This window comes from Lactuca sativa, chromosome 1 (assembly GCF_002870075.4).
Source record: "Lactuca sativa cultivar Salinas chromosome 1, Lsat_Salinas_v11, whole genome shotgun sequence".
NCBI classification, from domain to species: Eukaryota; Viridiplantae; Streptophyta; class Magnoliopsida; order Asterales; family Asteraceae; genus Lactuca; species Lactuca sativa.
This window is the reverse complement of record NC_056623.2, coordinates 63,840,488-63,912,576: the sequence shown is the minus strand read 5'-3', so window position 1 is coordinate 63,912,576 and position 72,089 is coordinate 63,840,488. Positions and strand designations below refer to the sequence as shown.

At 32.7% G+C, this 72,089-nt stretch overlaps 3 protein-coding genes across 3 annotated transcripts; 2 read left to right on the top strand and 1 right to left on the bottom strand.

Annotated features, from left to right (window-relative positions):
• Positions 1-17,771: 17,771 nt before the first annotated feature.
• Positions 17,772-20,241, bottom strand: LOC111913170 (DEAD-box ATP-dependent RNA helicase 38). The gene is made up of 8 exons (XM_023908898.3): positions 19,911-20,241; positions 19,517-19,810; positions 19,125-19,352; positions 18,961-19,026; positions 18,448-18,864; positions 18,244-18,355; positions 18,054-18,139; positions 17,772-17,974 (listed from the first exon to the last, which is right to left on the bottom strand). Exons 1-8 carry the CDS (start codon positions 20,160-20,162, stop codon positions 17,912-17,914), a joined length of 1,518 nt encoding a protein of 505 aa, XP_023764666.1. The 5' UTR covers positions 20,163-20,241; the 3' UTR covers positions 17,772-17,911.
• Positions 20,242-28,837: 8,596 nt separating this feature from the next.
• LOC111913171 (aspartic proteinase 36) lies at positions 28,838-32,579 on the top strand. The gene is made up of 10 exons (XM_023908899.3): positions 28,838-29,294; positions 29,746-29,875; positions 29,964-30,214; positions 30,300-30,527; positions 30,740-30,902; positions 31,174-31,247; positions 31,348-31,444; positions 31,842-31,905; positions 31,988-32,059; positions 32,174-32,579. Exons 1-10 carry the CDS (start codon positions 29,038-29,040, stop codon positions 32,326-32,328), a joined length of 1,491 nt encoding a protein of 496 aa, XP_023764667.1. The 5' UTR covers positions 28,838-29,037; the 3' UTR covers positions 32,329-32,579.
• A 294-nt stretch (positions 32,580-32,873) lies between these two features.
• On the top strand, positions 32,874-40,268 carry LOC111913155 (polyadenylate-binding protein 7). The gene is made up of 10 exons (XM_023908886.3): positions 32,874-33,429; positions 34,227-34,345; positions 34,430-34,623; positions 34,746-35,005; positions 35,093-35,199; positions 38,500-38,689; positions 38,799-39,094; positions 39,212-39,379; positions 39,490-39,690; positions 39,903-40,268. The coding sequence occupies exons 1-10, from the start codon at positions 33,216-33,218 to the stop codon at positions 40,113-40,115; spliced, it is 1,962 nt and encodes a 653-aa protein (XP_023764654.2). The 5' UTR covers positions 32,874-33,215; the 3' UTR covers positions 40,116-40,268.
• Positions 40,269-72,089: the final 31,821 nt, after the last annotated feature.

Here is a 72,089-nt window from a genome sequence, read left to right as displayed (position 1 = left end):
ACAGGTTTTTTTGTTAGGGTCTTCTATGTAAGTCCATCTGCATTTCATGCATGAGAAAAAAAATCATGCTAACACCACACCAATGTTTAAGACGTCATTTTGTATAATGTGGACGATATTTAATATATAAGCATCTTAAATATTTTTATGTTTGCGTTAGTATTCATCACTATAGTAAACAAAGAGGGTAAGATGTCCTAAAACGAAAAAGCCCTAATGCATCAAACAACTTAGAAATCCAAATCACAATAACAATATTAGTTTAATCGGAATAGAACTAAAATATCAAACCACAATCAATCACATGCAATGAAAAATACCAAACAAAAAGTATATCAAAAAAGACGCAATGATCCCAAATCGGGAAAAACCACGGGCGGAGGAAGCCAAAACTAATCCACTAAAATATTGCAGTGTTTACAGAGTTCGATCAAAGAGATTATAATGAACTATAATGATTTGGTGATAAAGGAAAAAAAACCCTAGAGTCACTCACAAAAAGAAGAAGAAGAAGAAGAAGTCTTCAAAACTCTCTCTCTTGATTTTCCTGCATTCAATGAGATTAAAAAAGGAAAATGTTTGACCAATTTGGCTAATTTGATCCTTTAAGAATGGACTATTTGTATTTCAGGAACAAACCCTTTTTAGACCTGAAAACATCTATTTTAATCTATGGTGTCCCTTTGTTGACCTGAAACACCCATTTTAGATCTGATGTCATTTTAGACACAAAACAACCAAATTAGACATAGATTGCTGAAAAGAAAAAATAACCCTTGAACTAAGCAGAACTTGTCATTTTTGGAAGACATATTTCCACAATATCCACCTTGACTTGAAAATAGACAATGAAAATTGCAACTTGCCCAACAGTCACCCAAGAACATTAAACACTAACAGCTCATCAAACTATAAAACTCCATAAGAACCTGCAAACACCATTTAGAGAAAAATTGATTCTAAAAGATAAAATACTTCCTCCACCACGAGCCTATCAGGCTCAATTGCGATCAGAAACACCCACCAAGTCCAAACATAATTTGAACTTGGCTATAGGAAGACTCTTAGTGAACATATCAGCGGGATTACAATCTGTATGAATCTTATCCACGACACATTCACCTTTTTCAATGATATTTCGCACAAAATGGAAACGAATATCAATGTGCTTTGTTCGGTCATGAAACATTTGATCTATACTCAAGAAGATAACACTTTGATTGTCAGAGAATATTGTGGTAACCTTTAATCTATCATCGAGTTCACTAAATAAACCCCTCAACCAGATGTCTTCCTTAACTGCTTCTGTAATCGCCATATACTCTGCCTCAGTAGATGAAAAAGCAATTGTAGACTGCAAATAGCACAACCATGCAAAGTAAACACATACCCTGTAATCGATCTTCGTTTATCTGCATCTTTTCCATAATTTGAATAACATATCTGTAACACTCGTGTTTCTAGCCTAGGCATTTATATTGAGTTGATAGTCTAGGTTAACCTTTGTAACTCATTTTGAAGAAATGAAAAGGAGTTATGTGAATATTATGTGAATTATGTGTTTTATGCTTAATTATTAGGGCTTAATTAATTAAGAATAAAAATAAGCGTCAAAATTAAAGTGTGAGATAAGCCCGATATCTTTACATAAAGTTGTAGTGGTCGAAACAAGGATTTCGGGGATATAAAGAATACCAAAATCCGAGTTATAACGAAGAAGTTATGACCTGTCGAAGTTTCGCGACAAAACCGGCACGGTGCTGAATGTCGTAAAAAAAAGTGAGTTTTTGATAAACTACTTTTTAGCCTTAGTAATCTAAACAAAAGTTGTAGTATTCGTTAAACCGAGAAGTTCGATAAAAAGAACGCCCAAATCTGACTTCGTATGAGGAAGTTATGATTTTTCGAAGTTTCAGCGTAGCAGTAGACAGCTAAAAACTCGAATTTTAGATCGAGCGATTTTTAGCCGATACAACCTAAACGAGAATTGAAGGTCTCGTCATTAGGAGCACAACGGTAAAAAGTCTGACGAAAACGGACGTCGGATGAATAAGTTATGAATTTTTAACAGATTTCCTGTCCCGGTCTGTTAAAAATAATAATATAAAATTTAAATTCAAAATTAGCCGACGAAGTCTAAACGGAAGTTGTAGATCGTAATTTTAGCTACGCGTGCATATAAAGAACGTCAAAAACGGAGCTCGTATGCGAAAGTTATGGATTTTAGAAGTTTTGGCGCGAAAACCGAGAAATTTCGCATACTCACACTTTGCCACGTCACCCTCGCCTCGCATGTGACACGTGTCCTGCTGAGTCACCGAAGCTGTTGAGTCACCGAAGCTGCTGAGTCACCAGGCTGCTGAGTCACGAAGCCACCTGGCGAGGCGTGTCATGTCCTTCCGAGTCCGAGTTGCGGTCCAATCCGCTGACTACACGTAGAAGCCTCGGTGGCAAGCCTCGCATCCGACGCGTGTGTAGTGACTCATGAGTCCGAACCCTCGCAGGTGCCATGAACCCCCCTCATCGGATCCGGACTTCGGTCCAATCGCAGGCCGCCAGCAGCTCCTTCGCACGCGCAGCCCTCGTGCGAGACACCCCTCTGCGAGCCTTCTCAGTCGTCGGATCAGAAGACTTCTGACCGTCCGATCAGAAGCTTCCCCCTATAAATAGGAGGGTGCGAGACCTCCCGGGTATTTTTGGAATTTTGCCATATTTAGCCCCTAAACCCATATTTTCTTCATATTAACATCCCGCAAAGCCCCGATATCAATTGTAAAGCCCGGAATACCCCCACGAAGTGCCCGAGAAGCCCGAAAAATTTATCTTTTCGGTTTCGAAGCCCGACTTTTACAAAGCCCGGTTTCTCAATAAAACCCCCGGTTTTATTAGAAACGATCGTTTTAGGAAACGAATTGCTGCCCGATTATCATCAAATCATGTGAGTGTATAGTCACTTTCATTTTACACATAGATATGAAGTATTTACCTTATAATACGTGCTATGTGTAAATATATTAATTATTTATTTGAGGTGATTGTTGTGTTGATGTTTTATACAAGTTTTAAACTGTATAAGTATTTTTATCTACAAATATGTTGGGTAGAACATGGGTAGATTGTGATGTGTGATAAAATAAAATTGATGAGAGGCCTCGATGTGTTTTGAGATCCAGTCATCTAGCGGAGTTTGGATGACGACCACGGACTTTCTAGACAGTCCAGTGGGAAACATTAGCAGGTCCGCAACCTGTAGGTGTTAATGAACTAAGAGTGTTCATTCGTTGTACTCCATCCCCCTCATGGTTGCCTTTAGGACATGTATGGCTGAGGAAACCCCTTAGCAGTAGTGTCCATCCCGATGATATTCTTTAGGCTAGGTCCCTTGTGACAAGTGTTTAGGGACATAAAGTGAGGATAACGGGAACGGGTAATCAGGGTTATTGTTGATTGATGAACTTAGTAAGTTTATTATTATTGTGGGTTGAAAACCCTATATGCTCACCAGGCTCCCAAGCCTGACCCACTCAACTTTTTATGTTACAGGTAGTGGACCCCGAGCATAGTCGGAGGACAACGAGAGATTTTTTGGATTATAGGCCAGTAGTTGTAAATAACTGTTGAAAGGCTTATAATGTCTTGTTTATGCTTTTGATCTGTATCGGAACATGACATCCCGAGGTTTTGATATATATATGGAAAACATATACCTTCTTAATGAAGGGTTTTGATAAACTTTTATCATATTTTGTTTGGGGACCAATTCCGCAACATCTTTTAAAAAGATTGCTCTGATTTTATTTTAAAAAGCATAAATTAAATCGGTCTTTTCTGGCCGAGAATTAGGGGATGTCACAATATCCAAGCACCCCAATGTTAGATTTACTAAACTGTAGACACATAAAAGGCGTACCATGCAGATAACGAAAGATCCAATGCACTACTTTCCAATGTTCTTTTCCCGGGTTCACCATATATCTACTAATCATGCTAACAACATAATCCAAATCAGGGTGCATGCAAATCATAACATACATCAAGGATCCGACAATACTAGAGTATGGTATGCGTGCCATATAAGCCACATCAGTCTCAGTAGTAGGACTTAAACGGGATGATAACTTGAAATGAGCTGCAAAAGGTGTGTTGAAAGGTTTTGCTTCAAGCATATTGAAGCGTCTTAGGACTTTACCAATGTAAATTTTTCTAAGTAAGATTTAAGATCCTAGACTTCTTGTCACAAACAATTTCCATACCTAAAATCTTTTTGGCAGTTCCTAAGTCCTTTTCAAAATCAGCTTTCATCTGGTCTTTCAATTTCCAAATCTCCTTCATATCTTTCAATGTGATCAACATATCATCCACGTATAAGAGTAAGTGGATTATCTAACCATCATTACTGTTTTGTAATAAACGTAGCTATCAAGGGCACACCTCTTGAATTCGTGACTGGTCATGAATGAATCAAATCTCTTATACCATTTTCTAAGAGACTGCTTGAGGCTATAAAGAGATTTATTCGATTTTCACACATATTCCTCCTTTCCAAGAACTACAAAACCCTCATTTTGTTGCATAAAAATCTCTTCCACAAGCACACCATTTAAGAAAGTTGTAGTAACATCAAGTTGCTCTAATTCATAATCATTAGAAGCAACCAATCACAACAATACACGAGTAAAAGTATGTTTGACAACTGAGGAATAAATGCTAGTGTAATCAATTCCAGAAATTTGACTATAACCTTTAGCTACTAACCGAGGTTTGTACCTTGGTTTCTCATCTGGGTTCACAAGTTCCTTGAGCTTGTAGACCCATTTGCATTTAACTGGTCTTTTACCTTTCAGAATAGGAACTAAATCCCAAGTACCATTTCTTTGCAAGGACTCCATCTCACTTTGCATTGCAATCATCCATTCACTTGAGTCCTTAGACTTAATAGCCTCATTATAATTCATAGGCTCCATTCCAAACTCAATATCATCAACAACAATGAAGGCATAAGCAACAAGATCAACTTCAGCATACCTCTTTGAAGGTACAACTACTCTTTTCGGTCTATCTCTTGCACTACATGGAGTCGTAGCTTGTGGTGGTGAAGACGTTGACTCTTCAACAACAACGAGCTCATCAAACGAGGAAGACTCTTGATTTTCTACTAAACTTGGAATGGAAGTGAAAGGTGAAGTAAGAAGCTTCACCTCTATTTGAGTTTTCTCTTTACTATCTTCAGATGATGAATCCGATGCATTATCTTTTGAAGAGTCTGAGTCTGGTTGAATCATACCAAACTCATCAAAAGTAGCATGTATTGAGATAATGACTTTCTTCATATCAAAGCTACACAACCTGTACCCTTTAACACCCAGGTTGTACCTAAGAAAAACACATTTGATTGCTCTCGGTTCTAACTTCCCATTCTCAACTCTAGTATAAGTTGGACATCCAAAATGTTTTAAACATATATAATCGGTGGGTTTCCCAGACTATAACTTAAACATATATTTCTTCTCAAATTCTCATGACGGTGATTGGTTGATAAGATAGCAAGTAGTCGAGGCAGCCTCCGCCCAAAAGGACTTTGGTGATTTGGAATTACAAAGCATAAACCGGACCTTCTCCATAATGGTGCGATTCATCCTTTCGGCTACACCATTTTGTTGAGGTGTATGGACTATCGTGTGCTATCGAGTGATGCCTTCCTTTCGGCAATAGGTATTAAACTCTTCTGAGAAAAACTCAACTCCATTATTCGTGCGAAGATACTTTACCACCAATCATGATTTCTTTTCAACTTGTACTTTCCAATTTCTGAAGGTAGAAAAAACGTCTCCCTTATGTTTCAAGAAGAAAGACCACACCTTCCTGGAGAAATCATCAATGATACTGAGCATATAAACAGCTCCACCCTTTCGAAGAAACTCGAGCCGATCCCCACAAATCTAAGTTTACATAGTCAAGTGGTCCTTTGGTTGTATGAATACCACTCATAAATCTCACTCGTTTTGCCTTGCCATATATACGGTCTTCACATAACTCTAAATCAACAATCTTTTATTCATCAAGTAATCCACTTTGACTTAATTCAGACATGGCTTGAAAACTCATATGGTCGGGTCGAAGGTGCCAAAGAGCATGATTGATTGGGTTGCTTTTCGAAGAATATGTTCGTTGGCTAGATGATCAAATGCATGATCCAAAATTATTCTTGGTAGTAGATAATTGTCTAGCCCATTTAAAAAATATTCAAGGGTTGCAAAACATCGAGCTGTTTTTTTTACCACCAAACATGACTTCAAAAATTCAACTTTGTGATGTTGGGATAATTAGAGTCTTTAAAATGTACTACCGTAAAAGGTTTTATCGTGAGATTTTGGAAGGTTATGAGTTGGACATTTCTTCCCCAAAAAAGATTAATATTTTAGATGTCATCAACTTGGCCGTCTCTGGTTGGAGAAATGTGAAACAAGAGACCATAGCAAATTGATTTCGACACTGTAAAATTTGTTCGGCTAATCCAACCGGCTCAAATGATTTAAACGATGTAAATTCTGGAGAAGACATTTGTAAGCTTGAGAACTTGATTACGGGAACGCATTATCGACACAAAATGGATGTGAATGAATTGTTGGATTATCCAGGTGAAAATAATGAATGTTACGAGGTTCAAAGCATTTAAGAAATTATCGCGAATACCGTTCAAAATTCGGTTGATGGTGAAGTTGATGATGATTCAATACCTTTGGAACCAATCACTCGGAAAGAAGCATTGCAAGCGGCAACAACTCTTCACAACTTTTTGTTTAAATACGAGAATACAGTGCCTCAACTCTTAAGTGCAATTGAGAGATTTAAAGATGAACTCAATATAGATTTGAAGTTCACAATAAAACAAGTGACTATAGATTCATTTTTTACTAGACGATCCTAGAGTTTTGATATATTTTAGTAATTATTAATTTATAGTTTCGCTGGGACTTATATTTACATTGAGATTTCAAAAAAAATATATTTTATCAATTGGGGTCCAATTTAATTTATACTGGTCCCAAGTTAGAACTAGACAATTTATTAATTTTATTGAGATTATTAATTTACCAAGTATTAAATTATTGAGATTCTACTGTATAGATTATTGAAATACCTTCTTCCGTTGTCAATTACTATATTACTAGGCTCCATTGGTTAATATTTTCATTTTTCATTTTGTGTAACCTTTCACAAAACCTTCACTGAATCTCCTAAAATGCTCTCGAATGCATACTTGCATATAATTTCAGCGGTGACATTTAATCAGTTAATTTATTTAAATACTCATAATATTGTAACTAGAAAAAAAAAACACGAGTGTTTAATTAATATATGTTAAGCAAACAATCAAAGAAAGAACACATGGAATTCACATGGTTCGGTCGATGTGACATACGTCCACAAATAAAAACGATAGATATCTTATATTACTCACTCAACTCAATCGCTAGGAAAGTGATACATTGGAAAACTTGGTTATGAACACTTATAACCGAAAACCCTAACAACTATTGAGTCTCATATACAAGAAAATATGGAATAACTAAATAGGTCTATATCGGGCGGCTCCAACCCATACAACTTCAGGCCAAATGGTCTTAAGCCTACTCCAAACATTTCATTTCTCTTCGAAATCATCATTAATTGGACTTCCTAACTTCATTATCGGTTTAATTATGTTGGAACTTTGCTTTAGGATAAGGTTATCATTGTTTTCGCTCAACATGAAGATCCTGAAAAAACAATGACAACCTTTGCTTTAGATCTAATAGAAGGTTGCCAAAATGAGACAACCAATAGTGCAATTTTGGTTGTAGTGAGGGAGAAGAGGAGATTCTTTAGTATATGTCAGGTGGATATATGAAAAATAAGAGGGAAGTCATAGCATAGTGACATCTAGTTTGAGTGGAAGGGTACATCGAGCAAGGGATGTCGGAATGATGGAGATAAAAGACGGTAGGGTGAGTGAGGGGTGTAGAGTAGGTGGGGTTTTTATATCAAAACAATAGGTTTTAAAAATAAATAAATGAAAAAAATATAAAAAAAATGACATAATCTGAGCTAAGGACCAAAACTACATTTTATTTTTAAACTAAAGGGACTCGATCTAAATCAACTTCCCAAAGATCGAATAAAACATGAAATTCTGACAAAACCAGTACATTTCTTTAGTTTTGCTCTATTTTTAAAGTTTGGTTTGGTCCCCATAGAATTCTGGTCTTCCCAAAAATATGTTTTTAAGGGAAAATTGAAATTTCTTAAATTGTAGTGGCCAAAATGTAAAATGTCACAAAGTTTTTTTGTGTGTGGATTCTCTATTCATTAGAGTAGTTAATATCTTTTAGTAACTGATGACGAATGAGTGTTTAGAAGTTAGGTTGAGAGATTGTATTGTAGCGAGGCTTTCTTATGTGTTTGCTTTACAGTTTTGTGTTTTTTTTCCTTTTCCAGACATGGTCAAGATGAGGTCCAATGGCTATTATTTTAACATGATTGTTGGAATCGTTGTTCTCGAAATTATTGTTAGTTATCCAAGCTTATGTTTGAGAAAAGGTATTCATCATAGGTCTCCAAATAGGGGAACCATAAGTATTAGATACAAACCAAGTGAATTACTAAAATACCCCTCAAAACAAAGAAACAAATGCCTTTCTACCACACCATTTATTCTTGTTGTATTGTTTATTTTGGGGAGAATGGTAGAATGGTAAAAGATCTATAATCATCAAAGTACATGTTTTGATATTAAACGGATATGATTTTGTGTGCATATGATATAAACTAGTGTCCATTTTTTTTATATAAGATCATTTTATTTGTAGATAAAACTTCATATGGTATTTGAAAGATATATTTATCTGGCATTGTAATGTGAGGCTTAAACATGAACATAAGCTTATTGCTAGTAAAAATATTTCAAAAAAATAAGAGGCTCGTAAATAGAAAATGTTTAAATAGTTAAGATTTATTTAAACTTGAGATCTGAAAATACAGTAACAAACATATAACAAAATTCTAGTAATTTGGATAGGATACATCATAAAGCTAATATCCCCAATAACATGAGTAATTATGTTCTTATGTTGGAGAGATAAATGAATAATGTACAAAAAACTTCCCATGTTTTGAAAAAGTACATAGTTTTTTTTAGTTCAAAGAAGCAATAAATTGGGGGGGGGGGGGGGGGGGGGGGGGGGGGGGGGGGGGTGTAAGGAGGAACTAAATACTATTAGCTATTAGCAATATGTCAACGAACCATATAATTATTGATCGAATAAGCATATTCTGGTACATCATTGCTAACTACGATGATTAATATTACTTATTTTTACTAAACTACAAATAATTATAAAATTTCTCCATTGTCTTCTTTTTTATTTTTTGTCTTTCTACAAATAACGAATATATTAATCTTTGAAGGAAATACAATATTCTATGGCATCTTAAATTTTGAAATACATAGCAAATTAAGAAATTATAATGAAGTATTTTTAGAAATTAGAGTCCATTTTATGGTCTCGTTTCATTAGCCCACCAACCCACGTGAACCTTTATCCCTAAAAAAACAAACTCCTTTCTTTTATTAGTTACGTGTTGGTTGGTTTCATTCTCTTCTCTTAGGCCGTCTGGCATGGTTGCAACAGACGGGTTCATGGTCTAGCTGGGCCACGAACCACGACCGTGCACACCATCCCGGTGGCTAGTGGTGGTTCGTGGTCGGGACAACGACTGCAAACAAAAAATGTGATTGGGTGTAGAGTAACGGTCATATTTAGGGTTAAAATCTTTTTTTTTTAATTTTACTATTCAAACAACATTAAACCACTTCTATAAATACTACACCTATTCATTTGTTTTACTCACACAATTTTTTTTCTCTTCTTCTCACAATCACACACTTCTTTTGCTTCATAAACTCAAAGTCAATGTCTCCTAAAAGGATGAATTGGTCAAAAAATAAAAAAGAGAACTTAGCATTAGCATGGGTAGGTGTTTCAGAAGACCCAGAAATACCTCCTAAATTTTGGGTAAAAGTTGGAAACGTTTTCCATGATTTAATGAGTTGTCAAAGTCGTAATCTTGATGAAATATGTTCCAAGTTTCGCGACATGAGGGTAAAATGTCTTGAATTCAATGGGATTTATAACTTTGTTATAAATAACATGGACGAAGGCAACCCGTTTGTTGTGGCCATGCACCAATATGAAGACATGAAACACAAGTTGTAACACCGAAAATTTCAAAACAATTTTTCATTTTAAAATAATAGTTTAATTAAAAAAAACACTTTGCTGAAAATCTCATTCATAATCGAATTACAAAACATAACTCCATTTTCACTTGCATAATAAACCAGGATCCTCAAAACATGACTCTTTCTCTAATGTGTACAATCGAGTCGGTGTCGTCCCGTGATCTTGAGAGAAACCTGAAACACATAACACAAAACACTGTAAGCACGAAGCTTAGTGAGTTCCCCAAAATACCACACATACATATATTAGCCACTCGAGGCTATAACTTTGTGGGTCCGTGGACCCTACTCTATGAACCCTCTGGTTCTAACTCTATGAACCCTCTGGTTCTAACTCTGGGAACCTTCCGGTTCCAACTCTGTAAACATGCACATCATGAATCACATAGAAATAATGCAGTAAAACACATAATAGGCATATAGCATACAAATACTCTATCACACAACTCTGATCACCTACTCAAGGTAAAGTATAGTGAGAAGACTCATCTGACAAGCAGAAAGCAGATATCCCCACACTTGAATCACTACTAGAAAAAAGGCCTTTTACGACGCTCATTGCGCGTCGTAAAACGCTCAGACGACGCGCAAATGCGCGTCAAGGAAGGCCCTGTCATAACGAGAGACGACGCGCTTTTGCGCGTCGTCTATAGACGACGCGCATTTACGACGCGCATTTATGACATGCAATTATGACGCTCATTTACGACACGCAATGCGTATCAAGGAAGGCCCTGTCATAAAGGAAGACGACACGCATTCGCGTGTCGTAACCTTACGACGCGCGTGTTAATGACACGCAATGCGTATCAAGAAAGCCCCTGTCAAGAAAGGCCATGTCATAAATGAAGACGACACACATTTTTGCGTATCGTAATTTTAATTTTTTTAAAAAAAAAGTATTTATAGTTTTACTAGTTTTCAAATTAAATTTGCATTTCATGTCTCATAATAGAAAATAAGATACCATATACAAAAAATACAATACATTGCACAAAAGTTAATATCATACAAATAATTATTCCAATAGACAAATGTTACATGTCAACATTTTTATATAATTAACTATATTTTTACCCTCAGAATCGTAAATCATAATAACAAGCAACATAACTTGTAGGAGGCAAGGTAGAGGTCTGGCCAGATGGCCTAGCATGATAAGCACCATCCATTGTGATATAAGGTGAACAATATGTTGCCCCTAAAGCTCCTGCAGCACCTAAAGCCCCAACAGCACCAGCAAAAACAGGTAGCCTACAACAAAATTTCACAATTTTATCCATTTACTCACCTAACTATTATTATCATAAATATTTATTTATTTATATATATTTAAAGTACCATGTCATTTCTAAATTCCCCATTCCATTGGGCTGAGTAACATAGCCAGGGAATGCCATGCCAACAGCAGGAACTCCAAGCCCACCAAGACTTTAATTCTTGTAAGGCACCTCAACCTGCTACTCCCATTGCACATTCTATGAGAAAAAATATAAAATCAGAAGTGAGTGTTAACATTTAACATTTTCTTTTACTATATTTTTCTCTTTCTCTTTTTTCTTTTGACATAAAACTATTAAAATCACATGGATGAATCATAAATATCTTATGTTAGGAATAATATAATTCCATAGGATTTGGAAATGGATTCCATTCTAATCTTTTTTTTGTAAATTTTTATTTACATTTATAGGATTAAACAAACTACAATGACATCAAGTGTCAATAAGGGCACTACAGGTTTCACTTTTAGGAGCGATAAAGAGAAGAAAATATGTTAAAACTTCATCTTGTTTTCTATGTCAATAAAGAGAAAAAAGCAACTAACTTACTAACCTTCATAATATTCATTCCATCATTCAAAATTCTAAGCTTCTTATTTAGACTACATCTTGAGCTTTGTAAAGATGTCAAAAGGTGAGTCAACGAAAAGATCATAAACTTATAACAATGATAGAAGGTTATTAAGCAACTTTTTTTGTTAAATGGTAAATCTAATATAGTCCTAAACTACTCCAACTTCCACTTAAAGTCTCAAACAGGAGTTGAACCCTTCATCAAAAGAAGGAAGGGCAAAACTTGACAAAAAAATGGAGATCAGACAAAGTAGTTACCTGTATAGGAGCATTGAAACTTAAATAAATCAAAAAATTGTCATCGAATATTTGGTGGGAAACTATTAAATTAGTGGACTTTACCTACAAGCTAAACAAATAGTGATGGTAAATTAAATAATACTTGAAGAAAAAATATGTATTAGAGAACCAGACCAATCAACCTTCATAAGTGCATATAACAATCGCCACCATATTCTGGGTGTTGTGTCCCCCATCGCCACCACATATTTCCATTGCCACTGTATCTGTCCCACCACCACCACCTTTTCCTATCAACATATAAAACCCACAAAATTGTAAGTAAAAACTGAAGAAAAAAATGTAAATCAAGATGCCATAAGACCAAAGATAGCAGATCTAAAAATATAGAATTAACACAAAATAAGATCAAAAGGGTAAGCCGAAGAAGTCAGTTATTCCAACAGGCAGCAACGTCAGATGCCTGCCTGGACTGACCAAGGCTGAGGTAGCGACTAAAAAACAAAATGTCGAAGATTGAAAATTGAACATTAACTAATAATTCAAAATCTATTTATTTGTATCAAGAAAGTTTCAAATTGTGAAACTTCTTGCAATATTGTAAACATCCATTTTTCTGGATTGGGTTTAATTCGGATTTGTAGCTCACTGTAGTTGAACGTATGTACTGCTTCAGGAAAAAATGTAAAATATATGAGTATGAAGAACTATGGGATTCATGCTTGTATATGTATGTGATATGAGTAAGATTACCACACATGGATGGGGTAATCCCAAAAGAGATTGATATTGCAATTCCACAGAGGGCAACAGAATCAATGCCTCTGCTGGTTGAATAAAAACACATACATGATTCACTGAACATGTTCATATACATACATATCTATAGAGTTTTATGAAATAAGAGACTAAGGATGTGATTTTATTTTGATGATACACTTGTAGAAGAACTGGCAGCAGATGAACCCTACATGATAGTTTTGGATTTATGATGGGCAGGAACTTAACTTAAAGGGGTACAAGAAACAGGATAAAGATGGATGAAAAAGAAGAGGATAAATATGGGATAAGTTAAGAAAACTGAGTAACTCGTTTCTTGACCATACCTGTACTAAATAGCCAACAACCAAAAAGCCCTAGAATGAAAATGGATAGAACAACTAATCATCTTACCTCTGCCTTCCCCATACCTGAACAAGTTAAAACCAAAAATCAAGTTAAAACAAAACTAGATATAATGATTCCTCTTTTGGTATAACACCAGATGATCCACCCTTAAAGGCAACACCTTTTCTGAAATCCACCCTCATACCATTAGAGAGAGGTTCTTCACAAGACAAATTATCCATGTCAGCTTCCTTTTTGTTTCACCACCAATGCCATCACAAACAATGTTGATGTTTTTCAGTTCAGGTGGGACCAAATTACCCTCGGTCTTTGGCTTCTTCTCGTTTCGGTCAACTTTAATATCAGGCCTATTAACTGTCTTCACTTTTTTTATGCACAGAACCACAACTACTATCCTACCATTTTTCTTTTTCAGTCAAATACAAGAGTTCATAAGGAAGAGGGGATAAAAGTAGACCTCCAAGAACCGGAAATGATGTCATCATCTATTTCAGAATCAAAAATTCAAAATTAAAATCTTACCCACATAAAAAGACGATCAAGATTCAAGAAAATATTAGGAGATTTACCAACCTCAAGAATACTAGTGGGTGATGCCTCATGAGGGCTGTCATTAGGCAAGTGACAAAAATCATCACTGTCTACAGGACTAGCTTCCAATGATGATGAAGGGGAGAGATCAAGGCCAAGTCAACTGTAGATGGCGATGGAGTTGAGGTAGGGTTTGTGGAGGCTTCGCAATCGGCAATAAATTGGTTAATCAGAGAGCAATGGAAAGGAACTGGGGTAATAACCCCCAAATTAGAAGCAGCTGAATTTCGGAGGGGGGGGGGAGAGGTGAGCGGAGGTCGTCGGTGGGAAGTGAAGCGGTGGAGGTTTGAGAATCCAAGAAAATCCAAGAAATTTGTCAAGAAACGTATACATGTACTCAGGTTAATAAGACACGAGAGTACCTTTGGCGGGAGCGTTGATAAATAAAACCCTAGACGAAGGATTTCTGGCTTATGTAGCTGATAACGCAGGTTTATGAGTTTTTTTGGTGGGTATTCTTTTTATTAGTGGATTCATCTTACTCGATCTCACATAATGATATTGATTTCCTGCTTCTACTCCTAGAACTTGAATGATAGCTCTTCTTCCTCCTCCTTGACCTGGAATCATATGAATCATCTGAATCATTGATGAGAAGAACTTGAAGATAAAATATGGAAACATAGGTGGAGGAGAACAAGGGAAACCAGATGCAATAATTATGAAGGCCAAGACCGCCTAAGAAGTGATCGATGCCAAAAAAAAATAGGGGGGAAACAAAAATCGCTAAAATCGCATGAGAGAATCCTTGAATTTTAGGGAAAATACCACCGGTTGTTTGGGATTTTTCTTAGTAGCAAGATTTTTTTAGGCTTGTTGTAATGAAGATGTAATGAAGTCGGTTGTTGTGATTCTTTAGGCTTCAAAATTGATAGATTTTTTTTCGATTCTTTCAATTTTGAATCAGAAAATGAGAAAGAGTTAGGGAAATCAAGAGTGCAATGCTCGTTCTTGTTAGGTTGAAGATGAAAGATAGATAGAAGATAGAAAAAAAAAGGCGGGTTTTCAAAATTTTGGGGATTTCATTTCCCCCCTTGTCTACTGAAGGCGCGTTTCATTAAAATTATAAAGCGACAGGTACAGACGACGCGCGTTTAAGATAAAGCGCCCTCCGTGTTTTTAATTTTTTTTTCTTGAGACACTAAATTAAGGGCACGCAATAAAGCGTGACGTAAATCCTTAAATTTTTTGGAGAGATGACACTATTTTAAGGGCACGTCCTTTTGCGTATCATTAATTATCGCGTGTCGTAAAAAGCGCGTCATTAAAGGTCTTTTTTCTAGTAGTGAATCTCGAACTTGCCACCGCCTAACACATAAGGCAAATACTCTCATGAATATAACTCTCGAGTGTAGGATCAACCCTCTCTTGACACCCTCTTAAGGGTAAAAGACCATTTTACCCCTCTCTTGGCCCAAAGGCCACATCGCTGACCAAACCCTAAAAGTCAACAAAAGTCAACGATCAACTTTGACCGGACTCGGCGAGTGCACTAGGGCGAATCGGCGAGTCTACACGTGTCCACTGACTCCCTTGGGTCCTCTCTTGACACGTCGAGTATTTCTCTGACTCGACGAGTTTCACCTGGCATAATCGCGGGGCCACCACGACTCAACTCGCCAAGTCTCAAGAACAACTCGGCGAGTTCCAGCTTGACTCAGTCCACTTGTCAACCTTCTCTAACTCTTCCTGACTCACTGAGTCATCCCTTAACTCGGCAAGACCACTCGCTGAGTGGTTAGGACAATCTCCATGCTACTCGTCGAGTCTGTTCTTCGGACTCGGCGAGTCCATGCCATGCATCAACTCAATCTCGCTTCTGAGGTCAGATCCGCTCCAACAACTCATAGATCTAGCCCTCCCAAGAACATTCATCACGTAAAGTCTCAATCTTGGCTACCAAGCAACGCCTACAAGGCTTCTTTTGATGAAATGACATCTAAAATGGAAACCTAAGCCTCCAACTCAAAAGGAAAGGCTTAAAGCATGGCATTTGGGACTCTCTGGACGTACTAAGGTCCAGATCTAGGTACCATTTCCCCATGGGACCTCTCATACTCCAAATACAAGGCAAACAAGGCATGAAGAAACCCTAGATTTGGCAATATCAAGAAAATCACGAGAATAAGCTCTGAATGTTACCTCAATTAGCTTCCTCTGTCGAAATGGGAGTAGATCTAAGCTCCCCAACTCCCTTAGCTTGGCTTTCCTCTTCCTTTCTTGCAAATACACACAAAAATGGTGAATAATGGCCTCTTATCTCACTCACAAGAACTCTCAGCTGCTCTGGTGCTCCCAAGGTCGAAGGTAGCCGCAATGAAGGCCATAAGGTCCCTTAAATAGGGCTCAGGACCGGGAAATTAGGGTTTCATTAAACAGTGTGGACTCGCCGAGTCCAGGTGCGAACCCGTGTCCAAAACCGCGAACCTACTCGGCGAGTTTGAGCTCCAACTCGCCGAGTCCCCACACAAAACACCAAAAATATATGAATAAATAATACTTGGGGTTCCGGGCTGTTACACACGCCGTTTAAACACATCAAAGTTTGGCGAAAATTGAGAGTCCCCAAAATTTAATCATTAAAAATAACGGTTAAAAACTAGTTTAAGTTCTTTGTGGTTGCATTTTTATGTTTTTTTTCATTATTATCTTTTTTATTTTATGTTGTGTGTTTTAAATTAATATAATCTTTGTTTCATTGAATAATAAACTAATGTAAAAATATATATATTTTTTTTTATTGTGTTTGTGAATTAAAAATCCTTATGTATGAGGTCGAGCAATGAGGATCTTGTATATGTGATAATGGGTTTAATCCTTATGTATGAGGTCGAGCAATGAGGATCTTGTATATGTGATAATGGGCAAATTAATCACATTACTCTTATATGGGATATTGGGCGAATTAATAGCAAGTCTTATTTGTCTTTTGAATCACTCCATAAAAATAAAAAATAAAAAATAAAAACCCTTTTCGCTTTTCTAAAAGAAGGCATATTCAAAAAAAAAATCCTAGTTAGGAGTATTTATAACTGAAAAACTTTAGCAACTATTGGACCCGACCCATATACAAAAAAAAAATATATGGAATAACTAAACATGTTCATACCGTAGGGGGCTCCACCTATATATTGCTTCAGGCCTAACGAAACTCAAAATACTAGAAATACTTATCCCTTCGATCATCATACAGATTTCTTCATTTTGCTCCGAATCATATCATTCATTCGAATCACCAAATTTCAATTCACAATCTTATGATTAAGTTGTTATATTTTTCAAACAATGCATTTTGCAAAATAAGGAAATATCTTAAAATGGATTTCATTTTGTGATACCCAAAATTTGCGAGTCTTTCAATTAACGATTTACAAAAGCTAAGCAAAAATACATCATAATAACATCGTTTAATAATTACAAATTTTTATCAGTCGAGTGTTACTAACCCAAAAATGCTAGTCTACTTACCTCGTGAAAATTTCTTTTTGTAACATAAACATTTTGTATTACTATAACGCATGACATGACAGTCGATCTCTACTTTGAGCAAAACAAATGTTGTAAACATGTCTTGTTTCCAAATAGCAAAAGAAATACATTTCAAGAAGATCCACAATCCTTCAAAAGTCAAAAACGCATGAATACATCAAGATCACGACTGCAATATAACTAAATATTCCAAATTAAATCTTCTCATAACTCCCAACTTTTGTGACAATTATAAATCCCAACCAAACAATACAAAAACCATTAAATGGCAGTTTAGTAAATAACTCAAACCAGCTTTCATATAAAGGTCCAATATGTAAAATCTTTACATCAAACCAGCTTTCTTCAAAGCATCCTCAAACTGTTCATCATCTGTCCATGAGGTCACCTACAAAATATATAATCAAATTAACTACACATTCTCCAAACTATTTACAAATATTTCCATAATTTTTATTTATTTTTACCTCAGTAACATAATGGTTGAAATGTCTCTCAATTTTTTCCATGATCATGTTGTCCCTTTCACCACATAGCAAGTTGAATACAGCTCCTATTACATAACATTATAAAGTATTTATGTACTCATTTTAATACTATTTCAAGTATTATAATTTTACAATATTAAAAGAAAAAAAAAAAAAAAAGTAAAATTACCTTTACGCCCAAATCGCCCTGCTCTTCCAATCCGATGCAAGTACACTTCATGGTCAGGTTCAGATTGATGATCATGTCTTATAGGAAGATCATAATTAACCACCAAATTGACCTGATAAAAAAAAAGATATCATTATATATAAATTATAAAGGAAGAAGAACACAAAAGATAAAAGCAGGGGTAGAATTGTAATTTTACAAAACCTGTGCTTGATCAAACCCACGAGCAAGAACATCGGTTGATATCAAAACTTGAGTCAATCCATCTTTGAATTCTTTAACAATTTTATCTCTATCTTCTTGTGTAAGAGCACCTTGAATTGTTGTGACTTCATAACCATAGCCAGAAAGTGCATCATGCAACATTCCAGCACTTTTTCTTGTTTTGACAAATATAATTGTTTGTCCAACTTTTTGCCCTAGCTCCATGATTTTGTCTTTAATTACCAAAATCTTTGAAAGTTCATCAGGTAGATTCACTTTATATTGTTTCACTGAATCCAATGACAGTTCTTCTTTCTTCACGAATAGTTGATTGTACTCTTGTTTGAAAAGATCTTTAACAATTTTTGATACAAAAGCCTTCACATTCTCATTGAAAGTAGCAGAAAACAATAGCACCTGTGCATTAAATGCTTCGTGTATGATGTTACACCACTAAAAACAAATAATCCAATTGAATTTTAATGATTGTTCATCATTATATCAACAACAAACCTGGCATTTAGGACTCCACCTCACGATTTCCTTCATTATTCTTACAGAATCTTCTTTAAAACCTCCCTAAAACCAGAATAAACTACATGACATGAGTAAATCAATCACTAACTATAACAATGCTCAAAAGCTAGATTATTAAATAGTAATAATAACAAGATCACCTCTGCAAGCATATGATCTGCTTCATCAAAGACAAGAATCTTCAGTTGAGAAGTACCCAGTTTCTTGGCTGCAATCCATTTGTTAATTGTACCAGGTGTGCCGATAATTACTTGTGCTGTAATTGGTGCTCTTTTGGAGATCGGCATGTAATTAGCTTTATCTGCAGGAAGTCCTAATTCTGATGTTATGCCAGTAAACTTTCCCATCTTCAGTAGCACTTCCATATTCTGCATCATCATTAAGATATGATGAAATCAGTAAAGTATCTAGATAAAAATTCTCAGATTCAAGAGGCAGGAAGCTGTTGAAAAATACAAATATCTATGGATCTGTATCGTTTTTATAATCTGGATATAAGAGGAGGAAGCAAGAACTTGAAGTTTAGAGTAACCTGGATTGCCAATTCTCTGGTTGGGCATATACACAGTGCCTGAGGAACGCCTAGCTTTGGATCAACGCGACTCAACATACCGAGCACGAAACAAGTTGTTTTCCCAGAACCATTGTGTGCCTGAGCAATTAGATTCTTGAAAGGTGGAGTTAGTATCATCGGCAAGCTAATTGATTGGATCTTACTCGGTCTCTCAAACTTCATCTCCACGTAGAGTCCTTTCAATAACTCCGGTGAAAGGTTTAAATCCTCGAATCTCACGGCAGATGTATACGGTGTTTCTCCGGAGGTAACCTAAAATCAATTTAAAAACCCTAGCTTAATTAAGTAAATTTAATTAGAACTGGAATCGGATAAAGAAAAATATGAATATGAAGGAGTGTGTTTGTTTTACAGCTTGAATGTTGGCATCTTCAGGATCATCAAGGAAGTTGTTAACTTTTTTGGACTCGTCGATGGCGAGAGAGTCTAGTATAATTCCGTCGGTGGCGGAGGAAGTGGATGTTGCTTCGGGCTCCTCTACGACGTCGTCGGGCTCGTCAGCCCATCTTCCGACAACGGAAGTTTTGGTGATCGGAGAGGCTTCGGTGGTGGTGGAGGAGGCGGTGGCGGCAGCGGTAGCGGCGCTGGACGCAGTGTCGCTCATGGTGGGGTTCAGTTGACTGTAATTGTAATTGGCGATATGTGAAATCGATTTGAGAAAAGAGGTTTATACATATGCGGAAGGTTGTTCAAATATGGTGAGGATACGTGGCTTTTTTTTTTCTTTTCTTTTGTTAGATTTTATATTTATACCGAGAGAAAATAAATATTTTTTACTTTTTGTTTTTATCATTTTTTATTTACCATCAACATAAATATTAAAAATCAATAAAAAAGATTAAAAAAAAGAATTACAATAAAACATAGGTGTGAAACTATATCTCATCATTAACTCCATAAAATGTTTAAATTCGTTAAGTCGTTTAAAACTTCGTGGTACATTGCAATAACAAAGTATACTTTTTCTAAACATCACATAGCTCAATATAAATCATAAGAAAAAACAACATGAATAAAAAATATACATGATCTGAAACTTGTCAAAATCAAGTTATCTAAACTTATAACACAAGGCCTCCCATCTTTAAGGATACATTGCGATAACTCATGAGTTTGAAGATCCTTAAACAACATTAAAGGGACAGTGGAAGCAAAAACTCGATCTATGAACAACCTATCTAATACAACTTTAATATACGAGTACTAATACCTTTTAGGGTTTTTAGAAACCATTGTAGATCTTCGATTGATTGCTTGATGAGAGTTAAGAGTCCAACGTAGAACTCTTCGTTTGTAGTCGCTTCCAAAGATCTCAGATCAGCAACATCTACAACAACTCATGCAACGAACACCATGAACGAAGCTCCAAAAATTCGAAACCGTTGGAACTTCAGGTACCACGTCGTGGCAATGAAGCCACCGTAACACAACGTCGCGATTTTGAAGGTTTCGGGAATGAAGATGTAGGATTGAATTTTCTCTAAGGATTTGAGTAAAATTCATCATCATAATACGTCCAAGGATCCCTTTATTTATAGGGAATGGTATATAACTCTAAGAGACAATTATCTAGTCATCTAATAACTATCCATATAAATGGTAATTATCTGACTGCTTAAATTATTTTATTTTATCTTTTAGTACATCTAGAAGTTCTAGATTTCATTTAATTAATTAAGGACTATTAATTACTTAACAGATCAAGTCCCTATAGTTTTTTCATGTCATTTATTGCTTATTTTTATTCTTACATTTAACCCAAAATGACCCTACTATTAATAGTAATATTACCAAAGGTTATAAATGTGTTGTAACGATGGACACCATTCTCCATCACTACCACTTGCACAAGTTACCAACATTATATGGTCTAATATTCACTAGTAACAAGTAGAGAGTATACAATCAAATATATTCATCATACTCACAACATAGAGTCATGACATAGCCCTTAGATAAGTGATCAAATATTCCTTTATTCTTCAAGATATCTCTATAAATGCGAGACATGGATATAGTCAATCTCAAACATGCAATATTCTATTTCTCAAAACTGACTTGTATCTCGATTGATTGTTTGATGGGAGTTAAGAGTCCAACGTAGAACTCTTCGTTTGTAGTCACTTCCAGAGAAATCAGATCAGCAACATCTACAACAACTCATGCAACGAACACCATGAACGAAGCTCCAAAAATTTGAAAATGCATAAATGATTCATCAATTCAGTATGAGCACGACCAAAGCAAACTGCATAATTGATTCATCAATTCAGTCTAAGCACGACCATGTATTTTAATGTCAACACCAAATCATCGAGGAACCCAAAGATATTGACTCGAACTATTTAAATGTAACATCCCAAAAATCAAAATAAAATTTTTGTTTTTCAAAAACAACCCAATGACCATAGTTGTTTACAAAACATTGTTTCAAAAGTTATAGTCAATGAGCAGAGTATCCCAAAATCCAAATAACATAAACTTTGAAGGATGTACACGATTACGCCTCCGCCTTGCCACGATCATCTGAAGTACCTGAAACAACAAACTGAAGTTGTAAGTCAAAGTTTAGTAAGTTCCCCCAAAGTACCACCACACAAACATATAACCAAACATATATCGGGTCCACAACCTCCTGGTTGGATTACCCTTGGCCCACAACCTCTCGATTGGAATGCTCCGGTCTGTTGACTGACAGCACAAAGCAGCACAATGTCAACCCCACCATACCATGTCGACATATACATAACAAATAACATATACCCATCAACAGATAATCATATAACTAGTCCACAGACAACATGCATATCTATAAATCACTACCACATAGCAACATCCTATATACTAGGATACAAATTTGTATATCAGTACAACATAGCAACATCCTATATACCAGGATACAGATCTAACAGAACACTACAACATATCAACATCCTATATACCAAAAATCCAAGGAATACATAACCGTATATACTCAGAGGTGAGATAGACACCCGTATAGGTGATCCTACTCTAGTGCCACAACCAAACGAGGAACATGCAAGAAATCATATATCAAGAGTCCTCAATCTATCATACATGACTATATACAGTCTTTATAACATCCCTCTACTAAAAGGTAACCAAAACTAGTGGGCCGACATTGGTGCCTTCGACCCACGGGTACAATGAGGCAAAAGTCACCTAAAATGAAGAAACCTGAAAAACTGAGACGCGTTTCCCTTTCTACAACGCGTGCTCCCGCGAAGCCGCTAATCACCAAAACCAAGTAAAACCTTAATTAACAGTCCAAAACCCTTAAGTTTGACCAAATTCAACGGTCAACGAAAGTAAAAAAGTCAAAGTCCATGGCAGTTGCGTACGCCCAACGTATGCAACTTGATCTTATTTCTCCATTAAGTACTTTATCACTTAAGACCTTTTGTCCAAACGTCAGATCTAGACTCAAAACATCGACTTAAGTCATAAAGTTCCACCTTTATGACTTTCCATGGCTAGAAAAGGTCCAAAAGCCAAAACCCTAACTTATTAATCTATTAATACATCATAAATTTTACATGGAAGGGATAGATCGAAGGACCAAGATCACATTTTTATGGTTCTCAATAACTTCATAATGGATAAAGTTTCCAACTTTATCCATTGGAATGGCCCTAACAAACAAAATCTAGTATTTAAGTCTTAAAAGGACCAAAAATGCATCTTTTTGAACTTAATCCATTAAGTCCAAGTCTCCAACCTTCACATCTGAATCAATATGATGTTTAGATGGATAAAGTTTCCAAATTTATCCATAACAAGGTCACAAAATTTCAAGATCTAAACCTTATGCACTTAAAGTGACCAAAATCTCATAACACTAAAAAACAGTTAGATCTAACAAATGCATAATCAAGATTCAAACTTTATACCTCTAAAAGAAACATCAAGGTGATGACAGTCTTGATCTACAAGCTCCAATGCAGCCGACACTTATCCAATGAACTCCTTCTTCTCTATAATGCACCAAGAACACTCCAAAGCACTTAAAACACATTCTTTTGCTCACACAGCTCAAACTAGGGTTAGCGTTTCAAAGGAGGACGTTGAAGGGGTGGAGGCAGAGAATATAAAGGGTTTGGGGGAGTTAAGGAGCTTAGATAGGGCTCAAAACCCTCAAATTAGGGGTTGACATCTTATCGTGTACGCCCAACGTACTCTTGGTATGTCCAGCGTACTAGGTTGGTCCTCCACGATTTGCCATGTCTAGTACGCCTAGCGTACACCCTGTACACCCAACGTACTAGACTAAACCCAAATCTCCCTATCTTCGAACAGTCATAACTTCTTCGTTCTAACTCCGATTATGAAGATCCTTATATCCATGGAAAGGGGTTGAAGAGCCCCACAATATTATCTAAATATCTAGGACTAAAAACTTCTTAAACAAAAATCCATATTTTATGCAAGAACCCGACCTATGACTTTTCCCTTTCTACCCTTCGACCCGAAACACAATTCAAGGGTTAAATCTTTTAACTATCATTACCTCCTTCCACAAGGACTAAACTTTGCCTCCTTAAGGCCCAAAGTCTTACACAATTGACTTTCAGCCCACGACTCAAAAATGGCAAGAAACAGGATGTTACAATTCTCCCCTACTTAAATTAGATTTCATCCTCAAAATCAGCTTTCGCTCCCACTTCATGATGAAACCCCTCACATCAACCAAACTAACCGAAAACTCGCAAATTTGATTGGATCTAAACCTCCTCAGCCAATCACCTTCATGCTAATCCCGCACATAATTGCAATTGTTCAATAGTTGAACAAAAGAAGTAATTTTAGAACCATCCATGGCATGGACGGTTTTGTAGGAGTTTCTATAGTTTCTGTAAGCCTCCTAGTTGTATATAAAAAAAAATATTTTAACTGTGATTAAATCTATTATTTAATTAATTCAAATTTGGATTCATCTGCAAGTTACCTAAATTATAAATAGGACCTCTTGGCTCATTATTTTTGTGGTTCTAACTTCCTAAAAGGTCGTGAATGAAAATTTCTTCCTCCATCATCTCCATTATGGAAACCGGACTTGCCATTATATTTCATGCTCACATTCCAGCTCAATATTGCGTTCATGCTTTTAGTTCCTCGGTGTACATCATCAATCGTCTTCCCACCAAGGTGCTCTCTATGAAGTTCCCATTCGCGATATTATTTAATCGGTTCGCCGCTTATGACATTTTCATTCGTTTGGGTGTCGGGTCTATCCGTATCTTCATGATTACTCAGCTCACAAGTTGTCTCCTTGAAGCATCCCATGTATATTTATTGGGTATCATTCTCAATACAAAGGCTATCAATGCCTTAACCCAGTCTTGTCTCATATTTTTTATTACCCAACATACTCGCTTTGATGAGCTCAATTTTCCCCTTGGTGGTTCCTCTACGGCGGCTCTTCTTGCCTCACTCTCATTACATGAATTTATTGCGGATGTTTCAGTCAACTCGATCCCATCCTCGATTCCTGTTGATAAACCGATTCCACGTGCGACATCCATAACCCCCCTTATGTTGTCTGCGTTGATCCTGCTCCGCCTATGCCATCGGTTCCAACTATCTCGGTGCCTGATCCGACTCTCGATTCTGCACCCGCTACTGATGGTAACCCGATCATGATACCATATCCAATCCTACGCCCGATACACCTATTCCTGATTCCGATACAAACTCGCCTTACGAGGGAATTCCTTGGACACCCGACCTTGCTTCCACCCCTGCTCTATCTCATCCGATGATCACTTGGGGCAAAGCCGAAATATTTAAACCTAGCTATTGGGTTGATCTCACGCATGTTGCGCCTCGTGGCCTTTGTCTGTTGTTCTCACTTCTTTGGAGCCTATCACCTATGTCGATGCCATGCGTGATCCTATGTGGCATGAAACTATGCGCTCTGAAATGCATGCTTTACATCATAATCAAACATGGACCTTGGTACCACGTTCTTCTTGTTTGAATGTTTTTGGGTGTTGTTGGTTGTTTCACACTAAATATCGGTCTGATGGTTCCATTGAACGCCATAAGGCTCGGCTTGAGGCTTAAGGTTTTAGTTAAGTTCCGGGTCTTGACTATTCTCACACTTTCAATCTGGCTGTCAAAGTTGCAACGGTTCACATTATACTCACTCTTTCAATCAATAATAGGTGGTCCTTACTCCAACTTGATGTCAACAAAGCATTTTTACCCGACACACTTGGGGATACAATATTTTTTCACCAACTGCTTGATTTTGTTTACCAACTGCTTGATTTTGTTGACCCTCAGTTCCCAAATCATGTTTGCAAACTCAACAAGGCTATCTATGGCCTGAAACATTCCCCTCGGGATTGGTTTCATCGCTTGAGTTCTTTTTTGGTGGCCAATGGTTTTTCTTGTAGTCGGACATATCCATCTCCTTTTATCTTTCACCGTGATCAGTGCATTCTTTACTTATTGGTTTATGTGGATGATCTAATCCTCACCGGGTCTGACACCACCGTTATGACTACGTTTATTGATAAGCTTTACGATGAGTTCCGCATTAAAGATCTTGGGCAGTTGAACTATTTCCTTGGGCTTGAGGCGTCTCCCTTACCAAACGTTTTGTTTCTTAGCCAGACTAAATATGCTCATGATATTGTTTCACGTGCAGGTCTCATTGATGCGAAGCCTATGACCACCCCTTGCTACGAATACCTTGTTTTTGAGTCGTGGTCCTCTCTACAAGGACCCTACTCATTATCGTTCATTAATTGGCACACTTCAATATTTGACGATTACACGACAGAATATTTCTCACGTTGTCAATCAAGTCAGTCAATTCCTTGCCGCCCCGACTGTTGCTCACTTCCAATCTATGAAAATGACTAATTCGATATGCCAAAGGCACTCTCACTCATGGTATCAATTTCTCGCATCCATCATCTACTACCATTGTTGCTTATTTTGATTCTGATCGGGCTCGTTGCCTTGATACTCGCCGCTCTACCTTTGGGTACTCGATATTCTTGCAGGGTATCCTGGAGTGCTAAGAAGCAGCCTACAATTTCTCGCTCCAGTTGTGAATCTGAATATCGAGCCATGGACTACACCGCTGTTGAACTCATGTGGCTCACACATCTCCTTCGTAAATTGCATGCTTTGCCATCCGGTCGACCTACTCTTCTTTGCGAAAACCAAAGTGCATTATTCCTCACTCAGAATCCGGTTGCTCATAAACACGCCAAACACATTGCTCTCGATTACCACTTTGTTCGTGAACTTATGGCTTTCGGTAAACTCATCACTATGTTCGTTCCAATCAAACTTCAGGTAGCGGACATCTTTATGAAGAGTCTTCCTTGAGAACAATTTGAGCAGTTCCGTTGCATGCAACATCTTGGTTCGCCACCTTCCGATTGAAGGGGAATATTAGTCTAACATAGTTTATTGTACTCTTATTGTATTTACTTATTCTCTAGGGTGTTTGTTGTAAATTTTATATCTATACAATGAAAGTAACCCCTAATGGTCTATGGACATGGAGATTAATTAATAATCTCAATTTCCGGTACAAGTAGAGAAATTTTTTGAAAAAAAACAAAAAAGAAAAAACTATGAAATATGAATAATAATCTGAAATTAGACATTCTAGAGAAAGTTGTTATTTTTCAAAAACTAAAAAACAATGATTATTTTCTTTTAAAAAACCATTTATATTGGTTAGATTTCTTAATTTCTCCGTATTTTAATTTGTACTAGGTGTGAAATTAATGTATTACACGAGTTTATTAAAAGAAAGTTTTGGTAACCACAAAGACCATGTTCATAAAAAAATAAATAACGATTGAGTTTATGACCTTTTGGTAAACCGCATGGACTATTTATGTAATTTAGTCTTAATTAATCTATACTAATAAAATTAATTAATATCAAAATGGAATGTACTATCTACATAAATATACATATACATTAATTAATATATTAATAGAAAGAGGAATTTAAAAATAGAAAGTTATTATGTACATTAATTAATATATTTAAAAAATTAATTAATATGAGGTGACATTTAACATGTGAGAATTGAATAAAAAGAAAAAAAACTATAAAAAAGACAAGTGGATACTAAATTATTCAAAAAAATCTAAAAAATAACAAGTGTGAAAATGCAAGAGAAGATGACATGTGGCAAAATCATTATTATTTATTAGGATAGATTTTAAACTTGTGCTAAGCCACATATTGTCCGGTTATATTTGAATTCTGTGGTTGACAATTACCTTGCTTTTTTAAACAAGAAAACTTTATTTTAGACTTAGGATTTAAAACCTTTATAAAAATAAAATGATTTTATAATTCATTTTTAAATTAGTTGTGAGACCCGTATATTATACGGGTTGGAAAAAACAAAAAATTAAATACGAAGGTTTAAACAAAAATTTATTTAAATTTGAAATTTTAGTTTAAAATTTTAATTTAAATGGAAACATATTAAATACTATATGAGTTGTAATATTGTAATTTATTGGTTATTTTTAATTAAAAAAAACTATTAATTGAGGTGTAAATGTGAGATGTTAATTAAAAAAAGATAAAAAGAAAAAGAAAATGACAAATAGAAAAAACATTTATTCAAAAATACCAAAAAATAACATGTGTCCAAGTTAATGAGATGTTAATTAAAAAAGATAAAATACTTAAGAAAATAACAAATGGAAAAAACAATTATTCAAAAATACCAAAAAATGACAAATTATTTTCATTTATTAAAGAGCATTAAACTAGCGTAGCAAGGGTGTTTCAGGTTTTTCACGAGGACAAAAGTAAAACAAAACAAGATACATCTCTTGATGATCAAGGCATAATTCATAAACTATTGCACCTGGCAATAACGATGATAGTTAGAGGCAATTATTGGCAAAAAGCCGTCAAGTTGATATGGGCCAAGGAGTTGATGAGCAATGGATGATAGTCTTATTCAATCTATTGGGAAAACCATAAAAAAAAGTGGTTGAGTGTGTTTACTTGGACTACTTTTGTTACATCACACATGACTCGATGAGATAAGATTAAGCCATACTACAAGGGACTAAATAAACTTTGGATCAAAGGAATATTGGTTCCATAAATATATTAATCATCAAAGGTAACGTAATTTGAAAAAATATTGATAATTTAAATATTTAACAAATGTTAAAAAAATAAAATACAACATGAGAAAAGACACTCATCCGACACACGACTAAAATATAGACGACTTCCGCAAGACTTCTGCAAGTATTACACATTCCAGTCTCTCTCTCTCTCTCTCTCTCTCTCTCTCTCTCTCTCTCTCTCTATACAGGAATGCTGTAAGTAAACGCTGTTCTAATTCGATTCAAGTAAACGCCCATAAAATTTCTACATATACTGATCTATATGGTTATCGTTGCATAAGAAATTTTCAAAAAGGAAGCATTTGGAGTTAATTCATTATAAAAATGCCGGTGAAAACTGGCGTTGTGCTATTGATCGTCTTGTTGGTGGCGGGTACGGTTGCTTCGGTGGCGTATGGTGGCGGAGGTGACTATTCGACGACGGTTCTAACTTTGGTGAGGGCTTTTCCGGCGAACAAGACGGTTGAGCTGGAAATCCTCAAGGCACGTGACCGTGTCAGACACGCTCGAATCCTGCAAGGCTTTGCCGGCGGCGTTGTCGACTTCACCGTCTCCGGTACCTCTGATCCTTACTACGGCGGGTAATTTAATCAAATCCCAAAAAGGAAATTCTTCCGGTTATCATAATTTCATATCAACTTTTTCTTTTAAAAATACAACTAAAGCGGCTTAAAACATTTCACTTTTATGTTTGTCAGTGTTTTATGCTTTCGTAATCCCTCCTTCTAGACTTGAATTCAGCACATTTTGACCCTAGATTTCCCCTCTCTGTCTGTGATTACTGTACTTTTTTGTGATTTTAATCACTTTTCAGTTATTTATTCTATGAAACTTTGTCGTTCTTTGTTCTTGGGTCAATCCGTATGATGTGTTCGTTTGTTTGTTTCTCATTCTCTGTACCAAATTATTCCCACCAAGTTTGATTTCCAAAATTCACCATTTTTGGGCAAATTTCATTGGTCTTGCATTAAATAGCATACTGTAAGGTCACCCCTTTCGATATGCCCATATCATAAATTTTTCATTTTGCAGGTTGTACTTCACAAAAGTGAAATTAGGGTCTCCACCAAGAGAATTCAATGTGCAGATTGATACCGGAAGTGACATCTTATGGGTCACCTGCAGTTCTTGCATTGATTGTCCGGAATTGAGTGGATTTGGTGTACGTTTCCATTTCTACCTCTTCTAACAATCGTTTAATTTCATCACAACACTTACTAAATGCTAATTCACCTTGTTTCCGATTTCAGATTCCCCTCAATTTCTTCGATTCTACAACCTCTTCAACTGCTTCTCTGGTGTCATGTTCAGACTCCATATGTTCTTCCAATTTCAAAACTGCCGATACATCATGTTCAGATCAAACCGATCAATGTGGTTACCAGTTTCATTATGCAGACGATAGCGGGACATCTGGTCATTACGTTACAGATTTTCTACATTTTGACACAGTTGTGGACCCTTCCACCATTACCAATTCATCAGCTTCTATTACATTTGGGTACGCTTTTTTGCAAGATTCAATTTTTATACATTCAATGTTGATCAATTTTCCAACAACTAGGTTTTTTTTTTTTTGGTGACAGGTGTAGTACGTATCAATCTGGTGGCTTAACGAAATCAGATAAAGCAATGGATGGGATTTTTGGATTTGGGCAACACGATCTATCTGTTGTATCACAATTATCTGCTCAAGGAATTACACCAAAAGTATTCTCCCATTGCTTACGTGGAGATGGAGCTGGTGGGGGCAAACTTGTTCTTGGTGAGATTTTGGCTCCGACCATGGTTTATAGTCCCCTTGTCCCATCACAGTACGTATTATTATTTGCTTAAATTACTTAATTACCATCAAATTGCATGAGAGTAGAGTCAAATGAAGGGCATTTAAGTCATTTTCATCTTTCAATGGCCATGTAAAGTTGTAAATAAAACTAGTTGGCCAAAAGTGTCACAGATACCATGGTTGGGAAAAGAAAAGAAGAAAACGCAAGAGGGGTAATATCGTAATTTTGTTATTTTTCAGGCCTCATTATAATCTTGATCTTCAAAGTATTGTGGTTGGTGAGCAGTTATTGGCTATTGACCCTACGGTTTTTGTGACATCTGACAATCAAGGAACCATTGTTGATACCGGAACAACATTGACATATCTTGTCCCACAAGCATTTGATCCTTTTGTGGATGCGGTTAGTTTTTCTTTCAAATTACTATAAATTTGTTCTCGCATATATTTTTAATAATGCACACGAGGAGGGCATTTTTGTCTTTTGCACATACAAGAGGTCGTGAGTGAATCCTAATCCCATCTTTTTGGGTGGAACAAAAAATCGCAATTTTTGTGATTTTGTCTCATTGACACCACATCAAAGTTTAAACACAGTACAATCTGTTCTGTTCTGTCCTATCAATGTCAAACGCAGTACAACTGTTCTGTCTTGTCTAACTTATTAACTGCAGATTACGGCTGTTGTGTCAGAATTAGCAACTCCGGTCCTTTTAAATGGAGGCCAATGTTATTTAATGGCGTCGAGGTAGTTTCCAAACATTTATTTATTATTATTTTTTTAAATAGTTAATCTACCTTTCCATCTGAGATATACAAGTAATTTTTATTTTTATTTTTTTAAACAGTACAACCGAGATATTTCCCAAGGTTTCATTAAACTTTGCAGGCAGTGCATCCATGATTCTAAAACCTGAAAACTACCTTGTGCCAGGAGACCCTATTGTGAGTTTATATTCTTGTTACAAAATAATTGCAATATATATTTTTTTTTGGGGAAAAAGTTCATGATTTCGGTTAAATATAAGATAGCGTTGAATGAAAGAAATAGCAATGTACTTCCATATTGATTTGTTTATTATAACATTCTACTTTTATTTCTGTATATTAAGCCTTGAAAAATCTACCGATTTTCTACTACTATAATTTGGTAAAAATTTCAAAATATTGTGTCCTAATAAGGAAAAAGGAAAATTACAAGGCTATAATTGGGTAGATTCTTTAAAGTATAGTCTCTTGATATGAAAAAGTGAAAGTACAATTTTGTAATAGGAAAAAAATGAAAGTAGGATGGTATAATAAAGTAGCACACTCTAATAATAGTTGAATGGATTTTCTACAGGATGGTGGTATTCCACAATGCATTGCCTTTCAAAAAGCGAGCAATGGGATAACTGTTCTTGGAGGTCGGTTAACATATAGCAATGAAATGACTATTTTACCCTTGAGGCGTTAATTTATATCGTATGACGTATTGATATACTGCAGATCTTGTTCTAAAAGATAAGATCTTTGTTTATGATTTATCAAGGAATCGAATTGGATGGACGGATTACGACTGTAAGCATATAATTATCATCCCTTTTATGAAATCACTATTTTACCCTTGAGGCTTAGTAATTTCGTTTATGTTGTTTTAATTTATAAACTTATTTGGTATGTCTTTGTATTCAGGTTCGGCTGATGTAAATGTCTCAATAAAGTCCAACAAGAACGAGTACATGAATGCAGCACAGTGGAGTGCGGGCATTTTGTTAGGGTTTACAAGTCTTGAAGCTCTTTTGGTGCATATATTAGTAGGGTCATTTTGGTCTTTTTTATTATGGTGACATGAAACCTAGTAGTTGGGAAATAGTCTCATTATTTTTTTGTTTCATATGTCCATTCGGTTGGCTGGTTTTTATTCAGGTGATCGGCTAGCCTCCATTTTGCTCCTTAGGGACAACTTTTAATTTGGCTCAATTGGTCGACTTAAAGGCTTAAATTTTATCTCTAATCTTTCTTGAATGGAATGAATTTGTAAGAAAAGAGTAATATTTACATAATTTTTTTTGTCTAATTTAATGCTATTTAAGGCATAGTAGTTGTTTCTGTTGTTTTATGATCGGCAATTTGATTAAAACTAAACTAAACTAAAATGTAGTTGTGTGAACAAATATTTTCATCTGTGATTTTGATTTATCCATTTAAATGCAAGGTGTTTTGACTTGATATTTTTTTAAATAAATTAGTGGTATAATAGTCATAACATTTTGTTTTTAAGCGAATAAACCAAAACCATGGAAATAAATATCGTATCCCATTAAAAAAAAAATACAGAAACAATACATATATATCATGCAAAGTTAAATATATAATTTACTCAAAGTGTTAACCACGCGCCGCTTCGTCGAGAGTGAGGGGATTTAGCGCATATCGGAATTCAGTAACGATAACCAGCAAATCCCATGCAAAATCCATTACAATTATCAACAAAATATATTATATTTATTAAAATTAAATTTAATTAATAAACATCCCCTAAAAAACGCTTCATTTGAAGGAAATAAGTTTTCCTCTCTCCATATTTAGTCCCCAAATTTAATTCCATCACCGAAACGCCACTTAGGTAGTTGGGTTTCCCCCATCTCTCTCTTTCTTTCTTTTTCTCTCCCATTCTCTCTTTCTCTCTAACATTGTCATCGGAAAATTTACAATTCTCCAGTGGGATTCAACAATGGCGGCCACACCACCACCACCTACGCCTTCCACGACAACGCCGCCACCGGCGTCGTTGTATGTAGGGGACTTGCATCCGCAGATCGATAATCTGCAACTTAGCGATGCCTTCTCCGAGTATAAGAGCATCACGTCTGTACGCGTTTGTAAAGACTCATCCACCGCTCGCTCTCTCTGTTACGGATACGTTAACTTTCTATCTCCTCAAGATGGTATGTATATTGTATATATATCCGATCGATCAAAAGCAAAATCGTTTATAGTTTTTACGTATCATCTCAATTGCCTGATTTGTTTTCACAGCGGTTTTTTTGTTGATTTTTGAATTCAGAAATCTTTTGTTTGCGAGTGATAGTTTTTTAATTTATTGATCCTTGTTTGCGTTTTCGATTTGGATAAGTTTTGAGTGCGTTTTGTAACTTTTAGAATCCCAAAGAACGTTTCGTAGATTATGAAGAGAATTACAAACTATATTTTATGTACCTTTTATGAATATGAAGTCGTGGGTCGACGTCTGGATTATGATCTCTATAAACAAGTGTATTGCAACATGCATGCATAACTCTAGAAAATCGTGAGAATTTCAGGCGTGTTTATTACTATCATCTGTGGGAGATTAATAATTGATGATATTTTTCATTTGTCTACAAACAATCCTTCGTTAAATAGAAAGTGAGTGATTTGCTGATCGTGTGATTTGTGTGTTGATTATCCTATTTTCACATACAAAGATCTTTATTGGTTGTTTTTTTAACACCATTCTACATATATCTCGATCGAGTATATATAAGTAATTGACTTAATTATCAACATGAATGCAAAACTGTTATGGTTGCATGGAGTGCATTGTTTGGGATATTGTTAAGTACTTCGATTTATATATAGAAATATGAATAATCTTTATAAATGATCTTTTGCATGTATTCTAACCCTTTTTTCTTATAAAGTAGTTCGATCACTTAGTACCATTTACTGATTTTGAATTTTTGATGTCATTTAACTTGAGCAGCTAGGCATGCTATCGAGTCTAAAAACAACACCATGTTGTATGGAAAAATGATAAGGGTAACATGGTCCCACCGTGATCCTGATGTGAGAAGAAGTGGCATTGGCAACGTGTTTGTCAAGGTAATTTTGAAAAGTATTATTGTTAATTAATTATATGTTTGGTGTTTTGAATTTAATTAATCAATCTTGTATTTGGTTTTGCAGAATTTAAATGAGTCGGTTGATAATGTACAACTTCAAGAAATGTTCAAATCATTTGGTAATATATTGTCTTGTAAAGTGGTTACACATGAAGATGGTAAGAGCAAAGGGTACGGATTTGTTCAGTTTGATTCTGTGGAATGTGCAAATGTTGCTATTGAGAAACTTAATGGCACTAGTCTTGGAGGCAAACAGATGTATGTCTAATTCTAATTAATCAACACCAATACTTTGCATTACCTTTGAAATTTGAAAATGTATATTAGTTCTTGATCACAATAAAGTATTTAATTTATTTATTTTCCATTACTTGTCATAGATATGTAGGGAAGTTCGTGAAGAAAAGTGATCGAATATTACCTACTCCTGATGCTAAGTATACAAATCTATACATCAAGAATCTTGATGAGGATATTTCAGAAGACATTCTTGATCAAACTTTCTCAAAATTTGGAAAAATTGTGAGCTTGGTTATATCAAGAGATGACAATGGTGCTTCAAGGGGCTTTGGTTTTGTGAACTTTGAAAATCCAGATGATGCTAGGAAGGCTGTGGAAGATGTGAACGGGATGAATCTTGGTATATATTATGTTTGTGGGTATTTGTTTGTTGTTATAGGCAACTTGCTAGCGTTATTTTAGACTGAGGTATTTGTTGTGAGTTCAGGTTCAAAGGCTTTATATGTTGCGAGGGCTCAGAAGAAAGCAGAAAGAGAACAAATTTTGAGGCGTCAGTTTGAGGACATGAGGAAAGAACAAATAGCAAAATATCAGGTATGAATAGTTACAAATTTGTTTTAGTTGTTAGTGCATCCCCAATGCATGATTAATAAGAGTTGAATGAAGGAGAGAAAAGGATGATGTTTATATGAATAAATGGGAGAGTTAGCATCTCCTAGCCACTTTACCATTTGTCATTCCACATCATCAACTTATATTAACTAATTTAAGATTAAGGGCCCCACAGTCCACTGAACTCTTTCCTTCTTCGGATTGAACTCTAGTAGTCTAGTGTTTAATGGATTGTCATATATATCATAACCATATCATCATTTTAACTTTTTATTCAACTTTACTCATTTACCTCCACAGTCCATTAATGATTAAACCCATCAAAATTTAATAGATTTTCATATCATCATCATTATATTTTTAAACATAATTATATATTCCTTCCGTCCCAAAATTATTATCCACGTTTGACTTTTTAAGTCTCTTTTGTTTAACTTTGACCTTGAATAATTTACTTTTTGTTATATAATTTTTTATGCAAGATATATGAATAAATTGTTTTTTAAATGTATTTTCTTTGTTATAAGTTTCATCAAAAATTATATAACACAAATAAAGTCATTATGGTCTAAGTTGACATGGAAAGACTTCAAAAGTTAAATATGGACAATAATTTTGGGACGGAGGGAGTATTTAAAAATAAAAAATATAATTGTTAAAAAAATGCAATGCTTAAAAATACATTAATTAAAAATTATGAAACGTAAAACATTTAATACCTAAAAATATTAATTAAAAAACACGAAACCTAAATAATATAATATCAAAAATATAGTTAATTTTTTTTGTTTTAATTAAAAAAATAATATGAAAATATAAAATAATACAAAAATATGATTACAATATTACATATATATTTGGTTCGAAATTTAATTGAAAAAGAAAAAGATTAATTTCATTCAACCACCTCCATATAATCACCCACATTCCATTCAACCTCTATTCAATCATAATCATCATCCATTCAACTCCTATTAAACCGATGGCTTAAGTTATAGTATTGCTCCTTGTGGTTTATACCCATATGCAGTTTTAGTTAAACTTTTAAATTTGTTACATGGTTCATTCCAATGGTTTCCAAAAATTTCACATGTGATTCATGACATTATTGGTAACCCAATGACCATTTCTATAAGTTATTGAAAACAACGAAAAGAACATTCCCACCCATTAATAGACACCTCAAACGCCTAACTCTTCTTTTCCCTCTTGGCATCTCCATTTGCCAAAGAACTACCACCCTATAGCGGCGAAAGGAGACCATGGAATTTTTGTTAATTTTGATTTATTTTAAGTTATGATTTTAAATTAGTGGTATTGGTGTGTGGAAGGTTTGGGTTTTCATTCTGATCTCATACAAATTTTTTTATTAAAGATGGTTTTTGAGCTTAAATTAGAGACAAGATAATTAACTTAATGCTGGAAAAAAAGAACTCAAAAAAAATGCGAAAAAAGTTATGAAGGTATTTCAATTCCATATTCGTAATATATACCCGATACTTGCAGTCATACCTCATACTTGGAAGAAACGAAACCAAGGATCGAACAAAATTACATATGGGGTTTTAGTTCGGTTTGGTTCCAACATTTATTTTGTTCATCCCCTACCTTAAAATTTATGCATAGTGGAAGCCATTGAACATGAAAATAAGACCTCATTATTAATCAAATGAACTTTATCAATTAGATTTCAGTTAATAGCATCCTCATATTAAAAGTTTGTTCATCATTTTTTTTTTCGTCTGATGTAAAAGCATCTTCAATAGTTAATCTATACTATCATTTAAAATTATTGTCACCTTATTATTCCATTATTTTTTTACCTATTATGATGTCACCTGAATGGTTACATCTTCCGGTATTTTTTATCTTTATTTTATCTAATATGTATTTTTATCTGTTTAACATGGTCTATAAAATCTCATACATTTAATTAGTCATTTTTAACACACATCATATTTTATAGACATTAAGCGTCACAAACAAACAAAAGTAAAATAAAAGTATACTTGGTCTTTATTTTTTAACTTAAACTAGGAAAAAATTAATACGTCATAATTATAAAAAAATTAAAGATTGAAAATATTATAAATTTTATTTCAAAAATAAAATAATATTAAAAGTTGAAGGGAATAAAGACATTAAACATAAAAGTATATTGACCCCTAAATATATATTAAGTTGTCAATAGAATCAAAACAAATAAATTATTAGTTAAAATGATAATAAATTATAAATAAAATAAAACAAATAAACTATAAAATAAGCTCTCTCCAAAGGCAGACCAAATAAAACAAAACCTCAAAGTATATAAATGCGGTAACGTTTTTTCTTACCAAGATTATTTATAGGTCACAACAGCCTATGTTTATTAATGTGTTTGGCTACTGACTGTATGAAGAAAATAATAAAAAAAATTAAATAATAGAATCCACAACTGATTAAGGGCATGTCTAATATATATATATATATATATATATATATATATATATATATATATATATATATATATATATCTGATAAATATAGATTTAAAGTGAAAAAAGAGAATTATATACATATCCCCAAATTGCTTCATGTATCTCATATGAGAGTCGAGCGAAATAGTGCTTGTGTACCTTTTATTATCTAAAATTTTATGTGACCAAAGGATACCTTATAAAAACTTGTAGAATATACTATTAAAATTATGAAAAAAATACTTTTTGTGTACTTTATCATATTTAACTTTTGGAGTTTGTTTTTTTGAAAGACAATCAATAAATTTGAAATAAAAGCTAGCTGGGAGCAGGACAAGCAATACAAGAGTATAGAAGAAAGATGAAAAAAAAAAAAAAAACAACACAAAAAGAACAAAAGAACTCCCACAACCAACACTGATACAGGCATACAGCGTACAGCCCACCTTGCCAACAACCAAGACTCTAAAAAAACTCAATACATACAGCCGGGGCTAAAATAGTCAAAATAGCAGATTTTTTTTTTCAAGAGATAGCTACAACAAAAACAAGCCTCCGACACAAAAACCAAGACTCTAAAAAAACTCAATACATACACCCAATCTTAAAATTAATTTTTTTGCAAATAATTTAAAGTAATTGTTATTTTGGTATCATATATACAATTTAAATTATCATATTTGTAAAAGTTAAAAGTTAAAGCTTTATAATCATGAATAATCATATGACAAACTATCAAGTAGAGTTGAATATACAGGAGATGGCCTTCTGAATCCCTAACCTTTTCATTCATCCGAAATTGATCAGTACTTTTTAATTTCAGGGCTCAAATGTTTATGTGAAGAATATTGATGATGACGTCACAGAAAATGAGCTGCAAGAACACTTCAGTCAGTGTGGCACAATCACATCTGCAAAATTAATGTGTGATGACAAAGGACTTAGCAAAGGATTTGGATTTGTCTGCTTCTCTACTCCAGACGAAGCAACCAAGGCTGTGAATACCTTACATGGTGATCAATTACCTAAATTACCATATACTCATTGCTCAATCGATCATCATTGCTTTAATTTCTTTTATTTATTGATCATATGTATTTGTTGAATGATGCCTTATTACAGGATACATGTTCCATCGAAAGCCATTGTATGTAGCTATTGCTCAAAGGAAAGAAGAGAGACAAGCACAATTACAGATTCATTATGCACAAAGAATGGCTGGACTTGTGGGCCCATCTTCTATGATCCCTAGTGGCTATTCTCCCTATTACTATACAGCTCCTTCTGGTATCATTTCACAAGTAGCTCCACAACCAGGGATCATGTATCAACCTATGGCAATCAGGCCAGGATTTAGGGCTAATGCTTTTGCACCCCCAACAAGACCCACTTTTCAGCCATCTCCATACCCTACTTTTGTAAGTTCTCTAGGGTTTCAGTCATTAGGTGATGATCACTATAGGCGTATTCCACAACGATAAGGAACAATAGTAAAATGCATAATGCTTCATTGCATTGAATTTTTTTTTTTTCAGATTCCTAACAGTGTAAGACCGCATAGACAAAATAGAGGGAGGATGAACGGACATATGCAGCAGCAGCCGCCGCCGCCACAGGGTGGTCATACTCTTCCATATGTGCCACATTTGCAACAGCCTAATCCGAATCATCAGACTTCAAAGGAATCATCTAGCAATCAACAGGTCTTCATCTACTTCATTTGCTACTTTATAATAATAGTGATAATTAATTAATGATTTAGTTTTTTCTTCAACAAATTGTGGTAATTATCAAATTATATATATGCATGCAGCGGACAGGACAGGTGAAGTATGCACCAAACGGACGTAGTTCACGTGACATGAACAAAGGAATAACGATATCTTCTTCTTCTTCACCTTCAAATTCCGGCGAAGGAGCAGAGATGTTGAGCAGTATGCTTGCCGCTGCTTCCCCAGAGATTCAAAAACAGATGCTAGGGGAACGTCTCTACCCCCTCGTCAACCAACACAAGGTATACATATATAAGAATATTTGGTAAACATTTGACTTGTAATATATATATATATATATATATATATATATATATATATATATATATATATATATATATATATATATATATATATATATATATATATATATATATATATATATATATATATATATATATGGTTAACTCAATTTTTTTTTTGTTGTTGTTGGTGGTTAAAATATATATTACAGCCGGATCTTGCTGCAAAGATCACCGGAATGCTGTTGGAAATGGACAATTCCGAACTGCTTCTGCTTTTGGAGTCGCCGGAATCTTTGGCTGCTAAGGTGGAGGAAGCTGTGCAGGTGTTGAAGCTTACAAAGACCCAAGTGTCTACCACCACTGCCAGTCAAGAGACTATTAGTCATCCCAGTATCTTATCTGCTGGGGTGGCAGTCAACTGAGAGAGAAAAATTACTTATATCTATATTAATTAATTAGTTTTTCTGAAACTATAAACTTTTCATATTGGCATCAAACTACCGTAGATTTGGATATTATTGTTGCACCTTCTTTTGGCATTGCATTTTTATATTTTGTTTATATATAAAACTTTTAATGAGATATATCGTTTAATGGTACAGTTTTTTTTTGAGTATTAATAGGGTACATGTACCAAGCCATACATCATACATATGTACCGATCCATGGGATCCACATAGATAACCACTAAAGTACATGATGTCGTAATAGTACCAAAGAGCATTGGAACTCATAGTAATATTGTATTATGATTGACGTTTGACATATCCTTTGACCTCCAACGAATAGCTGTTAGATGGCTACAATGTACACATCGATGTACCTTCGAGTATCAAACCATTAATGCGACAAGACCTTAGACCTGCTCGGTGGAGGAAGAGGTCATTATCCTTGCATATTGGCTATAAATAAACAACCAAAACCATTTCACAAGGTACGCTATCATCTCGCCATTAACTAGATATAATTTACAATATGCTACCCTAAAACATCTTTGACTTTATCGAAGCGTTGGCCTGGGAACACCTCCCAGTCATCAACTTACGAATTGTTTGTGTCTCTAAGTATGCTTACTTCAAAAGAGTCACTCTGGTCCATGGAGGACGGACCATCAAGTATACATACTCATATGAATTGTCATCATGTTGATGAATTCAAGTTTTAAGAAATAAAGATGTCTCAAGATAAATGTATTGTGAAAAATTATAAGTAGTGTATGTATGTATCTATATTTGCACAAGGTATTTGGACAATTACCAAGTACAAAGGAGTTACGTACTATGCAAGACCATGGTATAAATTAACCTAAATGAGAGTAAGTGTGCGAAGCAACAATGAAGATGCATAGGGCATGGGTGACTTGTTCACGGATATGATGGCTAAGGCTATTGGGTATGTATCTGAAGATTATGTTTTAATGCCACCTTATGATGATGGACATCACCCCAAACAAGAGTAAGAACCTTATGATGATGATGTGAAATATATATAAATTAAATGGTTAAGAATTTAGAGCTTATATTGTATAGATATCTTAATTAATGTTTAATGTATATGAAACTATTTGCTAGTAAAAACAAGAGAAAAAAAAAAGAGTTTGTGCACTTATGCGTACAATTGTGTGTGAGAGAGAGAGAGAGAGGTTTTGGAGTTTAAGGATCATACGTTGTTAAGACTTCTCTCCAATCATCCAAATGAATCTCCAAGTAAGGATTAACCAAGCAATTCCAGTGAAAAAAAGAATGAATGTCTTGAAAGCTCGAGTTTGAAGCTTCTAACAAGGATTTCATCTTCATAAGGTATGATTAAGTTTAAAATCACCCCTTGTTCAATTCTTGTTGGTTTGGATACAAGAATCAAGCTTATACCGAAACTATACTTGATTTCAGTATTAAGACCGTAAAATATTCAAAAATCTTTGAAGTTATGTTCTAACTAGGTTTTCTTATTTGGGACCGGTACAAGAGTTTCTAATAATTTTTTGTTTCAAGTATGGAGGTATAATACCTTATGGTAGTTTCAAACTTGCTCAAACACTTCCGAATGATCAAAATCGAAAAGCGAAAACTAGCTTTTTAGTTGGTTTGTGATCATTATGCTTTGTACCGAATACTTACATAACATATCCTACTACCCTTTATAAGTACAAATATGTTTTAATATTTTATAAAACAATCCATGCATGCATGTTAGACCATATAAAAATAAGTTTTATACATAATGAAATACTTACTTATGATTTTGGGTAAATATAACTGAAGTAAATAACTCAAAATTGTATTTTTATACAAATACGACTTTTTAAGACGTATCAGGAATACTCTACAAATGTATTTATGCAACAAATACATATGTTTTCTATAAAAATGAAGTTAATACATAATATAAACATATTTTTATAATTTGGGTTCAAATGAAAAGGTAAAATAACCCGAAAATGTATTTTATACAAATACGAGTTTTTAGACGTATTGTACATTTTGGACACACTTGGTTTATAAGTGATTTGAGTATACTTTGAAAATAATTAGGTATATATACCTTATATAAAAATTGATCATTTACTTGGGAAAGTACTCATGCACAAGTTGGTATTCATTTAAAAATGAATAAAATACAAAAATGGATATTTAAGCACAAATTATGGTTTTGTGTGTATTTTAAGGGGTGTTTTAGTGTGTAGCTTTTATATAGCTTATTGTAACAACATGCCTTATTTAGATATATTTTCCATTTATTTTAGTTTCATCTAGAATAGTCTTTTATAGAAAAATTCTAGAAACTCTCTAAAAACATAATAGAAGGCCCATAAAGAGTTATCATCCAAGAAACATTCTAGAAGTTGCCTCATAGTTCCTAATAGCTTCTTGCCTCATGTATATATATATATATATATATATATATATATATATATATATATATATATATATATATATATATATATATATATATATATATATATATATATGGATCTCACATTTCATTTATCCACACCTTGTAATTGAGTGTGAATTCTTTAGAACAATAAAGAGTTTTCGAGTTTTGAGTTACTTTCTTTATTTTCTTGATTTTGTGTGGTGGTTCGAGTTAGAATGACTTAGTTTAAAAACTAAATGTGGCACATTGAGCTTAAAGAGTCAAGTCTATGACATTATATACACTTGCATCTTTAAAATGAATTTTTATGGTTTTTCCTTGAAATGGTATTAATAACATTAAGTTGTTATAATGGGGTTAAAAGTTTTATAAAATACATTGTTTTAAGAAAGAATAAACCCTAATTTTTAAGAAAAATAGACAAATGTAAAAAAGGGTTCCATACTATTAGATGAATAAGTAACTTAATAAAATTATATATATATATATATATATATATATATATATATATATATATATATATATATATATATATATATATATATATATATATATATATATATATATATATATATATATATATATATATTAGTCGTTTATCCGCGCAAAACGACAGTGACGAATATTTTATGGATATTTTCTTTACGGCTGCCAAATCGAATCATAACTAAGTTACAAAATATTAACAATTCTTTAGTCGTAATCCTCAAAAGCTGAATGATGTGGTGGTATAATATTACAAGTGATAAATATAATTTTTTGGTTTGTCAAAAGGTATTTATATATGTAAGATAATTACACGATTTATTTTTTATATATGATAATTTGTTTTTATCACTTTATGAACTCCTTTAGACAATTGCATGAAATTAAAACCAAGTTTTGTATTAAAATTACTAAATTTATTAATAATATATTTGTTCATTAACAAAATTTGTAAATCGTGTCTTATTTTCACAAAATTTATATATCATTTTTTAATGCCTTGTTGATTGTTAATTTAACCAACCATTGGATTTTGAATTACAAAAAATCAAAAAATAAAAATTATGACAGATTCACATATTTACTTTTGATAAATCAAGTCTATTTTGTTTTCATGGTCTTTCAAAAAATTAGATGTATAAATGTGGGCCATGACTCAAGTTGCTTAAATCAAAAAGTAACGTAAGAACAAACATTTTATATTCTTTTTTTTAATTGACAAATCATTTTATATATCTTCTTTAATCGAAAAATCTAATCTACTTCTATGCTAACAATAGCAGTTCCACATATGAACACGATGAGACTTGAACCGTTGACCTTAAAGAAGGAGGACACCATCTGATACCGCTGAACTACAAGTCCTTTGGTAACAACAGACATCCATTTAATTATTTGATATAATACCCTATTGATATTTTTCGTGTTAACCTTTATATTTCAAACTAGACGGGTATCCCTTGCTTCGCAAGGGGCAGAATGTGTTTGTGAACTATTTCTGTTGTGAATGTGGAATAAGCTGTGTTTAGAAATAGACATTTTACACATGTATTTCATTATATTAATCAAGCTGTAAGGGGATAGAATAAGATACTCAAAAGAATTCATTACTTAGGTTATGAAAGAAAAAAACCAAAAGGCTGATAATTAATCACACATTTCTGAAATACATTTAAAAAACAACTTCATTTCACAAATATTCATCTCAGTTTGATTGGTTTTAAAAGGCAGCAGCTAAGCAACCTGTTGTACCACCAATGGACACCTGATGGGTACAATAGTTACAACCTATAAGGCAAAATAAATGAATTAGCCATAAGACGAAAATATGTAACTGCGAGTGTAAATTTTATATTGTTGTAGCAAGAAACTTTTGAAAATAGCTAACTACAAGTGCAAGAAATATAGATTGTACATTTATTTAAATATTAATTATAGCATTATGTTTTCATTTTCTTGGTTAACAACTTTATAGTAAAAAAAAATACCAAATTATATTAGTGCAAATTGCCTTTTATTTGGGTTATATTGATTTTTACCTTCAAACATACATGTAAGAGGCAGATGCACTAATATAACGTTAAAAAATAAAAAAAATAAAAAAACAAAGTCAGTAGTAAACATTGTAAGTTTTCAACTCCTATTTCTTTGGAAAAATATCCATTTTTAATATTAAAATAGAAAAGAATAAAAAAGATTGTTTTCATGTTTTTATATAAAACAAATACTATTCCAACAGTTCATTTTTAAATTTTCGACAATGTGAGTTGTTGGGAGCATGAGGAAAGTTGTCACTACGAAAATTACCCTTAGCTTTCATCTCTGCAACATAAAAACGCATCTTTGCACCTTGACAATATCCTCCATTTTTTTTTCTACTTGGTGATGTCATCATCTTTCCTGGCATATTTACAACAGTATTTATAATTTCAAAAAGATTTCAAGAACTGAATTTGGAAGTCAAGTTGGACATATTTTGATAAAAAAAAGTAGTACTTCATGCTCTTGAAATAAGCCTACTGTAAAGCAAGAACCCTAAGTTTAGGCATCTGACCGTTGCCCATTTTTTCCTTCTTACCCCAAATAAGACGACTTTTGGCCCGCACTTTCTACTCTTCCCCTGTAAAGCAGCTGAACATGATATCTAATCTGACAAAAAATGTTCAACTAATGCTTACAAATTAAGTCCGAATTTGTACATACAAATAAAAATAATGCAGAATTACATATTCGCCCAAACAATAAATATAAGTAATTAGATTTTTTTATAAATGATAATTTTGAAGGAGGATTTAGGTACCTAACACCAACAATTAGAGGTACTTCTCATGTTGTCATTGTTAGTTGGAAGACATTTTCATAGAATATGTGTGATCTTCGCCTTAGTGGTCTTGTACTCTTGAAAGATTGCCAGGTTTGAAGTCCATACTTATCAGTTCAAAAATTGACAAAAATAACACCTTTAATCAGTTAATATACACGAAAAACTTAAGAGTAAAGAAATAATAATGTAATAGGCCTAAAATGTCTATTTGGCATTTTAACAAACAGTTGGTGGGATAATTCAGTTAAGGTTTTACTAAGCTTCAGAATGGAGAACCAAATAAGCAACGAAATCAAATAAGGAAAAAAAAGGTCTGATGCTCCTTTAGCAGTTGCAGAACATATTTTTTATTCTTGATTGCATTGACATTAAAGTAAACTCAAATAGATAAATAACATAAACTATAATACATATTCAGCCATGAACCTTACCTTACTGTGAACACCTCCTAATTTGTCCAACATCGTTGAATGACTCCTGTAGATGGAATTTTAGGTCAATTTAACAGTTGATTTCCTATAATTTACTCTAAACAACAACAAAAAAAAACCACAGAACCGCATACATAAATGAATTGAAAAGGTTGACTGTGGGTTTGAGAAAGTGCATGACAAATTGGAAATAAAAACGTACGATTTGAGTGTAAAAAGTTGTTTCTCCGAATTCACGTCAGGGTATTGCCTGCATCAAACACTTGCAGTTCGAGGTAATAAGAAATTATTTGAATAGAACCAGCAATACTCTCCAAATGATTCAATAGTTAGTAAACAATACCATACCTTTAATGGACTGCAAGTGTCCTCATAATAAAGAACAAAAGAAGAAGACAGAAGGCTGGGCATATCTTCCAAAATCACTGTAATCAGTGGAATCCATTACAGACAAATAATGAACAGACATGGAAGGTTTGGGAGGAGTTCAATCGCTACTCTTCCAACCTCCCTAACGGAACATCGAGTGTCGGCATCCACATATGGAGAATGGGAAGTGGTGTGTCGTGGGTGTCTCTGTGGTGGTGGTAAGACACAGTGGAGACGAAGGGTGATGTGCACGGAAGTACCCACTGATTTTATAATTTATAACCTAACAAACTTAGACTAACTATGCACTTGTAGGCAGTGTACATAGTCAGATTACAGTATAGCTTAGGTAAGTCGGGTGTCAGTCACAGGGAACAGTGTTATTAATTAATCTATTCACTATTAAATTAATCTAACTATTAATAAACTAAAAAAGGGGTTTTATCTGATTTTGCAAGATCATACTAACTTAATTCTTTAACAAAAACTCAATCAATAAACAAAACTCTTCTGTTAGTTCGAATCCGCTTTCACTCAATGGTTATACATTAGCTAGGACTATTATTGTTGGTTACCAATTAAAGAAGTATTAACAATTTAGTTCTAAATATACTAATTATTAATCAATTCATGTAAATCTATGTATGGTCACACAATAGTTAACATAGAATCAATTATTAAATAAGATTAGAGCCATGAAAGATTGATTAATCAAAACACAATTATAGTCATAATATGAGTTCTCTAACACAACTTAATTCAATGATTCAATTACTTATCTAAGATTGGTTTAATCTTAGCTCTAATAAACTAGTGTTCACTACGTTATTAGGTATTCAGATTCATGCAGATTTGTGTTCACTAACTACACAGAACAAGAATTTAAAGCAATCAAATAATTAACTAAAGCATGCTAGGTAAAATCAATCAACACAAGCATATCACCAACAAGTAAAGTCAAATCTAATGCATTAAAACCATGAGTTCCAGCTTCATCTAGCTAACAGAAGCAGCTAGATTTAGCTGGACATACTAACAGCTAAACAAACAAAAACTATAATCAAAGACATGTTTAAGTGTACCAATCTATAAACCAAATTATGAACTTCTTCTTCCTTGGTGTTAAAACCAGCTTCCAGGTCTTCTTTTCCTCTGAATTTCGTCTTCAGGAATCCTTCTAAGCCAGACAAAAGTTCCCCAAATCGTAATGGAGAGGGGTATATATATTTTCTGGAAAATCACTGTTCATGTCGTGAGAATTTAAAACTCACGTCGTGAACTCGAGGTAATCGTGATCGGCAAGGATTCCTTCACCCGAATGCTTATCTTCTAACTCTTTCCACTCACGTCGTGAACCATCAACTGTTCACGTCGTGAGTACGTCTTTTTTGGGTGTTTTTCTTATCTTTCAAGCCTTCAACCTCCAAAGTTCCATCCTTTAACACGTTTAGTCCCTTTCTTCAACATGTCTTCTTTTTGGCTGCAAAATATAATTTAACCTTATAAGTACCATTATTCTATGCAAATGACCAAAATATATATAAAAATGTACTTAAATATTGCCTAAAAATATGTATAAATATGGCTATATCAAAGGGTATATAGAAAGAGATAGCAAGGAAGATCAAGAAGCGGGATCACAAACAGCCAAAGGCGTCGACTGTTTTTTGTGTAACAATGGAGAAAGCAAGCAGCAGACGGTGATGATGAGAATCAAGCGGTAGAAAAGCTGGTCATCAAGATATTTGAGGCGGTGTGTTGCAGGTGATCAATTGCTGGTAGGCAGTGGAGGGATATTAGGGATGATCTAGACATAACCAAACCTGTTGGAGGAGATATGACCAGAGTTGAGGACAGGGATGATGTGGGCGATGACCTCCAATCTATTTAACAAAAAGCACAGAGAAGCTGAGAAGTGGTGGAGGTAGCAGAAGGTAGAAGAAGGGAGGAGACTCGATTTGGGGAGGATAAAGTGAGCGGTGGTGGAAACATCGGGAAGTAAAATGTGAGAGCAAAGTAAAGTAATTGAGAGATAGGTGGTGAAGAAGAATGACACCGATCTAATCTGATTGGCTTACGGAGACGGTGAAATGCATACAGGACTAACACATGTGTAGCTCTAATTTCAAAAATGGCTTAAAAGGATTTCCTACAAAGAAAAGCAAAAGGCAGAGGAAATTCAACATACAAATATAAATAAGGGACCAATAATTTCGACAATCGCAAGTAGGAGGGCCGAAATAGACAAAAAAAGTGGCTGTTCATTTATAGTTAAAGGACCATTTTTGCCATCCCTTAGCCACTTTACTGTAGCTAAGGATGGATAATTTTAAACTCGATTCCCAATATATAAATGTTTAGGAAAAAAATCCTGAAGCATATATCACCAGATCTATAAAAGTGAGAATATAAAATCACCCCGATCTGTAAAAAGTTGAAAAGAAACATTTCTCTTACCTCTATATGTGGTTTCGAGTATGTGAACTACTTAATCCAAGTTGAAAAGATAACTTTCTCTCATGTCTTGAACTATGTACATCATTGGGACTTTATGAACCTCGTAGATGGGAACCTTAGCTCTGGAAATAAACACTGCATTGGGGAATACCCATATGTTATATAGGGGATCATACAAACACTTCATCCAGGTCAGAAAAAAGGATTAAGTGCCAGATGAAAGTTAGAATGGAAAAAGATAAACTGGTGAAACATGTGGAAAGAAGATTTTTATATTTACCTCTTTAAATCGATTTTTAGTGGCGGTGGTGATAGTGGTGAAGACGATGTTGAGAGGTGCTACTGGTGGTGATGGTGTGTGGTTAGAGAAGCAGTTGGTATGACCTTGCCCTTCTTGTCCATCTTCAATATCTGCTTCAGATAGTAAACTACAAAAATTATTTAGAGAAGCAAACCAATATGGTCCTATAAAATGATTGATTCCAAATATCATAAAAGATATAAAAGGATGCATTCTAGGGAAACACATACTGTAATATGTAAATTTTAATCCCAATTTTGTTGGCTAGAACATGGATGTAAAATGAAATCAAATTAGGAAACATGAACTAACCTTAATTCCAATAAATTTTTGTTCCGATTTCCCTCCCTTTCGACATCGTCTTCTTGCTCGTTGCTCCATCATCAGCAAAACTGCAACATAAATTTATCGATAGTGGAATCCAATAGGTTGACGGTGATTGATTGGGGTAGGATTTTTAGCAGAGATAAGGTTTAGAGAGAGGCGCAGGGATAGAAATCATAGAACAGCAAAATAAACCATACTGTCATTAACCTAATGGGAGGATGGCATGCGTAGTGGTTTGACGCTCTTGCTGAAACCTGATCCTCTTTTGTTCTGATGATGATCTTGATGTTTCCCACACTTACTGAAGAAATTTATTGATCCAAAAGGGTAAAAATTTATTTGTCGTGGAATGAGTAAGCTAATTTTTGGAATAATGAATGGGCTAATGGACACTATTTTTCAAAATGAGTCAACTTTGGGACATTCGAGGCATTGTATCTTGTATGAAACGGTTCAAATTTCTATGACTATTATATGTTCTAAAATAAAATAAGTAATTTAACTTACCATAACCGTGCCGAAAATCGGTACATCCTTTGTGAAATTTGATGAAGAATCAATGTCGTCATTGATGGTAGGGTTTTGGCTTCTAGGATGCTTGGATTTTGAAGGAATAAATACTTCAATTTATGAGAATTGATTATTGTCTTATAATGAAGATTTAAGTATTAAGGGGATGTCACATGTAGTAACCTCATAACCACTTAAGCCCAAAATGAAGCAACACTTTAGGATCTGCATGAGTAGGTTAATTCTTGGAATAATGAATGTGCTAATAAGCAATATTTTTTAAAAAACGAGTTAGATTTGAGACATTGTATCTATATGAAATGGTTCAAATTTCTATGGCTATTAAAAGTTCTAAAAGAAAATAAGTAATTTCACTTACCATCACTGTGCCGAAAATCGATGCATCCTTTGTGAAATTTGATGAAGAATCAACGTCGTAATTAATGGTATGGTTTTGGATTCCAGGATGCTTTTATTTTTAATTTGATCGGTTGCTATTGCTCCCTTTGTTCTTCTTGTTTTTCTTCTCCCTGATGATTCATTAAGCTGCACAATGTCTTAGTTCATGCAGGCGCTAATACATATAGAAATGTAGGAGAAAGGGGAGTAGATAGAGAAGAAGTGAGGGAGAAAATAGAGAGAGAAACGAGAGAGAGTAGGAAGAAATGAGAGAAGAAAGGAGAAATGATAAGAGATATGGCGTCGTTGGTGGTAGTGTCGGAGTAGACACGACGACGAAGGAGACGCACGCAACGACTCAGTCATTTCCCATCGCAATCGATTTTTTAGCAAATCATGCAAAAATTAATTTTTGTCCTGACGCATCAAAAGAATGAATGAACATAAAATAGTTGTATAGAATATTTTTGTAAAACTTAAGATTAGCTAAATATCATGATTATATAATTTAATTATAATAAAAAAATCAAAGTTCACATTATTTGATTAAGAAAATTATCAAATGAGAAACCAATTAAATTTGGAAACCAAAAAGGTAAGTCATGTTTGATATACCTTTTGCCGGAGGCCTGACCTCAATCTAAATCAATGCCTCTGATTCTGTCAGCTTTCAAATATTGCTGACTGGAATAATTTCCAAGTGTTACTCTTATCGGTATCTTTCATACCCATAATTACTTTGACGCCTCCATACCCCACCAATGAATACATGTCTTCAATTTCCCAACAGAAATGGGAGATCGGTTTGTCTTTACGAGATTAGGTTGTAATCTTCTACTATCGCCATTGTCTGCTCTTTGATCATTAATATGGGAGGTATGAATTCTGATATTTATGTGTTCATATGCAATTGTGAACTTGGATTTATGGCTAAAATAAACTATAATTTGGCTTAAGAATCAAGTAGTTTCTATGATGATTAATGTGTCTTTACTTGTTAAATAATTTGTGACTAGATTAACTACAATTTAGCTAAGATAAACTACAATTATGACATTGATATTATGTATGTATATATTATTTTGATCGATTTTGGTTGATGCAGTTATATTTTGTTTGATAGATGCAGTAGCTTTTTAAAGGTTATTTTCTATGTGTAATTATCATTAGAGCTTGGAAGTTTATAAGAAATTGTTTGTGAGTATGGCTACTTTGTTTGTGATTATGAACTTGAAATCTTGAATACTTGAAATCTAATTGGTTTTTATCATTAAATTAATCATAGATCACAAATGAGACATATAACTAGTTGGAAACATGGGTAAATGGTTATTTTCATCATTCAACATGGAAATTCAGATGCATAATTTACAAAAATTTATAGTTTGTCTAAAATTTTTATTAATACTCTTCAATTTATAAAGTTTTTATAGTTTATCTAAAATCTTTTTGTTATAATAAATTTACAATTTATACAGTTAAATGAATATTACCAAACAGATAATTCGTAGCAAATAATTTCAAGTAATTGTTTCAATAGTCACATTAGTCGAAATGAGTATCAATTTTTTTTCCAAGTCAAATGGTTAATAAAAGTAACATGGTTATAATAAGTAAAATCAAATCATTTCTACCCAACAAGTCAATTTTTGGTAAAAAAAAGAGAAAACACCTATACAAAATCCTTGTAACGTCCTAAAAACCATAGCAAAAATTTTCCATTTTTCAAAAGACATTGGAGCTGATTCATACACAACAAAAATTCTCCATACACAACAATTTTTGCTTTAAAATTTTGTATTGTACAACTCTATTAAGCATAAAATGTTGTGTACGGATAAAAATTGTTGTGTACGAATCACTTCCCTTTTCGTAAACCTATAAAGTAATCAACCATTGTTTCAAAACATGACCATAAAAATCGGAGTGAAAATATCATCTCTCAACATAAATCATCAGATGGATGTGTACGATCACGCCTTCGCCTTGCTCCGATCATCTGAAGTACCTATAGTCTACTGGCCCTCCTTGCAAGGCCTACGATAGTTGGACCGCTCCCTTGGGTCTATAGTCTGACTAGACCATCTCGCGAGGCCTACAGTAGACTGGACCACCCGGGTATCTTGGCATACAACACAAAACATGACCGCCTCAACCCAACCAACCACAATATGTCAACATATGTAAACAAATAAACAATAATCAACAAACACATGTAATCATACAGATCTACCAATCTAACAGATCACTACAACTTACCAACATCATACACATAAGGATACATACTGCAGTACAAAGTATAGTGATAAAACTCACCTTGTAGTCTAGCAGATAACAACACAACTCTCGTAAATCAATAACTGATACTACATGTCACCTATACACCAATCAGGGACCAATCCTTAAACTATAACCCCAAACCCTAAAATTGACCTAAATTCAAACTTTGTCAAAAAGTCAACATTTAAAAGACTCATAGTCGGCCGCCACACTATAGCCAAGCTTCTGCCACGTCGTAGTGGCCTCAGGACAAAACAATCGCGAAAATTGTCTGTCGTCACATCATGGAGGCCGATCCTCCACATTATGGGAAATGTTATGGCCTTCTTAATGTATTAAGCTCTAAATCCTTCAAGCTACTAATCCATACTTTCCAGAAGGCTTTTCCACACCTAATGAATCATAAAAGCCTATGGTTTATGGACATACATGTATTAAACTCTAGCTAGGTCAAAAATGAAGAAAATGAGGTCAAAACCTCATCTAAGGATTCAAAACTCAATCCTTCTTCAGATCTATGACATATAATCACAAGAGGAGATCAAGGATCCATAAAGTTGCCAACTTTATGGATTCTAACCACACCAACTAACCCAAACATGAAGAACAAGGCAAAGAAACCTAAATCTGGAAACATGAAGCATAAAGGTTGGAACTTGAAGACTCATAATGGTCCAGAACATGAAGCATAAAGTATTGATCAAAAATTAATTTGGAATTAATTAAGTGGTCAAAAGATAACTAATTAAATATATGGGTTGATTATGTAAATCATCCATAACTTGTATAGTGGGCTAAGAGGCTCCATGGATTATCAAGTTGGGTTAAACCCATAGGATGCTCCATGGGAGTTACAAACCCATGGGTCATGGAAATGAAGAGCCATGACACATTAGGGTTTACATGGTGTAACCCTAGATGTATCACACTATATAAAGATCATCTCTTCCACCAAAATCGGCTACACAAAGAGAAGTGAGGGCTAGGCCGATTTTTAGAGTGTGTGCATTCTCTCTAAAGTCATTCCAAAAGCATTTGGTGACGTGTGAAGCATTTGAGGCATAACACTTGGCGAGCTAGGCTCACAAGGTTTTAAGGAATCAAAATCAACTACAAGGTATGTATTTCTAGCTATCCTTTTAGGATAAAAGTTCCCCATGTATGTTAGATAGGATTGTGAACCTTGGAAACCAAATTTTGTATGTATTTAGATAAACATAGATCCAAGGTTATTAGGGTTGCATGTACACTTAGGAAGTGTTAGAATGCTCAAAACACATCAGATGTTAGAGAAGGTGTCATGTGAACGGGTCTGGTAGTTAAAACATAACATTCACTTCATGCGGAGCTAAAACGCCACCATTCAACACGACTCTCATCTGATGCAACTCCAACTTCTTTATAAGTCTATTATCCTGCTAACAAAATTTTAAAATTATAAATAATTATAAATTATACATATAGGTGAAAATTATAAGTTATATAAATAATGAAATCATTTTTTCATGAAATTTTGAAAATCAGAGTATAGGTTTAACCAAAAGGTTTCATTCATATTCATTACTAAACCATTAAATCATTTTTTCATGTCACGTTAACATATTCATAGTAAAAATGCATAAACTAAGTTTTATTTTGAAAACCATAATGTAACCGTAATATAACATAGAATAGGTAAACTAGATGTCATGCCCTTTCGAGAATGCCTAGATATCCTAATCATGCTAGCTCATTGTCCATCGAGCTTGAAGGACCTGCAACTAAAAACATAAAGTAGTAACTTTAACTTAAGGCTTAGTAAGAAATCACAATACTCACACCCATTATACAAATCATATGTATTTCACATAGTACATATAAGCATCAAGTAACAAACACATATTATTGATATCTAAACACATATTATTGGTACCAACCCTAATCCATCAGACTGATTTGCCGAAAGGCTATCTCAGACACTGCCCCGAAGGGTTGTCATGGTCCTGAACCCAACTAGATTCCCCGAGGGATTATCCTCTAATCAGCATACAAATAATACATAGTCCATATAATAAGTAAGTTAATGAGAACTCACCTGGATATCTGATAAGATGTATCCATACAACGAGCTAGCTGACACTGAAACTTCTTTTAGTCACTACACATAAATATACATATACATAACCTAAATTAGCAATTAAGATACATCACTTAACTTTCCTTCCTATCAGAGTCTTGGTTAAATACTCGCACTCTTGGGTAAAATACCATTTTATGTTTTGATCTCACATTTTTCACTTTATTACATATTTTCACCCATTTAACTTACTTGTTTTAACTATGTGTTTGCTCTGTTAATTTCCAAGTGTTATTTTACACGCTTTTACATATAATATATCAATTTACCTACCTTTAACATCCTAATAATTATTTACATGTTTTTTCTTAGTGTTTAAACACTTTTACATATTACTAATACATAATTAGGTTGATATAATATTACTTAACATCTTTATTACATTTATACCCCATAAGCTTCTTTTTAACGTCTCTTTACCATTCTATACACATTATACACATGTGTATTAATAATGATCATTAGTTTAACATATTTCACACCCATGTACTTATACTTATACATACATATATCCATTAATTGACACACACACACACACACTTTTATTCATCTTTTCATAAACATATTCTTAGGTTTACATACACCAAAGACACACCTAACCTTAATCTTGCATTTCTTTTGCATTTAGTGTTTTTAATTTAAACCAACATGATTATTAAGCTAAAAAGGATGCATGGTCATTTCTATTGATTTAGAGCTCAATCTGGCTCAATCCAAGCTTGCTACAAGGATAAAACACCTTAGGGACATATTAAGGAAGGTCAACAAAGAATTATATAGGTCTAAAACTTAACCCCCACATTTGAAACAGTTAAGACATGAGAAACTCGCTACAATGGTGTATAAGAATCTTTGAGGGCATTTTAAGATGATTTTTGAGGTAATATCATATTTGTTCTTAAGTGTTATGGGGATTAGGTGACAACTTTAGCATGAGATATCAAGGTCTAAAACTCGTTCAACACGACTGAAGACACACTAAAACAGAGAATCCCGCTAAACTCGGTATTTTGGCGGTTTTAGGGTCACTGAAGGCAACCCCGGCTTCCACATTGGCGGAGAAGAGGAAAAAAGTAATATAAGCTTGAATGAAGGGTTTGAACATACATTGGATGGCCAAGAATCACGAAGAGACACACTTAAAGCTGTTTTTTTTTCTTCTGAATCCCTTGTTGTGACAACCCCTCTTCCACTTTCGTTTTCTCTCGGTACAATGGATAAAAAGAGGCGTGGTTTGGTTTATGCAGGTCGAAACATGTATATTTGAGGTTAGGATTTTTTTTAATGGTATCATTTGACAAAGTTTATTGTGGAACTTCTTTCTTTACCATTTTAACCCCAATAATACTTCGTTCTAGTTAATTGGTCATTAACTATGTCGCACTAGTCGTTAAACTTTGCTATTTGGCAAAACTAGTCCCTCATCTATCGTCTTTATCTTTGAATTCTAATATTAATCTTATTTTTTTTTATTTTCATGTTAAATATTGAGCTTTTCATGATAATTATCATTTTAGTTTATTTGTATTTATAATTTTTTCATTTTATTTTTAATTAATTATAATTTAAAATTACCCTTAATTAAGGATGTTACAATTGAGGTATCTAAAAATTGTTTCCTAATAAAGGTGTTAATATTTATATATCTAGGTTAATATGCCTTAATGCTGATGTAGATCGAGTAAAGTGTGCTAGTCAAGGCGATCTATTATTATTTTTTTGCTAAGTTGTTTCCAAATCTTTTACTGAGTCTAAATACAAGGTGCTTGTGACTATAAGTTGTGAAATTGTGTGGGTACTGAAATAGTTAATTGCTCTAAGGCTAAAAGAAACTCGAATATATATATATATATATATATATATATATATATATATATATATATATATATATATATATATATATATATATATATATATATATATATATATATATATATATATATATATAGGGCTAGGTTATTTTGTTTCTTATATTTATTCTGTGCTACAATGCACCAATAAAAATTTAGTAAATTAAACAGTTATTTAATAAAATAAATATAGATATTAAATAATTTCCATAATTATTTTTATTTCCATAATTATCTTTAACATCTATTCAAATTTGTATACTTTTATATATATATATATATATATATATATATATATATATATATATATATATATATATATATATATATATATATATATATTAATATTAATTTTAAATAATAAATATAAAAATGTGAAACAAAAATAATTCTTATTAATAATATATTTTTTTTACAAATTTTTTAGCCGTGGATTCCACGGGTTGTAACCAAGTGTGTGTATATATATATATATATATATATATATATATATATATATATATATATATATATATATATATATATATATATATATATATATGGCTAGGTTATTTTGTTTCTTATGTTTATTCTGTGCTAGAATTCACCAATAAGAATTTAATAAATTAAATAGTTATTTAATAAAATAAATATAGATATTAAATAATTTCCATAATTAATTTTATTGATATCATGACTACAGTCAGTGATAAGAAAGGAGGTGTTTTTATTTTGTGTATGGATATGGTGGAACAGGCAAAACCTTTCTTTGGAAGACGATATCTGCAACAATTAAATGTAAAGGTAATATAGTTTTAAATGTTGCTTCAAGTGGTATTGCATCGTTATTATTGCCTGGAGGCAGGACAGCACACTCTCGGTTTATAATTCCATTGAATCTTACGGAGGATTCTGTTTGTAAGATACCGTCTGATAGTGAACTCGGTAGACTAGTAAGAAAAAGCTCATTGATTATCTGGAATGAAGCACCTATGATCATGCATTTGAAGCTTTAGATCGAGCTCTAAAAGATGTATGTAAGTTTGATAAGTCGAGCAACTCAAATATTCCATTTGGAGGGAAAGCTATTGTTTTTGGAGGAGACTTTAGACAGATTCTACCTGTTGTTCAAGGAGGCAACAAACAAAATATTGTTAATGCTTCTTTAAGTTCTTCATATATATGGCAACAATGCAAAGTCCATAGATTAACAATAAACATGAGACTAACCGTTGGAAGGGAACAATCTAATATTCGAAAAATACAAAGTTTTGCAAACTGGCTTTAATATATAGGAGAAGGAAAAGTTGGTGGTTCGAACGATGGTGAAGTGATTATTGATGTTTCGGATGATATTCTCATTAATGATCCACATGATCCTATAGGTTCATTAATTTAGTTTGTATATCCTTCAATCTTGGAAAAATTCAACGTTATGAGTTATTTTCAAGAAAGAGCTATACTAGCTCCGAAACATGAAGTTGTCCAACAAATCAATGATCGTTTGTTAGCATTGTTTCCCGAAGACGAAGTAGAATATTTAAGTTCAGATAGCCTTTTGCCAATCAGAGTTTGTTCATGATCATTTTGATCCCAATTTATACTCCCCAGATATTTTAAATGGTCTTAAAGTATCAGGTTTGCCAAATCACAGGTTAATTTTAAAAGTCGGTGTTCCAGTTATGTTACTAAGAAACATTGATCAAAAAAATGGATTATGTAATTGTACCAGACTACAAGTGAAATCTCTGGGAAAACGTGTTATTGAGGCAATTATCATATCTGGAACTAATATTGGAAAACAAACCTTTATTCCAAGAATATCATTAAGTCCATCTGGAAAAAAAATTCCCTTCAAATTTCAAAGAAGACAATTTCCTTTGGCTATATGTTATGCAATGACAATTAATAAAAGTCAGGGGCAGTCACTATCATAGGTTGGTCTGTATCTCAAAGATCCTGTTGTTTCACATGGACAGTTGTATGTTGCCTTATCTAGAGTTCAAAGTAGAGAAGAATTGAAATTGATAATTTTAGATAAGGATGGTAGTCTTACAAACAAAACTTCCAATGTTGTGTATAAGGAAGTTTTTAGAAATTTATAAATGCTTTGTAGTGTTTAAATTAAAACAATTACGTTTTTTTTTAATTTTTTATTACATTTTTAAAATATTTTAGTTTTTTTTATATACCATTGCAATCTATAATATTGATTTTGTTTTGATATTTCATTTTCACACTTTAATACATGTCACATAGTGTTTATTGTTTGCTCCCTCAAATCAAAAAATATTGATTTGCCCTCGCATTTCATAAAACATTCAAATATTCAAAGTTCCATTTTAGTTATCTTCATATTTACGTTTTCCAATGATTGCTTGTGTTTCTCTTTAACATCTATTCAAATTTGTATACTTTTTTACAAATATATATATATATATATATATATATATATATATATATATATATATTAATATTAATTTTAAATAATAATTATAAAAATGTGAAACAAAAATAATTCTTGTTAATAATATATTTTTTTTACAAATTTTTTAGCCGTGGATTCCACGGGTTGTAACCAAGTGTATATATATATATATATATATATATATATATATATATATATATATATATATATATATATATATATATATATGGCTAGGTTATTTTGTTTCTTATGTTTATTCTGTGCTAGAATGCACCAATAAGAATTTAATAAATTAAATAGTTATTTAATAAAATAAATATAGATATTAAATAATTTCCATAATTAATTTTATTGATATCATGACTACAGTCAATGATAAGAAAGGAGGTGTTTTTATTTTGTGTATGGATATGGTGGAACAGGCAAAACCTTTCTTTGGAAGACGATATCTGCAACAATTAAATGTAAAGGTAATATAGTTTTAAATGTTGCTTCAAGTGGTATTGCATCGTTATTATTGCCTGGAGGCAGGACAGCACACTCTCGGTTTATAATTCCATTGAATCTTACGGAGGATTCTGTTTGTAAGATACCGTCTGATAGTGAACTCGGTAGACTAGTAAGAAAAAGCTCATTGATTATCTGGAATGAAGCACCTATGATCATGCATTTGAAGCTTTAGATCGAGCTCTAAAAGATGTATGTAAGTTTGATAAGTCGAGCAACTCAAATATTCCATTTGGAGGGAAAGCTATTGTTTTTGGAGGAGACTTTAGACAGATTCTACCTGTTGTTCAAGGAGGCAACAAACAAAATATTGTTAATGCTTCTTTAAGCTCTTCATATATATGGCAACAATGCAAAGTCCATATATTAACAATAAACATGAGACTTACCGTTGGAAGGGAACAATCTAATATTCGAAAAATACAAAGTTTTGCAAACTGGCTTTAATATATAGGAGAAGGAAAAGTTGGTGGTTCGAACGATGGTGAAGTGATTATTGATGTTTCGGATGATATTCTCATTAATGATCCACATGATCCTATAGGTTCATTAATTTAGTTTGTATATCCTTCAATCTTGGAAAAATTCAACGTTATGAGTTATTTTCAAGAAAGAGTTATACTAGCTCCGAAAAATGAAGTTGTCCAACAAATCAATGATCGTTTGTTAGCATTGTTTCCCGAAGACGAAGTAGAATATTTAAGTTCAGATAGCCTTTTGCCAATCAGAGTTTGTTCATGATCATTTTGATCCCAATTTATACTCCCCAGATATTTTAAATGGTCTTAAAGTATCAGGTTTGCCAAATCACAGGTTAATTTTAAAAGTCGGTGTTCCAGTTATGTTACTAAGAAACATTGATCAAAAAAATGGATTATGTAACTGTACCAGACTACAAGTGAAATCTCTGGGCAAACGTGTTATTGAGGCAATTATCATATCTGGAACTAATATTGGAAAACAAACCTTTATTCCAAGAATATCATTAAGTCCATCTGGAAAAAAAATTCCCTTCAAATTTCAAAGAAGACAATTTCCTTTGGCTATATGTTATGCAATGACAATTAATAAAAGTCAGGGGCAGTCACTATCATAGGTTGGTCTGTATCTCAAAGATCCTGTTGTTTCACATGGACAGTTGTATGTTGCCTTATCTAGAGTTCAAAGTAGAGAATAATTGAAATTGATAATTTTAGATAAGGATGGTAGTCTTACAAACAAAACTTCCAATGTTGTGTATAAGGAAGTTTTTAGAAATTTATAAATGCTTTGTAGTGTTTAAATTAAAACAATTGTGTTTTTTTAATTTTTTATTACATTTTTAAAATATTTTTTTTTATATACCATTGCAATCTATAATATTGATTTTGTTTTGATATTTCATTTTCACACTTTAATACATGTCACATAGTGTTTATTGTTTGCTCCCTCAAATCAAAAAATATTGATTTGCCCTCGCATTTCGTAAAGCATTCAAATATTCAAAGTTCCATTTTAGTTATCTTCATATTTACCTTTTCCAATGATTGCTTGTGTTTCTCTTTAACATCTATTCAAATTTGTATACTTTTTTACAAATATATATATATATATATATATATATATATATATATATATAAATATTAATTTTAAATAATAAATATAAAAATGTGAAACAAAAATAATTCTTATGGATTCCACGGGTTGTAACCAAGTATATATATATATATATATATATATATATATATATATATATATAGATATACATATACATATATTTGTTTCTTATATTTATTCTGTGTTAGAATACACCAATAAAAATTTAGTAAATTTAATAATTATTTAATAAAATAAATATAGATATTAAATGATTTCCATAATTATATGTATATTAAATGATATCCATAATTATAATTGTTTTTTTTATGGAAACTAATTGAATCCGTCATTAATGTCAGCAATAACATTTTTCAAAATGAATTCGCATCTAGGTTTTATATATGAATTCGTATTTTGTTTCAGGACTCACTCACTTAAAATACAATAAAGTTGCATGAAATATGAATACACTTAGAATACACTCTCATTCTGCTGGAATACACTCTCAATTTTCTAGATATGAATTCATTCTGAAAAAATATTATTGTTGACATTAATGATGAATTTAAATAGTTTCCATAAAAATGAGTTATAAGTATGGATAACATTTAATATACATATAATTAATACTAAATTCCAATTGGTGCATTCTACCACACAATAGATGTAAAAACATTTGAGCCTATATATATATATATATATATATATATATATATATATATATATATATATATATATATATATATATATTGTGCGGACGTATGGACAATGTGATTCTATGAGAATTACTAAGAGAATAAGTTGTTTAGTAATGCGAATATGTTCAATTTTACAAAAATATCGTCATTTTCATGTATTCTCATTAATTCTTATTCATTTTTGTTCTCACAAATCGTTTTTCAATTATTCATTCTGACAGAATACCAAAAAATATTCTGACAGAATGAGAATAATAATAAAAAATCTATAATAACCTTATAGACGAGTTAATTAGTAAGCATGTGTGATAATGACAATAGTTATGTAAAACTGAACGTATTAATATTATCAAACAACATATTTTCTTTGTCATTCTCACAGAATAACAGTATCCACACATCTGCACAATAGATGTTCATCCACATTTGGACCTACCTCTCTCTCTCTCTCTCTCTCTCTCTCTTTCTCTCTGTGTGTGTGTGTGTGTATATATATATATATATATATATATATATATATATTGTGGTAACATGTGTGTGATTTTGTTAGCTTTCCAATTTTCCAATCCAGTAGTGTTTAAAGAAATAATGAAACACATTGATGTAGATATGTGGTTTATTTGGGAAAATGTAGCTCATGGTGTATTGTATTCAAGGTGGTATAAATTAATACTCAACATCAAAGAAACTATAGAAGCCTCGAATGTATTTATCATACTTTTTGAACCGACGTGTTGAAATTAACTTGAGGGAGGGTGTTGGAAATATTGGAGTATTGTATCAAAATCTGAACTTGAATAAATATTAAAAAGGTTGTCTAGTTTTATATTATGAGGTAGCATGTTTTTGTTTTTATGTAGGAAAAAAGTTGACAAAAAGGCTAAAAGTAAAATGACTAAATTGTCGAGTCATTGAGTGACGTGGCAAAGTGGATTTGCATATAAAATCGAACACCTCCACTATTTGTCCTTTTCTTTCTACCCTTGGTCTTTTCGGTAAGAAACCCTTTTTATGATTTTCTAAAGAAGACGATGATTCTGGTTTTTGTAATTTCACCGATGTTGAAGCAGAGCATCGGCGGCATGTCTGGTAGAAGAAGGAACAGGAAAAAGAAAGCGAATGCGGCCTCTGTGACGGCGTTGGGGAAGGGTTCCGACAATATAACAGGGGATCAGGAATTGATCGCGTCCACTGCTGTTGAGAAGATTCAGGTTAGTGAACCTCCATGTTTGATAACTTTTAACATTCATAGAATTTAGTTAATTAGCGATGAAACTTCCCATATTAGACTCGTTCTGGACATCCAGTATATTATTAAATGCTCTATTCATATCTGCTTTGGTGTGTGCTTTGTGGGCATCTACTCTCATCTGGCTTAATGTCTCGATTAATATTCATATGGGAAGATGTTATAGTTATGTGTAATTGTAAAAAAAGGTAAAACGCACATCTCAAATCATCATATGACTTTATTCTGTCATCCAACATACTCTTTGATCCAGTTTTCTTTTAAAATTTAGTTTCATAATCCAAAATTGGTTTTCCTTGAATGTTTAAGATATTTGATGAGGCTTTACATTCTAACAATGATGATCTGGAGAAGAAATTTATTTAATACAACCCTTTTGCAGAAATTTATTTGGATCATTTTGTTTTGCATTGCTATAGATGATTTTGGTGCCAATAATAACTTTGATCTTTGTTGTTGCTAATTCTTGAAGTGAAACTGAAACCCCTCCTCCTCCTGCATCTGAATTTGTAAATAAGTTGGAAATGGATTTATGTGGACAGCGTGTAGAAGAAGGAATTGAGTATTTGAAAAACTACCTTGTAGTAGGTGCATATGGGGGTAAGTATGTATCTATTTCATTGTATTAAGCTTTTGGATTTGATTGTGTTTTAATTGATTAAATCTACAGATGTTGACTATATCCGAGTCATCACTGCAAGACGGGGCCCATCGGAGCTACAACAGGCAGTATGCAGTCTAATCATTTCTTTTTTTATTAAATAAATAAATAAATATTTGTGTAGCTTAAGATGTGGGATTGGATATGCCTTTTGCAGATTTGTGATCTATTGGATAAACAAGATATCAAGTGGGAGTTTGAAAATAGAAACAAAGGGCGTCTCATAATCACATTTGGCAGGCAGAAGAAAGAGTTGGACTTGGTGGAATCTAATAGAAAAAATTCAAAATTTAGGAGGAACAGAGTCAGAATAGTGAATGGACGTGTAGAGGTTTTTAAACCTGATCATCAAAGTGTTATCGATGATCTTTTGAGGTAGTAGTAGTTGATGTTGTAAAGAAAAAGGAATTCATAGGAACACTGCTTTGCCATTTGTTGAAAGATTTTTCTTAGGGCGTTTCTGGATTAGTGGATTTTCTTCACTTGCATCTGCCCCTTATAGTCTTCTTCAATTAATGTTTTTCTTGCATTGCCTTATTAATTTGGATCATTTGACATCTGAATGTGGTAATAAGAATTATGTTTTGATTTCCCCAACACCCCTTTTATCATTGGTTAATGTTAGAAATGATGATCATTGGGGTGTTTTGTTTATTTGAAGGAACTTGTGGTTATGATCTATACAAATGTTTGCTAGCTTATGTGGTATTAAAACTTAGTTACGAATAAATTTCAAGATTTGTTGCTCTCAATTAGCCTCAAATCTCGGTCCCTTGATTCGCTTTGATTTGAATTTCAAAATCCTTTGATTCTCTCTGATTTCATTCCCTTCAGTTGTAAAATCATTATAACCCATGGATTTATTATGAAAAATCGAAAACCGAGATTTGATGCTCTAGCATGCTTCTGATCTCTCGATTTAGGTATGTTGATTTAGGTGTTACTCTTTTCTTTACTACTCCGACGTTTGTGGTTTGTCTATTTAGATTTTCTTTAAGTTCTTCATGGAAACTCACTTTCTCATTAAAAGGTTATAAGAAATGATGAAGATATCGGTTTGAAGCTTGATCTAAGTTTTATTTTTTTCATTAAAAGGTTGTAAGTGGAAATGATTTTTTAACTAATTTTTATTGTAATTGCTTTGATTTCCACTGGTTTAAAGTCTAAAGTCTAAATAGACGAAGTCTAAAATTGGTTCAGATCTGTTAGGACGATTATTGGACCTTAGATTATGATATTTATTTGTTTACTTGGTCGTGTGGGTGTGGGTTCATTTGTTAGCACTTGTATTTTCTATTATTCCTACAACTGTCTCAAATTCAATCGGTTTTAGTTTCTATCGTGAAAATTAGATTTCTCATTTCTATATCTTATTTCATCTACTTTGTTATTGGCATCAGGTTTTTCTTTCTGATACGTGTTGAAGTAATTAATTTAAACAATGATTGTTTATACATTTGTTATTTATTTGCTTACACATTTCTTCCAAACTTGAGTGACATGGTGACTTGGCCAACACGTTGTGTTATGGACCCTGGTGATAGTTATAGTAAAAAAAACATACATATTTCCCACCTTGTGGACATATTTGCCACTGTACAATCAAATTGACATATTTGCCCCTCCGGTTCGGTTCAATACTGAAAATCGGCACCATGGACGGTACTAGTTCCGGTACCACAAGACTAGTAATTTGGTTCCATTCAATTGTAAATTTTAGCAGTTCATCTTCACCTCGTGATTCATTTGTCACTCCTACATCCCACTAACCCACCATTTAATTAATGTTTGCGAATTAGATAATGTTAATGATTTGGGTTCTTTATTTTTGGAAAGTTAGCAAAAACAAGATCTCTTTACATGATGGGGTTTTCTAAACCAACAATTCTTTTTCTATATTCTATTCTGGTTAACTACAAAATTTAAAAGAAACAAAGAGGTTTCATAGTTGGGTTTTTTGGTTCTACACTCTTAGTTTTTTCTTAATTATCATCTTGCTTACAAGAGTAGTTAAGTTTTCGAGAAATTCAATAGATTATTATACAACTAGACGAATTTTCGCGCGTTGCGTGACACATGTTAAAAATATATTGTTAGAATAAGTTTTCAGACACCTTTTAATTAATTTGATTCATCAATTTAGGTTCTTTTATTATTATTATATTTAATTCTTTCCTTTTAACTATGTTAAAAAATATATATTGAATTTTTTTTAAACATTATTTGATATTTTACTTTAGGTTTTAAATTTTACACAAAAATTTTAAGCTTATTTGATATATTAATGTAGGTTATTTATTTAACTATATATTGAAGTTAACAAATTAAGTATATCATATGGATAAGTCACAAATTCTTCAATTTATGATAATGTTTACAACTAAAAGCATATTTAAGTTAATAAATTAAATATATTGTATGGAAATATGAAAAGTTGGGATTTTCAAATTAATGTGGTGAAAGAAAAAATGTTTCCTTTATAATATAGTATGATATGATGATTATAGTTTTAATTTGTAAGTCATTGTGATATATACAATTATTTGATAACTTTATAAACCGTTTAAAATTGTGTAAATTATATATCAAACGTATGATAACCTATATATAACGGGTAACAAAATGTATGAACAAAAATATAAACTACAACTTTTACTAACATAAAAATAGAAAAACATCTATTATAACATTTGTATTAAAAAAGATATATATACAACGAATAATAAAAAATATGAAAAATAAATACAACATTTAATAACATAAAAACACTAAAACATTTATTATAACATTTATATTAACTTTTCATATTTAAATAAAAAATCTCTTCAAATACATTAATGTTTTTAATGAGCAAAACTTTATAACCTTATAAAAGAAAGGAAAATAAAAAGTTATTAGTGATTAATAATCATAAGTTAAAAACTCTTGAGTTGTAACTAATAAATATACATAAATTAGAAAACTCTTGAGTTGTAGTGTGAGTTTCAAATGAATATGGTACTTGGAAATGTGTATTTATGTTATTATTATTATTGTTGTTGTTGTTGTTGTTGTTATTATTATTATTATTATTATTATTATTATTATTATTATATTCGTCCTAATAATGGTTTTGATGCATCATTTTAATCCCTTCAATTATTAAACATAAAGATATTTAATTATAAATTTTTAACATACATAGGTGCATATATATGTTAAACAAATCACATATAATATATATTTTCGTAAATGTCATATGTAATTCTTGTCGTAGTAATATGGATAAATTACTTTCATATAAAGAGCATATCATGATAAGTCATCATAATTACATATCAAATGTTAAAAATTATGTTATCTTTTAAATATTGTCTTGTAAATATACGTAGGATAACCCAACAAAAAAAATATATAAATAAACATAATCAAAATAGAAAAACTACAATCAAATAAATAAGAACCTTGGGTGGTTGAATATATAAATAAAAATGTTACATAAATATACATTTAAATCAAAAGAAAAAACTAATATCCGTCTACTTTGCTCAAACAAAAAAAAACCTATATATGTTTTCTGAATCTTTTTTATTTATTTAACACAATTCAACCATAGAAACTTGATGTCAATTCTTCACTAACCTGCAATCAAAATGTTTTTCTTAAAAAAGAAGAATGAGAAAAATATTCCAAGCAAAACATTGATGTTTGGAGAGTCACATTCAATATTGATTAATACATACAAATCACATATAAAGATCCAATGAGAAATTGAATATAAAGAAAGAACAGAAAAACTTTAATTGTTTTGGTTGAAAGAAAAAAAAAATCATATTACAATTACCATCGATGTGACATAACTCATTTCTTCAAATCATCATATTTGGATCGTGAATGCTTAAACTATATGAAAACTTTTGAATCATAATATCTTCGACCAAATGACGACTTTTTCATATTTATTTTGTTTATTTTGTTTTTTGTTTTTTCTTTATTTTTGTTTTTTTTGTTTATTTTAGAAAACAAAAAAAAACTCAAACACCAAAAATGTAATATACTCTAATATATTCATACACTTTACACTTTCTGAAAAATATCAAAAGAAATTATCAAATTGACGAAAAACAAAACGTAACAAAAATACGAAAAAAAAAACAAAAAAAATACGAAAAATACAAAAATATATTTATATACTTTAAACTTTTTGATAAATATCAAAAGAAGTTATCAAATTGACGAAAACAAAACGTAAAAAAAAAAAGAAAAAAAAAAAAGAAAAACTAAAAATATAAAAAAGAATATTAAAAAACGATAAAAATATAAAAACAAGTTTACTTTTGACTAAAAAATAAAAATAATGAAGTTAAAAAACATAAAACTGAGTTTTAGACATGTGGTGCAATTTTTTGCAAACTATAGAGACTAAATTTGAACTTTTAGAACTGATTTTGAAAAAAATTTAATTGAATTATCCATTAAACGGACTAAAATGGTAACTTTATGTCTTATTTGTGGTCAAAACCAACAAAAAAAAAATAATAATAAAGCATTTCTTAAATACGTGTGAAAAGTGAAAATGTTGTGGTTTTTATGATATTTGTCATTTTTCCAAATATGTTTTTTTATTGATTCTATTACATCGACTCAACTTGATTTTTTAAGATACCGTCTAATTCTATCCGGTGTAGAAGTGGGCATAAATTCGATCATTGTTAGAAAACTCTCGTCTCCCGCTCTTGTTCCAATTTAAAACATCAAGTGAAACATGGACAAACACTATATTTTGCTAGTAATACGTGTACTTATGATATTTTGTTATGGTTGACTATAAGTCATTTTCCAAGATAAAATTATCTATAACAACCAATAATATTACTTTTTTTAAATGAAACAAATACAAATGACAAAGATTTAATATATATATATATATATATATATATATATATATATATATATATATATATATATATATATATATATATATATATATATAAGGGATAATGACTTAAAAGGGTAACGAACTTTCGACTTTTGTCATATTTAGTCACTAAACTTTTTTTCGTTATCTATTTGCCATTGAACTATTGAAATTGTTCACATTTTACCCTTATGACCGGCAACAGCCGGTCATAAGGGTAAAATGTGAACAATTTCAATAGTTCAATGGCAAATAGATAACGAAAAAAAGTTTAGTGACTAAATATGAACAAAATCGAAAGTTCGTTTCCCTCTAAAAATTTCAATGACTAAATGTGAACAAACTTTCTCTTGTATTACGTTTTAGCAAATTATTTATTTTTGTTAAATTGTAGCAACATTTGTTGATGAAGAAATCTATGAAATAAAAAAAAAAACAAAACCTTGAAAATATATTTTTTAAAAAAACACAAAAAACCAAAACCGAAATAAAAAACCAATGGTTTGACATTTTCCAAAATAAAAAATCAAAATTTCCAATCTGATTTTGGTTTTACAAAAAAATGAACCATTCTCACTGATGTGAATTATGACCATTGGTTTGACATGCAGAATTTGTGACATCCCATGAATATGTAGTTACAACATCGTCTGAACTCGTAATTCATAGTAAGGGGTTAGATTATCATCGCATGAATACGTAGTTACAACATCGCCTGAACTCGTAATTCATCACCTACAGGTTATGGGCCTGCTGGTGTTTCCACTGAGTTGTCTAGAATAGTCTGTGGTCACCATCTATACTCTGGTAGATGACTACATCGCCACATTGCTGGTTAAGGTTATGGTATCTCCTTTCATCCTACATCACATATTCATCATCATCTATTTACCTAATTATCATCACCTTTCTATCATCACCTATCTCTCATCATTTTATTTCATCACACACCAACTATTTCATCTACCCATGTTTCATCCGCAACATATTTGTAGATATAAAATAAATATACTATTTAAATCTTTTAAAACATGTATACAATCGTTCATCCAGCATAGACAACAAGTATTCAAATAATATGCACACATAACACGTAATTTATATAAAATACTTCATATCTACGTGTAAGATGAAAATAACTATATATACCATAAAAATCCCATAAATGCTTCCTAACTTCGAACCCCAAGGTTTACTCTACTAAAGCTTCATATTCTCGACTCTCTGGACCTAGAAGGGTCCAGATCTATCACACCAAAAAGCTCAAGATAGGTCTTCCTCTCACTCTACACACTCAAGCTCGCTAGGGCTCTCACTTATGGGAAAGGTAGTCGCAATTGAAGGCCATAAGTGCCTTTAAATATGGCTCGGGCCCAAAGATTTAGGGTTTCTGCCAACAGCGCGGACTCGTCGAGTCGCCTCACCGACTCGTCGAGTCCATTCATTAATCCGAGTCATCAGTCGCGACCTTACTCGACGAGTTGAGGCGTCAACTCGTCGAGTCTCTCTTCTTAAATCAAAAGAAAAATACTTAAATTATGATACCTGGAAATCCGGATGTTACATTTTGTTTTTTTATTTCATAGATTTCTTCATCAACAAATGTTGCTACAATTAAACAAAAATAAATAATTTGCTAAAACATAATACAATAGGAAGTTTGTTCACATTTAGTCATTGAACTTTTTAAAGGGAAATGAACTTTCGATTTTGTTCACATTTAGTCACTAAACTTTTTTTCGTTATCTATTTGCCACTAAACTATTGAAACTGTTCACATTTTACCCTTATGATCGGTAACAGCCGGTCATAAGGGTAAAATATGAACAGTTTCAATAGTTCAATGACAAATAGATAACGAAAAAAAGTTTAGTGACTAAATGTGACAAAAGTCGAAAGTTCGTTACCCTTTCAAGTCATTATCCCTATATATAAAAGGGAGGGTTCAATTGAGAAAAAAAAAGGTTGAGAATGGGGGAATCATTCTCAGCAATCATTTATTTTTGCCGCAAAAGGTTCCAACATACCGGCGGAAATGGGAAACGAATGCACATGTGTTTTCCAACATAACATATTTTCTTAAACTATGCTAATCATTACCTTAATATATACAAAAACATAGTTTTTTTTGTTTTTTTTTTTAATTTTTATAAGCTATTTTTATCAAAAAATGATTTAAAATATACCAAAATTCATGATTTTTTATTCTCTACAAATAGACATCCATATTGATATAGTTTTAAGATAAAATAATTTTTTTTTTATATTTTCAGCTATCGTTATTCATAAATGAATAACAATGCATCAGGTTTTATTACAGTACATTCATTATTCATTTATGAATAAAAAGTATGATTTTTTTTTTTTTTTTTTTTTTTTTTATTTTTATTTTTTTTTTTACAATTTAAGTATCATTCATATATGAATATAGCATATAATAAACATAGTATATTCATATTTTAATATTGGACGATGAATTCACTTGTGAATATTAACATAGTATATTCACTTGTGAATATTAGATGGTATATTCACTTATGAGTATTAAATGATATTTCATATGTGAATATTACATAGTATTACATGGTATATCACATGTGAATATTACAGAGTATATTCACTTATGAATATTACACAGTATATTCACATATGAATATTACAAGGTATATTCACTTATGAATATTGAAGGTATTTTGACAAATATATATAATTTTTATATGTTATTCACATATGAATAACATACAGACTTGCATATTTGTTTTGTGTTTTTAATAATCATATACTGATTCAGGTGAGAAAACATATTCATATGTGAATATAACGTGGTAATTTAGTTTATGCATTTCATCAAACAATTGGAGTGCAAACAAGTTAACTATTTTAAAAATGTTAAAAACATCAAGTTATCAATTCCAAATCATCATATACTTCCGATTTCGACTTCAGATGCGACATCCTATCTCTGATCGATTTCTCAATTTGATTTTGATTTCCGAAAATCCGATTGGGAACCTGTGAGTACCGATTCTAAGTCCCTCAAGGTCGACTGTGATGGCGAGTCCAGAACTCCGATTCCAATTTCATGAACAGCGACGAAATTCTGGTTTAGTTGAAGAAATCTGGATGATTATTGAAGGTTGGAGGAAAAATTTTGATGATGAACGAACAGTTATCGAATTCTCTATAGTTACGTATTTGAGATTGAAGGTTATTACAATATTTACAAGTTTGCCACCGTGTCTTTTATGCTTCGATTAAATGAGTGGCTGAGAATGATTCCCACATTCTCAACCTTTTTTATTTTCTCAATTGAACCCACCTCTCTCTCTCTCTCTCTCTATATATATATATATATATATATATATATATATATATATATATATATATATATATATATATATATTTATAGGGTTAGGTTATTTTGTTTATAGTAACTATTGTGTGCCAAAATGTACAGATCTGGACCATCGGATGAAATATAATCAAAGGTAATGATCTGAGGGTCTATGATAGTAGAATAGGATAACATATACCATATAATCATACAAATTTCAGTATAAGGGCATTTTAGTCAATTAACCTATATTAAAAAATGAAATTTTCGGATTTTTAGGGATAATTAATTCCTTTATTTTTAAAAATCTGAATATTTTAAATTAATTCAAAATTACAA

Excerpts from the sequence above, each read along its gene's own strand:
- LOC111913170 (XM_023908898.3), bottom strand. The coding sequence starts at position 20,162 with ATGAGCGACACTGCGTCCAGCGCCGCTACCGCTGCCGCCACCGCCTCC. Across the intron at positions 19,811-19,910 it reads AAGATGCCAACATTCAAGCT|GTTACCTCCGGAGAAACACC; the intron begins GTAAAACAAACA and ends AATTGATTTTAG. Across the intron at positions 18,356-18,447 it reads GTGGGTTTGATCAAGCACAG|GTCAATTTGGTGGTTAATTA; the intron begins GTTTTGTAAAAT and ends TTTTTTTATCAG.
- LOC111913155 (XM_023908886.3), top strand. The coding sequence starts at position 33,216 with ATGGCGGCCACACCACCACCACCTACGCCTTCCACGACAACGCCGCCA. Across the intron at positions 34,624-34,745 it reads AGTCTTGGAGGCAAACAGAT|ATATGTAGGGAAGTTCGTGA; the intron begins GTATGTCTAATT and ends TACTTGTCATAG. Across the intron at positions 35,200-38,499 it reads AACAAATAGCAAAATATCAG|GGCTCAAATGTTTATGTGAA; the intron begins GTATGAATAGTT and ends TTTTAATTTCAG.
- LOC111913171 (XM_023908899.3), top strand. The coding sequence starts at position 29,038 with ATGCCGGTGAAAACTGGCGTTGTGCTATTGATCGTCTTGTTGGTGGCG. Across the intron at positions 29,295-29,745 it reads TCTGATCCTTACTACGGCGG|GTTGTACTTCACAAAAGTGA; the intron begins GTAATTTAATCA and ends TTCATTTTGCAG. Across the intron at positions 30,215-30,299 it reads TCAGCTTCTATTACATTTGG|GTGTAGTACGTATCAATCTG; the intron begins GTACGCTTTTTT and ends TTTTGGTGACAG.